The sequence below is a fragment of the Mirounga leonina genome, unplaced genomic scaffold (genome assembly GCF_011800145.1).
Source record: "Mirounga leonina isolate KUSES-001 unplaced genomic scaffold, KU_Mleo_1.0 Mir_94, whole genome shotgun sequence".
Lineage (NCBI taxonomy): Eukaryota > Metazoa > Chordata > Mammalia > Carnivora > Phocidae > Mirounga > Mirounga leonina.
Window position 1 is genome coordinate 23,195,753 of NW_023270855.1, and position 60,948 is coordinate 23,256,700.

General features: G+C 40.7%; 2 protein-coding genes across 3 annotated transcripts; one reads left to right on the forward strand and one right to left on the reverse strand.

The window, feature by feature from the left end:
* Window positions 1-21,486: 21,486 nt before the first annotated feature.
* On the forward strand, window positions 21,487-34,414 carry LMOD3 (leiomodin 3). Of its 2 annotated transcripts, XM_034996710.1 has the most exons (4): window positions 21,487-21,629; window positions 22,079-22,402; window positions 24,945-26,324; window positions 34,026-34,414. In XM_034996710.1, the coding sequence occupies exons 2-4, from the start codon at window positions 22,109-22,111 to the stop codon at window positions 34,050-34,052; spliced, it is 1,701 nt and encodes a 566-aa protein (XP_034852601.1). In that variant the 5' UTR covers window positions 21,487-21,629; window positions 22,079-22,108; the 3' UTR covers window positions 34,053-34,414. The 2 variants fall into 2 exon arrangements, with proteins under 2 accessions (XP_034852601.1, XP_034852600.1); XM_034996709.1 differs by lacking the exon at window positions 21,487-21,629 and having other exon boundaries at window positions 21,959-22,402.
* Window positions 34,415-37,251: 2,837 nt separating this feature from the next.
* ARL6IP5 (ADP ribosylation factor like GTPase 6 interacting protein 5) lies at window positions 37,252-59,080 on the reverse strand. Its single transcript, XM_034998006.1, has 3 exons — window positions 58,602-59,080; window positions 41,814-42,031; window positions 37,252-38,898 (listed from the first exon to the last, which is right to left on the reverse strand). The coding sequence occupies exons 1-3, from the start codon at window positions 58,775-58,777 to the stop codon at window positions 38,726-38,728; spliced, it is 567 nt and encodes a 188-aa protein (XP_034853897.1). The 5' UTR covers window positions 58,778-59,080; the 3' UTR covers window positions 37,252-38,725.
* Between the last annotated feature and the right edge of the window lie 1,868 nt (window positions 59,081-60,948).

The following is a 60,948-nucleotide window of genomic DNA, read 5'->3' on the forward strand; positions in this document are numbered from 1 at the left end:
CTGGACTCTCAATTCTGTCCCATTGGTTTATGTGTTTATTTTTATGCCGGTAACATACTGATTTGTCTATGTATTTATTTTTTTCAAGATTTTTTATTTAATTATTTAGAGAGAGAGTGCAAATGGGGAGAGAGGCAGAGGGAGAGAGAGAGGAAATCTCATGCAGACTCCACGCTGAGTGCAGAGACTGATGCGGGGCACAAGCTCACAATCATGAGACCATGACCTGAGCCAAAGTCAAGAGTCAGACATTTAACTGGCTGAGCCACCCAGGCGCCCCACTCTGTGTTTATTTTTATGTCAGTAACAAATTGGTTTGATTACTGTTCTGTATTGTTTGAAATCAGAAAGTATGTTAACTCTAGCTTTGTTTTTTCTCAAGATTGCTTTGCCTACTCAAGGTCTTTCATGGTTCCATATGAATTTTCGGATTGTCTTTTTCTGTATCTGCAAAAAATGTCATTGGGATTTTGATAGGGATTGCATTAAAACTATCAAAGGCTTTGGATAGTATGAACATTTTAACAATATTCTTCTGATCCACAAACATGAGGTATCTTTCCATTTATGTCAGTGTGTTATAGCTTTCAGTGAATAGATCTTTTACCTCCTTGGTTAAGTTTATTCCTAAGAATTTTATTGTTTTAGATGCTATTATAAATGAGATTTTTTCTTTATTTTTTTTCAGATATTTCCTTGTTTTGTATAGAAACACAACTGATTTCTGTATGTTAATTTTGCAGCATGTGACACTTTTGGTGGAATCTTTACGATTTTCTATATAGAAGATCAGATCATCTGCAAACAGGTAATTTTACTTCTTCTTCAATTTGGATGTCTTTTATTTCTTTTTTTTTTTGCCTAACTGTTCTGGCTAGGACTTTCTGTTCTTACATTTTTTTTTTTCCTGGCTAGGACTTTCAATACATGTTAAATAGGAGTGGTGAGAGTAGACACCCTTGTCTTGTTACTGATTTTAGAGGAAAAAGCTTTGAGCTTTTCACCATTTAGTAAGCTGTGGGTTTGTTATATGGCCTTGATTATGTTGAGGCATGATCCCTCTATATGCAATTCGTTGAGAGCTTTTATCATTTTGTAAAATGTTCTGCATCAATTGAGAAGATCACAGGATTTTTTTTATCCTTCTTTCTATTAATGTGGTGTATCACATTTATTGATTTGTGTATGTTGAACTATTCTTGCATCCTAGGGGTAATCCCACTTAATCATGTAAATCCCATTTAATCCTTTTAATGTGCTGTTAAATTCAGTTTGCTAAAATTTTGTTGAGAATTTTAGCGTCTCTATTCATCAAGGATATTGGCCTATAGTTTTCTTTTGTAATTGTTTTTTATGTGAGTATAGTTGACATGTAGTGATACATGAGTTTCAGGTATGCAACATAGTGATTTAGTGGCCTATAGTTTTTTTTATAGTGACCTTATTCGGTTTTGTTATCAGGGTAATACAGGCTTCAAAGAATAAGCTTGGGAGTTCCTCCTCTTCATTTTTTTTTTTTTTTTTGGAAAGAGTTTGAAAAGGATTATTACTCCTAAAATATTTTGTGGAATTCACCAGTGAAAACATCTAATCTTGGGCTTTTCTTTGTTAGGAGGTTTTTGATTACTGCTTCAACTCTCTAGTCATTATTGATCAGTTCAGATTTTCTATTTCTTCATGATTCGATCTTGGCAGGTTGTTTGTTTGTAGGGATGTATCCATTTCTGGTAGGTTATCCAATTTTCTGGTATATAATTATTCATAGTAGTCTCTCATGATCCTTTGTATTTCTGTGGTATCAATTGTCATATTTCCTCTTTTATTTATAATTTCATTTATTTGAGTCCTCTATTTTTTTTTTGGTTAGTCTTACTAAAGATTTGTTAATATTGTTTACCTTTCCAAAAAACCAACTCTTTGTTTCATTGATTTTTTTTCTTTTGTCTTTCTAGTCTTTATTTCATTTACTTCTGCTCTAATCTTTATTATTTACATCCTTCTGCTAACTTTGGGCTTACTGTGTTCTTTTTCTAATTCAATGAGGTGTAAAGTTAGGTTGTTTGAGATCTTTCTCTTTTCTTAGTGTGGGCATTTATTGTTATCAATTTCCCTCTTAGGACTGTTTTTGCTGCGTCCCATAAGTTTTAATATACTGTGTTTTTTCTCCCTCCCTCCTTCCCTGCTTCCCTCCCTCTCTCTCTCTCCCCCTCCCCCTTCCTTCCTTCCTTCCTTCCTTCCTTCCTTCCTTCCTTCCTTCCCTCCCTCCCTCCCTCCCTCCCTCCCTCTCTCCCTCTCTTCCTTCCTTCCTTCCTTCTTTCCTTCCTTCCTTCCTTCCTTCCTTCCTTCCTTCCTTCAGCTCTACATGCAATGTGGGGCTTGAATCATAACTCTGAGACCAGGAGTCACAGGCTCCTCTGACTGAGCCAGCAGGCACTCAACTCCATGTTTTCATTTTCATTTGTCTCAAGATACAACATTCCTTTGACCTATTGGTTGTTCTGGAGTGTGTTGTGTAATTTACATGTATTTGTGAATTTTCAGCTTTCCCCTGTGTTACTGATTTCTGATTTCATACCACTGCGTTCAGAAAAGATATTTGATATGATTTTAATTTTCTCAAATTTGTTAGGACTTGCTTTGTGACCCAACATATAATCTGTCCTGTAGAATGTTCCATGGGTGCTTGAGAAAAATGTGTATTCTGGTGTTGTTGAATGTTCTATGTATGTCTGTTAGGTCCATTTGATCTATAGTGTTATTGAGGTTTGCTGTTCCCTTATTAATTTACTATTTGGATGATCTTTCCAATATTGAAAGTGGGACATTCAAGTCCTACTATTATTGTGTTGCTGTCTATTTCTTCCTTAATATTTGCTTTAAATATTTAGATGCTCCCATGCTGGGTACATACATATTTTACAATTGTTATATCCTTTTGATGAATCAACACCTTTATCACTATGTATTGACCTTCTTTGTCTCTTTTCATTCTTCTTTTTTTCTTAAGTAGACTCCACACTGGGTAACCTGAGATCAAGACCTGAGCGGAGATCAAGAGTCAGACACTTAACCGGCTGAGACACCCAGGTGCCCCTCTTATAATTCATTTTGACTACTGGCAGACTGTAGCTGTGAGGAGCCTGGAGCCAAGTGTAGGGCTCTTTCAGGATCTCTAGACATGGGTAGGAGTGTGTCCCGCTGGGTTCCTGTGCCAGCAGGCCTGCTCATGGACTATGGCTGGGACAGGCTGGAGCCCAGGTTCAGGGCCCTTTCAGAATCCATAGTCTCAGCAAGTTTGGCAGGCTTACCTCCAGGGGCTCCCAGACTGCAGCTGCGAAGAGAAGGTGTCCATTCATGGTCTATTTCAGAGTCTACAGCTGGGAGCAAGGTTTGTATGCCAATTATTTGACATACAGGTGAGCATTACTTCTTCTAGGTCCCTTGGCAGATGGTGCTGGTGGCAGAACAGTAGCCACATAGGGTTGTGGCTAAGTTCTCAGGAGTATGAAGCTGTTTCTGAGTCTGTAGCTAAGACCATGGTCTGAGAGTCAGCCAGACATGAACCTGCTCTCCTTAATCCGGGACTGGGTGTGTGTGTGTGTGTGTGTGTGTGTGTGTGTGTTTGGGCGTCCTCAAAATCTCCTACTTTGATCCCAAAGTTTCTATAAAGGCACTTTCATTCATGGATGGATGACAAAATATTGCTGTTGCTGCAGGGATACAAATGAGGGACGCTTTATTCAGTTATCTTGCTCAATACATGGTTTTAATTGGGGGCTGAATAGAGATTTCATCTCAGACACCAAACTGATTGATAGTGGCTGCCTGGCGTGGGGCTCTGTGAAGGTCTCCAAGGTTGCTCTGGGCTTTGAGACCGTGTCATGGTCGGTTATCAATGTCCGCCATGGACATGACATAGGGGAATGGCGACACAAGTCTCATGTATTTGTCATCCTGATCTGTAATATAAGCCTCAGCCAGTGATAGTAGCTGTAATTTTCTGCTGGCTCATGCCCTGACTTGGCCTTGGCAGGCTATTCAGATGCCTTGGTAGCAGATGGGGAGTTGTGCTGTTTACCAAACTAACTTTTCACTCATTAAACTTGTAATTTAAGTAACTGATTAACAAGCATATTATATCCATATATTGGAGCTCTCAAGAGGTGTTCAAGCATTAAAAGTATATTTTGATGCCCAGAAAGATGAAAAATCTCTTAGGATAAATAAAGAAATAAACTTACTTTAGATCAAAAAATGCTAGTGAGTACCTTAGTTTTATTTTTTCATGAAACTTGAGAATATTGTTTCTCTTCATTCTTGAAACATTTATTTTGAAAAAAAAGGGAAAATCATGTTAATAGAAATTATACATGCCATGACATCTAAAAAGCCTCAAAATTGTTTTAGTTAAAACGGCAGCAGAAGGATTTTTCCCCCAAAATTAATGCCAACATTGACATGAAACATTCAAATACCATGTCCTCATTGCCTCGCCTCTTTCCCAGAGCCTTGCACTTTTACTCCTCTAGTTGCTGGGTGGTTGTTATTGTAAAGGCACCATCTGACCCTCTATAATCCCCAGATTGCATTTCAGTGGATTGCAGTTGGGCAGAGGCAGATAAATATTTTTTTCAATTTTAGAAGGCTCCATCATACCTACAAGTATTTTCTAAAGGGATGCTAGTTTGTGTTACATGGAAACATTTGCTGAGCAAAGTCAGGGAATGTCTGGCAACCGAAGACAGTGAGCAATGGCTAAATCAATCATTCTTTGTTGTTTATCGGGGGAAAAATGAAGCCAATAGCGTGAAATTTGCTTGAGAGCATTTAGCATGTGACACTTTCATTAATTTAAAAATAGACCCCAGGAAGTCTGTGAAGTACGTAAGGAATGATGTTGGTTATAGGATCAATGAGACAACCTCACTGTGACTAAAAACAATGGTGGTGGTGGGGAGACCACAAATCCATGTCCAATTCTAATTCTCCCAAGAGTTTTATGGTTGTTTCCCCTTTGTGGATGGGTTAAATTTCTGAACTCCTGGAATAAAACCTGTGTTTTCAAATACAGAATTCTGAAGATAGTAAGAACTGTATTGCTAAAAAGATTTCATGGCCCATTGAAATGCTTTACTGAGGAATGTAATATGAACCAGTGGAACCAGAAAAGCTCTGAAATAATCCTGCATATTGTCTGTGCCTTAAAAACCAGAAAAACAATGACTGACTCACCTCTAATTCCACACTTTTATCTACAGTGATAAGAGTTCACGAAGAGAATTGATTGTGACTTTCAATTACAACTTGAAGACCAGCTACAGTATGGTCGTCTATTTTGGACTATGATTGGTTATTTTTGGTTCAAGTGTTTTAAAAAGTTGTCACACCACTTCCAACAGCCTTGCTGTGCAAGCTGATACTCTTGTTGCTCTCCAAGATGCATACAATTGCAAGGTGATGATATCTGTGTCCTGATGGAGTGGGAAGCAAAATTCCCCTGTGTAAGCTCTGTTGCACACCAGAGACTCTGAAGGAAAGGTCTGGTCCAAAGGGCAAGGCAAAGAGGGGGACATATGAGTTGTGGCTTTGTGTGCCTATTGACCTCATAAACTTATCAAATTGTTTTTGGTGAGCACTTTTGTACTTTTGATAAGTACCATACGTATCTTCCTTTTCTCCCAACCACCTGTGTGACTCATTCATTCACTCAACCGAAATACTTGATAACTTTTTGTGTGCACTGAACCATGAAAAGACATAAAGAACACTGATAGCCCTTGTTCTTACAAAGCTTTCTGATGCATGAGACGGCCTATCTTTTGCTATAAAGAATACAAAGAGGGATGTCTGGGTGGCTCAGTCGGTTAAGCATCTGCCTTTGGCTCAGGTCATGATCTCAGGGTCCCGGGATCGAGTCCTGCATCGGGCTCCCTGCTCAACGAGGAACCTGATTCTCCCTCTCCTCCTGCCTGCAGCAACCTCTCTCTCTGACAAATAAATAAATAAAATCTTAAAAAGAATGCAAAGAATAACCACACTTTATTATTTTTGCTTTTTTAAGTTGAATTATAATTCAGATGCAATAGTATATTGGTTTCATGTATACAACGCAGTGATTCGATATCTTTATACATTATGAAATGATCACCTTGAGAGGTCTAGTTACCCTCTGTCGCTATACAAAATTATTACATTAACCAAGTAAACTTTATATCATTTTACTAATAGTTATCTTTTATATGTGAGAATGCCATCTTTCCTCCCTTTTACATGGTAAAGAAAGGGAAAAAATATGTTAATTGAAACATTACCATTTGGAGAACTAACTGCTGACATAGCCTGTCCAGCAACACACCTGGCCCTTATTCATAATCGGTGTAGTCAGCCTGCAGTAGCAGATACTAACAATCATGAGAGGTAACAGTGTATCTCAAATGTGAAGGGTAGGGTGCATGCACACACGCACACACACACACACAGAACACCAAATCGATGAGACGACTCACATGAGAGGAAGACAAAATCATGAAATGGAAGAATTGATGCACAAGGAAATAGAGTTAATAACAGCATTAAATCCTTGACATAGTACAGTGTGACATGTATTCTGAGCGAGGTAGCACAGGTGGCTGAGGATCAGAGGAAGCATCCTACACAGAGGAAGAACAGATTCAGGTTCTTGGAAGCTGGTTTTGGTTTTAATTTTAGATTGAGGGCAGCTAGGAAAATAGGGCACAGAAGATATTCCAGGTCATATGTATAAACAAGGGAGGACAAGATAGAGAACTTGATAGGAAATACAAAGAGATCAGGATTCCTGATTCCAAAATAGTCTGCATTAATTGTAATTCACATTTGTATAGTTCTTTGCAAGTTTCTAAATGCCTTCATATTCTATGTCAATTCCACCTGCTACCTGTTAGTTGTACACATTTGATAACATTTCACAGATGAGGAAACTTCACTTAGAGGGTCAGTGAAATGCCTGCGGGAAAGAGCTTCTAAGAGACCGTTTCCAGCTTTCTGCCACCCAACTAAGTGGTGTTTCTGCTACCCTACAGTTGTCTGGTTTGTTTTAGCTGACATAATACAAAGTGGCACATATTATTCTGGCCACATGAGTAGCGAACAGAAAGAATGAGGTGGAGAAAGCAACTCCTGGTATGCTCTAAAGAAAACATGATTTTATTACAGAACCTGGAGTTTTCATCTGAATTCTGGAAAGCCTAGTAGAATTTTTTTTTTAATGCAACGGAAGTCACTCAAAATTTTAAAAATTAGCAAAATCTTGCCAATTTGACCTTGATTTTGGAGGCAGCATCAGTGTGGGAGAAAACAGTAGGGATCAATATCGTAATTGTTTTACACTGCTGTTTTCTTTGTGTCTTGCACTAATGCTTTCTTTATTAACTAGTATTAACGTGGTCAATAATATGCTGTGACTTGTTCAGCAAAGAATCATTGATGTGATTATAAAGTTAGCACAACGTGTAGTGGATATTGTAGTTTAGCCAATCCAACAACTGTTCTTTCTTCTCCAGATAACAGCACCCCAGTAATTCTTGGGGCACCGATCTTTTCCTCACTGGATAGGAGTTTTCGTGGAATGCGCAGTCAAGATACCCCCACCTCCCCAAGGCATCTAAGCTAAGATAATCATATGCCCATTCTCTGGAATTTTCATCTGACACTGAGAAATCTGCAGACTGAATGGATGGTAGGGATTTATTTGTCTCCATAAGACGTGTGAAAGACACTGCTGCTTAGTTCCTGCTGACTGGATTCCTACAACCCTGTCTGTTCTACCACCGGCGTGCATTCAGAAATGATGCACTTGTCACCACTGACATTAGGACCTCTCTGGCTCACACTGCATCTTGTCCCTTCCGGGTTTCTGTAGCAGCTTCTTCACCATCTCCCTGCTTCTACTTTTGCCCCCACAAAATCTATTTCCCTTGTGTATTCAGAGGGCTTTTCTAAAGATACAAACTGTTTTATTCCCTTGCAATTCCCTTGCAGTGGTTTCCTTTTTTTTTTTTTTTTTTTAAAGATTTTATTTATTTATTTGAGAGAGAGAGAATGAGAGACGGAGAGCATGAGAGGGAGGAGGGTGAGAGAGAGAAGCAGACTCCCCGCCAAGCAGGGAGCCCGATGCGGGACTCGATCCCGGGACTCCAGGATCACGACCTGAGCCGAAGGCAGTCGCTTAACCAACTGAGCCACCCAGGCACCCACCTTGCAGTGGTTTCCAATCGCATTTAGAATAAAATGTGAACTCCTTACCGCCTAGACTTTATCTGACCCCTGCCTACCTCCCCAGACCCACTTCCTATCACTCTTAACCTGACTCATTAACCTCCAACCACCCTGGAAAAAGAGAGAGGAGGTGAAGAGTTATCTTAAGAGACTAAATTATTTAAGCAATCAAGTGACTTTCAACCAGTGGGAATTTTACCATTCATTCAACGCATCAGTTTTGAAGCCTTCTTGGTCTCTTCTAGGCAGTGGGGATAGCACAGCAGATGAGACAGACACAGTCCCTGAGTTTACATCGCTGGTGTTCTTTCTTTATTTCTTTTAAGACTTATTTATTTTAGAGAGAGCACGAGAGCAGGGGAAGTGGGGGAGGGACGGCGGGGAGAGAGAGAATCTCAAGCATGCTCTCTGCTGAGCATGGAGCCCAATGTGGGGTTCCGTCCCAGGACCCTGAGTTCATGACCTGAGCCAAAATCAAGAGTCAGATGCTTAACTAATGAGCCACCTAGGTGCCCCTACATTGCTTGTGTTCTAACGGAAAATAGTTAAATTAAGAATATTTAACAGAGGCCACCCTAGGCTAATGGTTGCTCTCTAAGAGACACTGCAGAGATGCTCTAATGAATGGCAGAACCATTTAAATAAGTACACACCCTATCAAAAAGACTGCACATAAGAAAATGCTCATTTGGGTTTATAAACTCTAGTGTGTTCATTTTATTTTTTTTATTTTTTATTTTTTTAAAGATTTTATTTATTTATTAGAGAGAGAATGAGAGAGAGCACATGAGAGGGGGGAGGGTCAGAGGGAGAAGCAGACTCCCCACCCAGCAGGGAGTCCGATGCGGGACTCAATCCAGGGACTCCAGGATCATGACCTGAGCCGAAGGCAGTCGCTCAACCAACTGAGCCACCCAGGCGCCCTAGTGTGTTCATTTTAAAAATCATGTTTTATAGCCATTTGTAGTCTAATTTCATACACAAGTATGGGTAATGGGGCTTTTATATTTGCAAGAAGAAATCATTCATGGGAAAATACTACTACGTTGAAAGAAAACCATACGTTCCATGTCATAAATGGTAACATGTCATAAATGGTAATATTGGAGGGGCACCTGGGTGGCTCAGTAGTTAAGCATCTGCCTTCGGCTCAGGTTGTGATCCCAGGGTCCTGGGATCGAGTCCCCGCATCTGGCTCCCTGCTCAGCGGGAAGCCTGCTTCTCCCTCTCCCGCTCCCCCTGCTTGTGTTCCTGCTCTCGCTCGCTCTCTCTCTTTGTCAAATAAATAAATAAATAAAATCTTTAAAAAAAATGGTAACATTGGAAAGGCAATCTTAATTTCTCTTAGATGACAATAGACCCATCTTTAGAAAAAGAGAAACTGAGGAGAACATTTTAAGATCACACAGTGAATGTAGGGGCAAATATGATGAATTACATGATCTTACTGTTGGATCCTCCCCAATAAAGACAGCCACGGGATTTTGCAAAGTGGGATTTGCAGAATCTCACTTACATAATCAAAAAGATAGGAAACAATCTTAAAAAGTTACAACATTTCAAACACACATACACACGCATCCCCAAATGTTGAGTTATCTGTTAACCAGTTATTTCAATTTTTTATTTCTGATGATCTGTAGTTCCAATTTTTCTATAATAAATCTGTATGATTTATATAATTAAAATCAAGTTAATTTAAAGAGAAAAAATAACTTATTTCTAATGACCATATTTTTTAGCCTTTTCTTTGGAAAGACACCCAAGGAGAGGCTTGTTTGTACCTTAGTAAGATTTGATAAAATTCTTGAGACACTGAACATGGTCAGGTCAGGCTTCTAAAGTTTCTTGAAGCTCTGGCCTTTTCTCCAATGTCATGAATGCTTCTTGAGTAACAGAATTGCGGTATCTAAATTTCTCTTGCATTTCAATCAACTGAAGTGCCCTTTGCCTCGTATCCTTGGGCATCTGGGGCCAACAGTGTTGTGGTTCTTTTTTCCGCAAGTAAATGGCCTGTAATATTTTTCTAGCTCCGGGCGCCTGGGTGGCTCAGTTGATTAAGTGACTGCCTTCGGCTCAGGTCATGATCCTGGAGTCCCTGGATCGAGTCCCACATTGGGCTCCCTGCTCTGCAGGGAGTCTGCTCCTCCCTCTGACCCTCCCCCCTCTCATGTGCTCTCTGTCTCTCTCATTCTCTCTGTCTCAAATAAATAAATAAAATCTTTAAAAATATATATATTTTTCTAGCTCCACCTTTTGTTTAAAATTCTATCTGTATATTGAGGTTAAATGAGCATTACATGAAATGCCTAGATCTTAGGTGTACAAATAGATGAGTCGTGACAAATAGATTCCCAGATGCAACCAACACTCCAATCAAGATAGAGCTGTCACCCCAGAAATTGCCCCCAGTGTCAGCTTTCAAGTCAATCCCCACCCCCCATCAGCAACTGCCCTTATGATTGCTATCTCCAAGGTTTTGCTTTACTTGTTTTTGGTCTTTTACAAGTGGAATCTTACCGCATGTATTCTTTGGTGACTGCTTCTTTCACTCACCGGAGGTTCTTGCAATTCAGTCATGTTGCTGTGGATATCAGCAGTTCCTTTTTATTGTTATGTGGTCTTCCCTACACCAGAATTTTTTATCCATTTTTCTGTTGGTGGCTTTAATACCCTCAACTTGTTTAAAAAGTGACTTTTTATTTTGTAAAATAGTTCAGAAAAAATGAATAGAATCTTTTTTTCTGTATTGGATGTTTGTTTGAGATACCAACTGAACTTCATTTTTTAAAGTTTTATTTAAATTCCAATTAGTTAATAATGTACAGTGTAATATTAGTTTCCTGTGTACAATATAGTGATTCAACACTTCCATACATCACCTGGTACTCATCACAAGTGCCCTCCTTAATCCCCTTCACCTGTTTCCCCCATCCCCACCCCCCACATCCCCTCTGGTAACTATCAGTTTGTTCTCCATACTTAAGAGTCTGTTTCTTGGTTTGCCTCTCTCTCTTTTGTTAACCTTTGTTCATTTGTTTTGTTTCTTAAATTCCACATATGAGTGAAATCACATGGTATTTGTCTTTCTCTGACTAATGTATTTCACTTAGCGTAATACTCTCTAGTTCTATCCACATCATTGCAAATGGCAAGATTTCATTCTTTTTTATGGCTGACTAATATACCACATCTTCGTTATCCATTCATCAGTCAATGGACACTTGGGCTGTTTCCATAATTTGGCTATTGTAGACAATGCTGCTATAAACATAGGAGTGCATGTATCCCCTTAAATTAGTATTTTTGTATTCTTTAGGTAAATACCTAGTAGTGCAATTGCTGGGCCATCGGATAGCTCTATTTTTAACTTTTTGAGGAACCCCCATACTGTTTTCCAGAGCGGCTGCCCCAGTTTGCATTCCCACCAACAGTGTAAGAGGGTTTCTCTTTCTCTGCATCCTTGCCAACACCTATTGTTTCTTGTGTTGTTGATTTTAGCCATTCTGAGGGGTGCGAGGCAATATCTCATTGTGGTTTTGATTTGCATTTCCCTGATGATCAGTGATGTTGAGCATCTTTTCATGGGTCTGTTGGCCATCTGTATGTCTTCTTTGGAAAATTATTCATGTCACCTGCCCATTTTTAATTGGATTATTCATTTATGGGGTGTTGAATTTTATAAGTTCTTTATTTTAGATACTCTTTATCAGATATGTCACTTGCAAATATCACTTGATAAATATTAGCAGGCACATCTTGATTATCTAATTACTTGCTTTAAATATTTTTCATTCAACAATTGTTCAGATATTTTTTTAAATTGTAATAAGCACATAATATAAAACTTAGGATCTTAACCATTTTTTTATCATATTCATTTTAACGTGTATAATTCAATAGTGTTAAGTATATTAATGCTCTTGTGCAATCATCTCCAGAATATTTCATCTTACAAAACTGAAACTCAGGCACCTGGGTGGCTCAGTTGGTTAAGCGACTGCCTTCGGCTCAGGTCATGATCCTGGAGTCCCTGGATCAAGTCCCACATTGGGCTCCCTGCTCGGCAGGGAGCCTGCTTCTGCCTCTGACCCTCCCCCCTCTCATGTGCTCTCTCTCTCATTCTCTCTGTCTCAAATAAATAAATAAAATCTAAAAAAAAAAAAAAAACCCTGAAACTCTATATCCACCAAACAACTCCTCACTTCCTGCTCCCCCCAGTCCATAACAACAACCATCACCTTCTGACTATGAATATGACTACTGTAGATGCCTCATATAAGTGGAATCATACAGTATCAGTATTTGGTTTTTTTGTGACTAGCTTTTTTCACTTAGCATAATGTCCTGAAGTTTTATCCATGTTGCAGCATGTGACAGAATTTCCCTCTTCCTTATGGATGAATAATATCCTATTAGTTATATATATATACCACATTTTGTTTATCCATTGATCTGTTGATGGATGTTTGGGTTGGCTCAATAGCCACCTCTTGGTTATTGTGAATATACTATCATAAACATAGATGTGCAGATACCTCTTTGAGATCCTGCTTTCTGTTCTTCTGGATATACTCCTAAACTTGGGATTGTGAGATCATATGGTAGTTCCATTTTTAATGTTTTAAGGAACCGCCATACTGTTTTCCAGAGTGGTTGTGCCACTTTACATGCCCATCAACAGTGCTTCACATAGTTTTTGAATGAGTCAAATAGCATCATTAGCGTTGAGGTCTTAGGTTACCTTTTGCTTTTACTCCTCTCTCTCTGCCCAGAGAGAGAGCCACTACCCTGAATTTGGTGATTCTCTTGCCTGTGCATATTTTGATATTACTCTATTGACTGTTGACACCCATTACTATGAATAAGATGTCTACTGTCACTTTTAGTTTTTGTTATTCTGTAAATAATGTCTTTTCTCTCTGGTAGTTCCTTTGAAGTTCTCTAGTTTTACTACAAGTTGTCTAAGTATGGCGAGGTGCAGATGTTTTAAAATTGCAGATGGTTTTAAATGTTTCAAAACCTATTTTGCTCAGTATTCAGAAAACACTTTCACTCAGAGGACCTAGATCTTGCTTCATTTCTGGAAAATAAACAATAATTTCTCTTCAGATGCTGCTTCATCCTCATTCTCCCCACTCTCTTATTCTGGAATTTCTGTTAAAAAATGTGGGAGCCCTAGAATCATGCCATATTATGTACATCACAGTTCTATGTTCCCATTCAGAAATACACTCTGTGTCCAGCTGGAGTTTATCCTATGGTTTATTCCCATAACTATAATACTTATTTCTAAGATTTTTATTTTTTTACATTTTCTTGTTTGGTAATTTATAATTATTTTGAAAGGGAAGTTGTATTTCTTTCTGAACATCTTAAATAGGATTATTTTAAAAGTCTATCAAAATCTATAAATTCACTTAATCTGCAGTCAACACATGTTCAAAATACTGATTTTGCTGTTTTTTTCCCCTATATAATTAAACTCCCGACCCATTTCCTTTTTGCCTTTCCCTTAAAAAAAATTATCCCCATTTTTTTCTTTTACACTTTATTTTTTTATTTAAGTATGATTAATCTACAATGTCATATTAGTTTCATGTATAACCTATTCTTAAGTTTTCACTTAAACATAGTAAAACAGGGGGGTCCTGCTAGCCCCTCCATGATAATGCACAAACAGAATGGTCTACATTTTAATGATGAAAAATGACCCCTATAAGGATATTACCCATATATTAATATACACTTAAAATATGGTTTAATGATTTTTTCTGATCATAAAAGTACATATGCACTTCCAAATTCAAATAATTTGGAAATGTTTAAAGAAGAAAACAAGGATCCTTGCTTCATATTGATATAGATCCTGCTGGACTTTTTTCTATGTTTATATATAAAATAAATATAGGTGGATTATATTTATATGTTTTTTAAATTTAACACATTATGTCATTTAATAACAGGCATTTTTTCACTCCATAAATTAAAGATAAGATTCCATAATAAAAGAGCTTTATATCATTTTTTAAAACTGGTTTTGAGGTATTAGCTGGTAAGAATAGGATATACTTTGATTAGTCCCCTATTGTTGGGCATTTAGGTTGTTTCCAGATCACTGTAATAAATAATTCTGTGAACACACTTCTATTTTTTTATTTTTTTAAAGATTTTATTTATTTATTTGAGAGAGAGCACAAGCAGGGGGAGGGGCAGAAGGAGAAACAGACTCCCCGCCAAGCAGGAACCCTGGCAGGGTTCCACCCCAGGACCCCGAGATCACAACCTGAGCTAAAGGCAGAAGTTCAGCCAACTGAGCCACCCAGGTGTCCTTGTGAACACACTTATAAATATTGAAAGTTGTGAGGATCTTTCAAAATAAAATATGCTACCTAAATGTATTTCACTACCCTTAGTTTTTGTCATTGTGGTAAAATGAACATAACATAAAATTTACTAGATTAGCCATTTTTAAGTATATAGTTCAGTGGCATTAAGTACATTCACAATGTTGTACAATCACCTTTGCTTTTAACTGAGTGTGAATGTGCAGCTTGATTGAAGAAATCTCCTTATAGCAAAATGTGTTGTAGGCAGCCATCAAGAAATCTTGGGCTTGCTCTCAGTTTTTAAGTTTTTAAAATATCTCTACCTTTGAGAATGTGGACTTTTATCAAAGTAGTTGGGGAATGTCATATTTGTGAGGTATCCAAAAACAAAATCTTGACATTGCCTGTTGCATTTACAAATGCCAGAGAAAAATATGAATGCGTTGTTTTAAAAGATGCTGATGATTTAAGGGTTAAAGTATTTTGTTCTATGTGTCTGATCAGACCTGCATTTATTTTTTTACCTGTTTTAGCAGGATATTCATAGCCCAAGTAACAAGATTAAGGCAGTTGTTCTGAAATTGACTTTTAAAGATTTTCTGGGGTTATTATCTATGTTTTAAAAAGTAAAAGCAGCATTTATTTGTTATTCTGAAAATGTAGAAAAGGCTGGATCAAAAAACAAAACAAAATACAAGCATTAGTAATGCCACTTGGACTTGTACCATTTTAGAGTATTTCTTTCCAGCCTTTTTTTTTTCTATGTAAATACATACATTCTGTTTTCTTTATTTGACTTGATCAGGTCAACATGTCACAAATGCATTATGAGGAACATTACTATTTTTTAAGATTTTATTTATTTATTTATTTATTTATTTATTTATTTATTTATTTATTTAGAGAGCATGCACGAGCATGCAAATGGGGGGAGAGGAAGAGGAAAAGGATGACTCTCAAGCAAACGCTGCACTGAGCATGGAGCCCAATGTGGGGCTCGATCTCACAACTCTGAGATCATGACCTGAGCCAAAATCCAGAGCTGGAGACTCAACCAAATGAGTCACCCAGGTGCCCCTAGGAACACAACTCTTATAATATGCCCTATGGTAAAAAGGTTTTGTGGTCATCAGTTCGGAAAAAACTATTTTCTCAATTTAAAATTCACAGTTATCTTAAACGTTTACCAAAAATCAATGATAGGAGGCTCACACTGATGTGTGATTTGTTTAAAGATTGGATTATTTATTTCTTGTATTTTCCTCAAATCACTTGGGTGGCTTCGTTTTCACTATAATTCTAGTATTGTAATTTAAAAAAAATCACCATTCTCATTGGGATGTTCTAAACTTTGGGTTAAGAAATCTCTCTAGCTGGGATGCCTCAGTGACTCAGTCAGTTAAGCATCTGCCTTTAGCTCAAGGTCATGATCCCAGTGTCCTGAGATCGAGCACCGCATCAGGCTCCCTGCTCAATGGGGAGCTTGCTTCTCCCTCCCCCTCCGCTTCTCCCCCTGCTTGTGCTCTCTCTCACTCTTAAAAAAGATTTTATTTATTTATTTGAGAAAGACAGGGAGAAGACGAGGGGAGGAGCTGAGGGAACGGATCTCAAGCGGACCCTCTGCTGAGTTCAGAGCCCAACACCAACACCAGCTCAATTAAGGGCTCAACCTAATGACCCTGAGATCATGACCTGAGCGGAAGTCTAGTCGTTTAACCAACTGAGCCATCCAGGTGCCCCAAGTGGCTATAAAATCAACAGCAGCAGTAGTAGCTGTCAGCTGTCCTATTAATAGCAACAGTAATAAGCATTGTAGCGACAGTAGTAGTAATAGTAGTAGCCGTAGTAAGTAACGGTGATAGTTAGTGTAGTAGCGCTGTCCGTGGTAGTGTATTAACATCCTCACGCCCTTCAGAAGTCTAGAGAATTAATTCACCTTTGAAATTAAACCCAAATCAAATGAATTCAATCTCACAATTTTGAGATGGATTATAAAACAATTAAGATAAAATAGTAAAATCCTCATGTAATTCAAGCTACTCTGGGGTCTGGTAAAAGCAAGAGAGGTTGGGTATTTTGGTTGCAGAGAAACACTTGCCTTGTAAATTTAGGAGTCCATCCTGCGGCAGTGCAACTATGGGTCAGGGAAATTTGAGGAGAGAGCCAGGCATTTATTTCACTCTCCCAAAGTCTTCAGGCACTTTGCAGCCAGTGAGCAGAATGTTGGTGATCCAGATGAAATTGCATATGAGAATAGGGTGCCACAAACAGGACAGAACTGATTTATTTAGCGACATATGGAAACCATTTATAGAAATCGTGTTCATTTACAGCTAGTGCTTGGGGCTGAAGGAGGATGTGGCTTCTCCGTAGTTTTCTCCATCCTGAATAAATGTGGGATGGAAAAATAAGTGGATCAAAAGAAGAAATGTTTCCTTTTACCATCAGGACTTTTCATAAATGTGTCAAGCTTTACGTATTTCTTTTACATGTATTCTATGTGCTGTTTGGAAAGAATAGAGCTGAACAGCCATTTATTTCTGTCTTGAACAATATTTGTTAGGAATCAGGCACTTTCTAGGCAGAAAAATTCATACACTTTGTGAAACTATTATAATAATTAATGTTAAATAAGTGTTTACCATGGATTGTGTCAATTAGTTTTTTCAAAAATCCTAAGGTAGCTGGGGCATCTGGGTGGCTCAGTCAGTTAAGCGTCTGCCTTTGGCTCAGGTCATGATCTGGGGGTCCTGGAATCGAGCCCCACATGGGGCTCCCTGCTCAGCGGGGAGTCTGCTTCTCCCTCTCCCTCTGCCACAGCACCCCCATCATGTGTGCACGTTCTCTCTCAAAATAAATAAAACCTTTAAAAAAAAATCCTAAAGTAGGTACAATTATCATCCCACTTTTGCAGATGAATGAACTGAAGCACAGAGTTGACATGCCTAGTGTAGGCGAGGAGGAAAGTATTTTCTTACTACCTTCATGGTTCTCCAGCTGAGACCCTGTAAATTGACAAAAGACAGATCAACAAAAGAAAAGCATACAAATGTACTTAAGAGAAGTTTTACGTGACATCTTTGCTCCATGTAAAGGGAGGGCACCTCTCAGATGAGGGACTTAGGACCTGCTTCAGTGCACTCTGTAACCTTTGCCAGAGATTCTGATCTGTGATGCCCTACCTGGCTAGAAAACTCAGTAGTCCCACAGCAAGCTGCGTTCTTTGGGTATGGTGGTTGGATTCTGATGTGAGAAGCTGCTGAGATGGCAACTGCACAACATCGTTAAGAGAAAGCACAACTCAATCATCTGTGCATCAATTGAGGCTAATTACACCAGCAAAACCCTCTCTGTCAGCATATGAGTAAAATGCACAGCGGAAGCCACTGGGAGAGATGTACTCGCTTCCTGAACTATTCAGCAGGATCGAAGTTAGCTGAAAGAGCGCCCCTTACAGCAGTTCCCCAATCTGCTTTTGATCATCAGAAACATTTGGTCACCAGCAGAGAATTTAAATCTGAACGTTTACAAGCAACAATTCAGATCCTTTTCTTGGGAAAGCTGTATATTAACATGCAAATGGTGGTGTTCTATTTTCCTTATACACAGTCCCATCTAAAAGCCTCTTGCTTTCTGTAAAAGCAGTAAGAGTTTTTTCAAGCCCTTTGTTGATTGACATTAATACAATGGTTTCTCCCATGGAAGTGGTTTATAAAATGTGTTACATTTTGTAATTGCCTTTGTTTTTCTTTAAATGTTTCTGTGGTTATGCATGAAAGATGAGACTAGTAATATTTAACACTTATTGAGGGCTTGCTTTGTGCCATGCACAATCCTATTTAATTTGTGTATCTATATATAACCTCATGTAGTTCTCTCAATAATTGCATACGGTAACTATTAGTCTCTGATCCCTTTTATATGATGAGGTAATTGGGCTAAGTAAGTTGTCCAATAGCACATAGTCACTGAAGAGTTCAGCTGGAACATGAATCCAGCAGATTGATGCCAAATCTTTTTCTTTCATATTTAGATCAATATGCCCCAAAGTATGAATTTTGGAAAGTTAATTGCACAGGATATTAATAAATGACTTTTTTGTGGGGGTGGGGAGGCATGAATTAAATGAGGTTGGGGAATATTGGGTTAAACAAATTGTTTCTCTTGTGTGTGACTTCTCAGAGTGTTTAAAAACTCGGGTACTGGGCGCCTGGGTGGCTCAGTTGGTTAGGCGACTGCCTTCGGCTCGGGTCGTGATCCCGGGGTCCTGGGATCGAGTCCCGCGTCGGGCTCCCTGCTCTGCGGGAGGCCTGCTTCTCCCTCTCCCACTCCCCCTGCTTGTGTTCCCTCTCTCGCTGTGTCTCTCTCTGTCAAATAAATAAATAAAATCTTTTAAAATAAATAAATAAATAAATAAATAAATAAATAAATAAATAAATAAATAAATAAATAAAAAATAAAAACTCAGGTACTGTGCACATCTCTAAGAGGCAAAAGCAGAATTTTACATTTCCCAAACCACCTTGAACACAAGACTCTTCTTGGTCAAGTCTCTTTAGACCACTGCCAAACGATGTCTATGAAATGATGGTTTGCAAATGAGTTATCTGCAGGGCGCCTGGGTGGCTCAGTCGGTTGAGTGACTGCCTTTGGCTCGGGTCATGATCTCAGGGTCCTGGGATCAAATCCCACGTCTGGCTCCTTGCTCCGCAGGAAGCCTGCTTCTCCCTCTCCCGCTCCCCCTGCTTGTGTTCCCTCTCTTGCTATGTCTCTCTCTGTCAAATAAATAAATAAAATCTTTAAAAAAAAAAGAGTTATCTGCAAAGTGGTCTGCCTTCCTGCCTCCTGAAGCCATGCACATCTGTCCCTTTTACAGGGACAGTAGGAAGACCTGACAGCAAGAGGCCAATGCCATGTTGCCACTATGCACCTGTGTTCTTTACTTTAAACATGATCATTCGGGGCATCTGGGTGGCTCAGTCATTAAGCGTCTGCCTTCAGCTCAGGTCATGATCCCAGGGTCCTGGGATGGAGCCCCGCATTGGGCTCCCTGCTCAACCTTTCCCACTCCCCCTGCTTGTGTCCCCTCTCTTGCTGTGTCTCTATCAAATAAATAAATAAATAAAATCTTTTAAAAAAATAAACATGATCATTCAAGTAAATTGGTAATAAATTTCTTGGGAGTCACTTAGCCATAGCTATGAAAAGCTTCTCAACCTTGGGGTGTTCAAAATAAATAACTGGGATAGGAAGAAAACATTAGAACATCCATTTAAGACTTCTCACATTTGATTTTTCCACATATGTTTTGTTATAAAGCTGTATATGTGTGTGTATATATAACAAAACATATGTCAAAATTAACATTTATAATTATAAATATATTTAAGAATATTTGAACATGTATATTCTAAATATATCTATAAATGATATATTACAATAGTTATATATGTAACTTGCAAATAATTTAATATATGTATGTATTGGGGATGATTTGCAAAAATATTGAGCAGATCACTTAGACATATGAAAAGCCTTCCATTTCTTCAATTCTTGGATCCAGCAATTTCACTTCTTAGAATATATTCACCTTATCCTAAGGAAATAATCTTACATGTGTGTAATTATTTAGCTACAAGGGATGTTTATTAAAGAACTCCTTGTGCTTGTGAGAATTGAAAACAGTCCAAATATTCAACAATTGGGGATTGCTTACATAAATTATGGTATATCCATATGAGAGTCTTAACAGAGAACTATTAAAAATTATGTTGTTAGAAAAAAATGCTATGGAAAAATCCTGATTTTTGTAAGTCAAAAAAAAAAGATGACAAAAGATTGTTTAGTTCATATGCTGGATGAATGGACTGGAATGATGAACCAAAATATTTTTTTTTTCTTTTTTTTTTTTTTTTAATTTTTTTATTCTTATGTTAATCCCCTTACATTACAACATTAGTTTTAGATGAAGTGTTCCATGATTCATTGTTTGTGCACAACACCCAGTGCTCCATGCAGAATGTGCCCTCCTAAATACCCACCACCAGGCTAACCCATCCTCCCACCCCCCTCCCCTCTAGAACCCTGTTTGTTTTTCAGAGTCCATCGTCTCTCATGGAATGATGAACCAAAATATTAATAGTGGTAGCTCTTAGTGATGACATAAGAGAAAAATTTTATTTTCTTTATACTTCCCTGTGTTATCTTAAGCTTTGTACAATAAATGTACAAATAAGCATTGAATAAGCATTGAAGTAAGCATTAAATGCTTAACTAAGCATTATATTCATAAAGTCCCAAAGTTGGCAATTATGAAAGGGTATACAGTTAACAAGGTCTTTCCTAGTCTTGTCTCCCAGACAAGCCGCTCCTCTCTCCAAAAGTATTGAGGATAATGGTTTCTTGTATATCTTTCCAAGGATCTGTTATGTTGATAAAATTTGTATATATGCCCATATTCTTTTACCTCTTACATACAATACATACCGTTCTATACTGTTATATTGAATAATTCTGTGCACCTGTCATTTCACCCCTATCTACAGTGTATCTGTAGGATACATTCCCAAAAGAGGAATTGCTGGGTCAAAAAATAATGTGCATTTGTCATTTGGATAAATATTGCCCCCTGAGGATATATTAAAAAAAATCCTCTCATGGTTTCTTCCAGCACTTTAACCATTTGGGGTTTTGTTGCAGTTCATTTGTGATCCACTTTAATTTATCCTGGCTTAATGGATACTTAGTAAGAAAAACAAATTATTTACAATATTAAACTCTTCGCTTATAGTGGAAATTCAAGTGCTGGTTGTCCTCATCTGTTAGATCACAGGATCTAGATGCAAATAAGGACATCTTGCAAAGGTTCAGCTTACGCTGGGAACGAGTAACATAGCCAGACCTCTGCTCTGCTGTGTGCCGGTTTGCTTCCAGAGTCACACTGGAGTGAAGAGGGAAGCCCTGAGAGCTCGAGTTCCACCCGCAAGTGAGATTTTCACTTCTGAGGAACTCTAGTCGCTGGTTGGATCTTCCTTCCGAAATCCTGTAAGTTGCTTTAGTCATCTAGATAAAAAGACGTGGTCTCCCCTGTAGTGCTGGGGTGTGTGTGTGTGGGCTGCATGAATTGGGGTATGACAGTAGATAGGAAGAGCACTGATTTTATTCCTGTAGAGATTCTCTAGACCTGTTACTCACTGGCAGACCTCAGCAGCTGCACTGAAATGTCAGATGGATTTGCACAGCTGACTCAAGTTGCCAAAATGAGAGAGGCACAGTAGTTTCATAAATTGACCCAATCCAGCCAAGAGCTGCTTAATATAGATACGGCATGAGCTTAGCTGCAGTCCCTCCCCCAGCTGCTCGGCACACACCACCGGGATCCTTAGGGGAAAATCTCTTCAAGTAGTGTTAACCTGGAATGTTTGTTCACTGGGGGGATTCCCTGAGAGTTTTTTTATTATTTTGAGAGTCTTTGATTATTTCTCCTTTTCTAGTAACAGAGAAAAATATAGGAGAAAAAAATCATGTCAGAACACAGCAGGAATTCAGATCAAGAAGAACTCTTTGACGAGGAGATTGATGAAGATGAAATCTTGGCCAACTTGTCCCCCGAAGAGCTGAGAAAACTGCAGTCGGAAATGGAAGTGATGGCCCCTGACCCCAGGCTTCCCGTGGGAATGATTCAGAAGGATCAGACTGACAAGCCACCCACGGGAAACTTTGACCATAAGTCTCTTATGGATTATATGTATTGGCAAAAGGCATCCAGACGCATGCTGGAAGACGAACGTGTCCCTGTCACCTTTGTGCCATCCCAGGTAATCAGGGATTTGTGTACAGCAGAGAAACAGCTGCCTGGGCCCGAGCGACAGGTGTCCATGGGGCAACTATCATTTCTCAAGACTTCATGTTTGGTCTTGTTTGGTTGCCACTGCTAGATTAAATCATAACATTTAATCTGATGTCAGATTGGAACTTCCTGAAACACTTACATGGGAAGGAAAAGTGGTAGTTTTTGTGTAAATGTCTCTTTTTTTTTTAAGGTTTTATTTATTTGACAGAGAGAGAGACACAGCGAGAGAGAGCATAAGCAGGGGGAGTGGGAGAGGGAGAAGCAGGCTTCCCGTGGAGCAGGAGCCTGATGCGGGGCTCGATCCCAGGACTCTGGGATCATGACCTGAGCCGAAGACAGACGCTTAGCAACTGAGCCACCCAAGCGCCCCTAAATGTCTCTTTTTAAAAAAAATGGCTGTGGGGTTCACTGTGTAAGAAAGCCTGATTCTACAGACATGAAACTTAATGAATTAACTCATAACCTATAAGCCTTTGTCCTTAACTCCTTTTTTTTGGCTCACTCCTTTTTTTTTTTTTTTAGCTCTGTACCCCTCCTTCTGCTTATACATTCATAGGCAGTATTTCACGTACAACTGAAAGGGTGTCACAGCCCTTCCGAAGTCCTACCACATAACCTGCAGTTCAACCAATTAAATGACCCAAAAAATTCCGTATTAACACAACTTATTGGATATCAGTAATACATTTAGAAATTGATAGCTTTTAGATGGTTGTTGTAAAGACGTTCTTTCTGAAATATATTTCTTATATGAGCCCTGGAGTTGTGGTTGAATCTATGAACCTATTACATATCAGCATATTTTTTTTTTAATGTTCCACTTAAAAATGACACAGCCAAAGGAAGACCAAGATCCCGGCAGGTAAAGACTCTTTAAGTTATGCCTGCTGGTACAGCTGTATCTTGTCACATTGCTCTCACGCTGGCTGTAATTAAGGAAACTTATAAACTCGTTTCATGGTCAGAAGAGTTTAAATGTGTACTAACGTGTACTAAACTTAAGAAATTGCTAGTTTGGTCAGGTTGGAGTTAAAGATACAATCTGCAGATATTTGGAATCAACATATTACACAATTGGAGTAAAAACCAATTCTATCTGAATGCAAATTTCAGAAAAAGAAAATTGGGTACTTCGAACACTTTTTCTTTCCTTGGTATAGTTTAAACAGCTTGATGATTGGCTCCCCCTGCTGGGACAGATGAGAAATGCAGGTGACGTCTTTAAGGTGGTTAGGATGACTGTTGTCAACTGTCACTTCCAACCTACAATATGTTGTAAGCGAGATCAAGTTCTTGCTTGAAAATGCTACACCAGCATCCGAAATGACACTATGAGGTACACATGGGGTATAGGCAAGCACACTAATTGATGGGCAAGGATCTAATAAAGGTCATTGTTTAGAGACTGCTAATTTCCTTTCTAGACTAAGCAGTTGTTTCTAAATGTCTGTATAATCCCGCCCTCTTTTGTAGCTGGCACTGCCCGCTAGATACTTTGTTTCAAAAGAACTGGACTTGTGATCCTGTCCTTGGAGTAGTCAGGGCTGTTGTCACAGAGCTGAGGAGACAAAAAATCCAAGTCTAGGTCTTTGGTATATTTCAGAGTACCAGAGTGCTCTCATTTTCCCCACAATATATTATGTTTTCAGGGACAGTTGATATACACATTATACTAGATTAGCAGATATCCTGGGAATGTAAATTTTGTTTAGGGCAACAGGTAAATTGTGTATATATAAAACTATATATATATAAAAACTATATATATATATAAAACAAAGACTTCAGTGTATTGATCGAGTAACTCCATAAGGTTTTCAAAGCAAATAATTTTTGGACCACTTCTAGAATTGAACACCATTTTAAAAAACAATACAGAATCCAAAAACAAAATTAGGTTTCATTTTACCATATGGAATGAGATAAAGACAACCAAAAAGTATGTGTTTGTATGTATCTGTAGTATGGCTATAAAAGTTCATCCTTATTTAGATTATATTTGCTTACAAAACTAATATGTGTATCTTGTTTTTAAAAAAACATTCAAACACTTCAGAATTATATAATGTAAAAACTGGAAATCCCCCAAATACGTCCCCTCCCCAGTTATCTGTTTTTTTTTTTAAGATTTTATTTTTAAAGTAATCTGTACACCCAAAGTGGGGCTTGAACTCACAACCCTGAGATCAGGAGTCAAGCGCTCCAGCAGCTGAGCCATCCAGGCACCACACCCTTCCCTGTTACCTTAATGGTTCCCTCTCTTTCTAAGAGAGAACTGCTGATTGGGTAAACATTACAGCAGACTTGTTTTTCTTATACATTTATAAACTTTTATATGTTGTATATGCGTTTTTATATATGTATATGCACACAAATGGATACTATATACACCACTTATTTGCTTACTTTTTTCACTTCCTAATCAATCTCTTATTTCCAGTAGCAACTGCTCTGCTTCCTGTTTCTCCATTGCCATGCATTCTAACCCGCATAAACCTCTCTTTTAGGTGGACACTCAAGAACAGCATGAAGAAGTAGACAAAGGTAATAAAAATGTGTCCCAGTATTTAAAAGGAAAGCTCAACAATGAAATCGCTGCAAATAAGAGAGAATCAAAAGGCAGCGATGATGTCCCAGAAACCAAGGATGCTGATGGTGAAGAAGATGAAGGAGATGACGAGGATGAGGATGGCGAGGATGAAGATGAGGAAGGAGAAGATGACAGCGAAGAGAGCGTGGAAAAGCCACAAAGAGGAGTGCAAGGCGAGGTAAAGGGGCAGATCAGAAATGGTGAGAGCAGCCACCCACAAGTAAAGGCATTTGGAGAACAGAAAGACAGACCAGAGGCCCAAGAAAAGGGTGAGAAAAAAATATCAAAATTAGATCCCAAGAAGTTAGCTCTAGATACCAGTTTTCTAAAAGTGAGTGCAAGGCCTTCGGGAAACCAAACAGACCTGGATGGGAGCTTGAGGCGCGTGAGACAGAATGACCCCGACATGAAGGAGCTCAACCTGAACAACATTGAAAACATCCCCAAGGAGATGCTACTGGACTTTGTCAATGCAATGAAGAAAAACAAACACATCAAAACCTTCAGCTTAGCAAACGTGGGCGCGGATGAGAGCGTCGCGTTCGCCTTGGCGAACATGCTGCGGGAAAATAGGAGCATTACCACTCTCAACATCGAGTCCAATTTCATCACAGGTAAAGGAATTGTGGCCATCATGAGGTGCCTCCAGTTCAATGAGACACTCACGGAGCTTCGGTTTCACAATCAAAGACACATGCTGGGCCACCAAGCCGAAATGGAAATCTCCCGGCTCTTGAAGGCAAACACCACTCTCCTGAAGATGGGCTACCATTTTGAGCTCCCAGGTCCCAGAATGGTGGTAACCAATCTGCTCACCAGGAATCAGGACAAGCAACGGCAGAAAAGACAAGAGGAACAGAAGCAGGAGCAGCTCAAAGAGCAGAGGAAGTTGATAGCCATGTTGGAGAATGGGTTGGGTCTGCCACCTGGAATGTGGGAGAGGTTGGGGGGACCCATGCCCGATCCCAGGATGCGGGACTTCCTCCAACCTCCTCCTCAGCCTCCCAACCCCCAAGCGGCCCCCTTCGGTCAACAGAATGAAATGATCAAGAAGCCGTCACAGCCTCCGAAGTACAGGACGGACCCTGACTCCTTCCGGGTGGTGAAGCTGAAGAGGATCCAGCGCAAGTCTCGGATGCCCGAGGCCAGAGAAGCACCTGAGAAGACCAACCTCAAAGATGTCATCAGAACGCTCAAACCGGTGCCAAGAAACAGGCCACCCCCATTGGTAGAAATCACTCCCAGAGATCAGCTCTTGAATGACATTCGTCACAGCAACGTCGCCTATCTTAAGCCCGTAAGTAGAGAGAAGGAGAAATGGTGAATGAGCTCCCGTGTATCCCACCTCTCCCCCCGCTTGTTTTAACACATGGAGAGTCTCATTAGTGGTGACTAACTGGAGGAAGCCCATCAGCGTTGCCAGGGAACCGAAATTACGAATTATCCCCAAGGATGTGCACACATGTAGACAACTTTATAACAGTGATATTCATAGCTAACATTTATTAAGCACTTACTATAGGCCAGATGCATTATATGAATTAACTCATCATCTTAACAACCCAATGACGTAGGTATTATTATTCTCCCCATTTTATAAAAGAGAAATTGAGGCTTAGAGAAGTTCAATACCATCTATAGGAGATAGAGCTAGAAAGAGGTAGAGTTGACATTGAAATTCGGCTGCAGGCCCAGGGTCAAGCGTTTATTCATCCCAGCCACAGAGCTGACCTTCAGAGATCTCGAGGAACCTGCTGCGGGAATAATAAAGGACAAAGCCTAAATTAGGCCCGTCACTTGTAAGTAACTGAGTGCTTCCAAAATGTTTAAAAATAGTTGGTTCTTTTTTAGTAGATGAAGAGAGACTACCTGCAACTGCACTCATATACTCACTTTTTTAGGTGGACAAATGGTAAACTTCAGGTTAGCATCACCATGAATTAATGGAGTTTTGACTATTATTTCAGCTTTAATGTTTACAGTGATCCATGATTAACTGCTGCTGATACATGAAAATGTGTTATTCCTTGCAGGTAAAGTTGAAGAAATAATATTTTTTGTCATTACTATGATAGCATTTATGGAATCTGAAAGGAGTATGTCCGAAAGTCACAGGTAGTTGATAATGAACTGTATTATTTTAAAATCTAGTGTGTAATTTAGCCAAAATAGTCCATCTGTTATTTCATCATAGGGAGTCACAATTTCTTCAAGATGTGTTACACAGATGTATATCCCTTATTCTCATCTCCTGGTTATGCAGAATTGACAGCATTCCATTCTTCTCAATCAAAGAAGACTTTCCACTATGTCATAGAGGGATTCTGATTCTTCCTAGGGTAGAAGCCAGGGTGAGAACACTAGAAGGTCCCGTGAGGTCAGGCAAGAGTTCTTTTCCTGCCCTTTGGGTACTACATCAAGACTTTCTGCACCTGCTCTTCTCCAGGCAGCCAGACCCCTGTAGGGGGGTGGATGGGGTGTTGATTTGAGAGAAATTAGCTCTGTCATTGTGTAACCAGTCATTGGTAAGGCATATTCAAGCTGCCTGGGAGGCTGTACCATCAGAAAATAACAGTCTGAAAAGACTGAAGAGGAGTTGTTGTTGTTTTTAATTTTTATTTATTTATTTTTGAGAGACAGAGAGAGTGCATGCAGGGGGAGGAGGGGCAGAGGGAGAGGGAGAGAATCTTAAGTAGGTTCGACGCCCAGCACAGAGCTGAATGCTGGGCTCAATCTCATGACCCTGAGATCATGACCTGAGCTGACATCAAGAGTCAGATACTTGGGATGCCCAGTGGCTCAGTCGGTTAAGCATCTGCCTTTGGCTCAGGTCATGATCCCAGGATCCTGGGATGGAGTCCCGCATCAGGCTTCTCGCTCAGCGGGAAGCCTGCTTCTCCCTCTCCCTCTGCCCCTCCCCCCATTAGTGTGCTCTCTCTCTCTCTTTCTCTCAAATGAATAAAATCTTAAAAAAAAAAAAAAAGAGTCGGGACACTTAACCAACTGAGCCACCCAGGTGCCCTAAGAGAAGTCTTTTAAAAATCTACATTAGAGGTGGCATGTGGATTCAGAGTAGAAGAGAGAATGAAGTTCAGATGATTATCTGACCCAATTCCCTGCCTTCCGAGGGAGTGTTCTACTGAGCAAGTCTGCTTACCCTGGAGTCTGTTTCATTCTACCCATTCACTTATTCGTTAATGTAGCATATACTTACGTAGTGCACCTGCATGTCAGCTACCATCAGAGGGGCAGGGATATAGCGGTGAATAAGACAGGCACAGTCTTGACCTCACGGAACTTACGGTCTTGGTTTTGTAATTTCCACAGTCAGGACACTCTGCCTTTTAGTCAACTGAAAACACTTCAACTTTGAGTCGAGATTCTAGAACAAAAGACATTAAAATAAATTTATGAGGATAATGACAAAAACGTAACCCCTGGCTAATTGCTACATTTTTAATTTTCAATTAGTTCTAAACTGCTATCAATTTTAAACTGTGTTTTGTTTGTGCTTAATGTCCACTAAGAAAGGAACATTCTTCAAAGTAAACTCTGACATGATTTTTGAATGATGGTCTTGCATATCAGCCTCTGCTTTGAAATGTCTTTTATCTGTTCTAAGGGATTGGCAATTTCTCCTTCTTTTACCTGCCTGGCTTGGCCTGTGAGAGACATCTCTTTGCATGTACTTAAGATAGAGAATGTCACACAACTTCATCCACGTAGTCCTGTAAGATGCTCCGCAAAAAATAAAAAAAAAAAAATGTGCAAATGCATCATCCCACTGACCAAAATTCACTCCACTAATGACCCTTTGTTCTCCACTGATCAAATTGTGTGCCTTGCTACATAATAAATTTCTGCTTTCATGCTGAATCATAGTGTGATCTTTTTAGAAGATAGTCTTTTTATTTTGAAATCATTTTAGACTTGCAGAAGTTCAAAAATAGTACAAAGAATTATTACGTACCCATCACATTTTGTCAAGTTGGTTTTGTCACTCTTCAAAAAGCTACTCTAAATGGCAATACATCTGCGTGGGTGGTTAATGGAAGTGCTGAGGGTGCAGAAGGCCGTGGTGTGTCCGTGCTTGAATCTGCAGTCAGCTGTTATAAAGCTTACGGATTGTAAGGTGCTTTCTGATTTGGGGGCTGTGGAAATGTCACAAAATGTGCCTCTTAGACTGAGTGAAATATTGAAAACGCCCTTGGTGGTAATATGGTAAAGTCCCAGCAGAAAGGGATATTTGTAGCCAGTCAAATGAGACATAACAGCACTCACTTTGGAAAAGTGAAACTAAAGGTTTTTAGGTTGTTCTCTCCCCCTCTTGTGCTGTGGACAGAGATGCCCTCCAAACCCCTGGGTTTTCAAGTGTGAGGTTAAAATTAAAGCATAATTTTGAAATGTGATTTTTTAAAAATATTTTTTAACTTAAATTCAATTAACTAACATATAATGTATTATTGGTCTCAGAGGTACAAGCCCATGATTCATCAGTCTTATACCCAGTGCTCATTACATCACGTGCCCTCCTTAATGCCCATCACCCAGTGACCCCATCCCCCTACACTCTCTCCTCCAGCAACCCTCAGTTTGTTTCCCATGATTAAGAGTCACTTATGGTTTATCTCCCTCTCTGATTTCATCTTGCTTTTATTTTATCCTCTCTTCCTCTATGCTCCTCTGTTTTGTTTCTTAAATTCCACATATCAGTGAGATCATATGATAATGGTCTTTCTCTGACTGACTTATTTTGCTTAACCTAATACCCTCTAGCTCCATCCACGTCATTACAAATGGCAAGATTTCATTTTTGTTGTGATTTTTTAAAAACTGAGGCTCCTAACTAGAATCCTGAATGTCCAAAAACATAAATTATTTAGCCTTAGCTGGTCTTGTTTTCCTTTTTGTTTTCATTTTCCTCTCATGGACTTGCAAATAGTATTTTTGCATAAGCAAAATATATCCCATCAAGCAGTCTGTTTATATTTTTTAATTGTATTTTTTCATTTCAATGCCTGTTCTTTCCCCATGCCATGCTTCTGGCCTGAGATTCTTGAAATGAAGTTGATAGCAAAGAATAAAGGAAAATCTGTACACTTGCTTGGCTTAAATGCTGCCTCCTCCAAGAAGCTGCCCATTTAACCAGTTTAAGAGAGATGTATTCTGTGGGCCAGGTATGGAGAACTGGCAGACTATCAGCCACATCTGCAGGCCTGGAGTGTTTGGCTTGGATATTGTACAAAATTTAAAATATCACATAATAACATTTAGATATCTGGCACCATTTGAAACATCAGAGCTGGCCACAGTGGGCTTGCATTTGCATGGCACACATCAGCTGGGTCTGGCATTTGGCTTCTCCCTTGAGATAGGTAATGGACTCTCCAGTTTCTCTCAGTCTCCACCATGCCCTACTGCCTAATACCTGGCCTGTTTCCCTCATTTGCATTACTTCCTTGGCTCCTGTAGAATTTTTTCATTTGTTTTGTTCTTGTTTTTAGGTGTGTTTTTAAACTCTCTGTCTTAGGTGAATTCATTAGGTAATCACAAATTCATTTCCCAATAAGTTAATATCGGAGTCAATATGATACCAGCCCGAACACAAAGACGTGAGACTTGTACAGGATTATCCCTCCCTGGCCAATGTGTGATTTCCTTTCATCCCAAAATTTTGTGGGCCATTCACTGCCTACCATCCTAGATGGGTCTTTGTACTTCTCCCTGAAATAAGATCCCATCTGCAACAATCATTTCATTCACTGAGGCCAAATGCATTTATATCACCTGCAAGCTTTGGTGCCGATCAAAAAAGGTAGTTTAACATTCACTCAATTTCACTTTGGGCTCACCTATGTATATCTGGATTGCTTCCACTCAGTTGCCTAAAAACACAGCTAAATGTCTCCTTTGGAAAGACTTTAGTTTAAGAATATCAAAAGCAGACTTAGTTAGCCAAAAGACTCCATGACATATCGGCAGTTGTTATGATTATGAAATGGGACGTTACAGACTCTTGAGTCTTCATCTCCATCTCTGGCCATGTCTTTGCCTCATTAACAAGATCTTCTTTCTCTTGAGGATTTCTGGATTCTATACTTTTGCAATTTCCTCCTCTTTCCCATTTTATCTTCGCCCTTTGTTTCAATTGTCACATAATCTAGGACACTCCCCGGATCTCTCTTTCTGCTTAGATCACTGGGGTTTTCTTAGCTCCTTCGTTCAGTCTTTCCCCAGACAACCTCTTGAGTTGAGGTCTACTTGTGTTTCTGGTTCCCTGTGTTCATTGTTCTTTCCCTTCTCTCACACATTCAGGTCTAGAGCCCCAGAGTTGTCTTCAACGACTTTTTTCCCCCACCCTATTTTTTTTGTTCCTTATTTTATTTGTTCCATTAGCTCCTTATAAAAGAAATCTCCATGGGAAAGAGCTATGTAACATTTCAAACTCCTCTTGAAAGAGCATATGTTGACTAGAATTACACAGCGTAGGAACTGCCTTTTCCTAATACCTAGTGGGAAAAAGAGTTTATAGTATACAACATTTCTGAAGTCTGTGATAGTGATTCTTACATTTTAGCATGCATCAGAATCACCTGGAAGGCTGAGTACAGATTCCTGAGCCCATCTCTAGAGTTCCTGATTCATTAGATTTTGGATGGTGTCTGAGAATTTGCATTTCTCTCCAGGTCCTTGGTGATGCTGATGCTGCTTATGTGGACACCACACTGCCAAAACCACAATTCTGTGACACCCAGGGTAAACCACATCTCCTGATACTTGCCCTGAAGGGTCTTCTTTTCTTGCCTCCATGCCCTCTGCTCAAATGACCTTTAATTCTATTTCTCTGTTGAAAGCTACCCAAACAGGCTTGGCTCAAATAGGATTTCTTACAGCAAAAGAAACCGAACAAACCATCCGTAGTGAATATGCTCCCTTTATAGTTCCATGACCCTTCATCTCTACCTCTCTTAAAGCATCTCCCACATTCTGCTTCAGGTTGAGCACCCTAATGGGTATAGTGTGGGTCTCCTAGTAGGTTCGGAATTCCTCAGAGTGGGTCTCCTAGTAGGTTCGGAATTCCTCAGAGTAGGCCTTCCTCATCTCTTCCTGGACACCCACTGAGGCGTTGACTGAGAGCAGGAATTCAACTTGAGACACCAAATGAAACAGCCCCTGCTGAGATGGATCTTCTCTTCCTGCCCCAGTCTCTGTGAGTGTATACACGTGTGTGCCCTGTTTGGTGCTATCCATACATACTTCTCTTAAACTAATTTGAACCAGTCAGTGAAGGGGGAACAGGGCCCTTGACAGTACTGCAAGCTGATTCTCATGTGCTTGTAAGTTTTATGTATTTAGAACATCGAGGATAGCTCTCTTTTCCTTTCTGGTTTCTGTCTTTTGTGTTCTGCTTAGAAATGGCTTCTTTTGAAGCTTACTAAAATATTTGCCCATCTTTTATTGATGCTTTTATAGTTTTGGGTTTTTTTTTTTTTTTTTAATTTTATTATGTTAGTCACCATACAATACGTCATTAGTTTTTGATGTAGTGATCCACGATCCATTGTTTTCGTATAACACCCAGTGCTCCATGCAGTATGTGCCCTCCTTAATACCCATCACCGGACTAACCTAGTTTTTGGTTTTTAAGAGAACATTCCATATTACAGATGAATTAAAGAGTTAAATTCTAGAAGTAAGTAGGGAGCAAGAAGCCCACTTTGTTATTTCTTTTCCAAATAGCTGACCAATGGTAGCTAACCATGATTCATTCTTGTTCACAGGGATCTGCATTTCCAGCTTGGTCATATTTTAAATATATCAGTATGTGTCTGGGCTTACTATGTTGGGTCAGTGCCACATTTTGCTTTTTAAGATATTTTTATTAGTTTGGATCCCTCTCCTGCATATAAACATGTATCTGGAATAGCATTATATAAAAATGCTTTTTTTTCCCCCCATTCAACAAGACAAAGAACACACTGTTGTAATTATTTGCTGCCTGGCGTTGTATTTTTGGCTCACTGGTGTTCTTCATTGTTTTGTGTTCTCCATGGTTGAGCCCTATGAAAGTGCAGTCACAACCCTCCCATCTTAGTCATTATTATACAAACTCTGAGTGTCCTCTGTACTTCTTCAGTGTCCTCTGGAAGGTCCCTACATGATGGATAAGTCACGCTCCTAAGATGTGACACCATTTGCAACTGTTTAAGAACTTGCCTTATCTTTAAGTTGTTCCTGTGAAATAAACCTGAAAGTTAATTGGTAGTCAGGCTACTCTTTGGTAATTGTTTTTGCCCTTGGGGCTTCTCCAAATATTTTGCTTTTTTAAATTTAAGTGAGTTTCAAATTAGGAATATGCTTCAAAAAGGAAAGACCAGTTTATAAAAGAACATGTATTTTATACTCTTGTGGTGGTTTTTGTTTGTTTGTTTGTTTGTTTGTTTGTGGTTAAGGCTCGGGTCCTGAAATCAGGCAGATTTGGGTTCAAATCCCGCTCTGACACTAACTAATCTTCTCCTCTCCGAGCCTGTCCCCTCTTTATAAGACTATTGTAGGATAAAATGAGATGTTTTTGAAGTGTGGCGTTGCTTACTAACTTGTTTTATATGACGTAATCCTTAAAGTGGCCTTGTCCATTAGCCACATAACTGTTACTGTCATTTTACAGCTGAGAAAATTGATGCCCAGCCCTACACAGCTAGGAATACTAGTTCCAGGATTTGAACCGGGCAGACTCCAGCATCTGCCCTTCTGTTTTTATGATATGCTTTACCATGTGCTTAAGCCCTTAGATCAGTCCCTGGCATCACTAAATGCCCCAGGAGTGGTGGATATAGTTGTTACTGTTGCTTTATTATGCTCTGGGAGGCTCTCTGGCCCAAATTTCTCATCCATTCTGCAACTTCTGACGCATGTAAGTTTTATCATTTTTGCTGCCAAACTCTTGAATTTCCAGGATTAATTTTTTTCCCTTTCCTTCAACTACCTCAATCCACAGGTGCAACTGCCAAAAGAACTGGCGTAAGTGGCAACAGAATACTCTAGAAGAACAAGGAATTGAGACAATGACTCGGGTCAGAGCTTGGAGACCGTCTCAGCAGCATACTTCTGGAGCCAGGTGGTGGAACTGGGAACAAGGCTGGCCTCTGATAGGATTTTGTAAAGGCAGAGGCAAAATAAGGGCCTGACAAGGAAGGGGGAAGGAGATAAAAAATTACTATTCTGGGACAACATTTTCTACTTCCAATCCATTTGAGTGACTTAGGTAAAATTTAGTCGTGCTTCCAGCAGCAGAAGTTTAAAACGAAAAATTTTTTCCCCCATAAACGTTTGTTTTACTCTTGCTTTCTTCTGGTAAATAACAATAAATACTATAGAAGTGTTAAATATTTCTTCCTCCATCTCCTGCTGTAATTCATGGCAGCAGTCGTGTTTCACTCTGTGGAAATGTGAGGGGTGAATTGAGCTCCATGCTCAATGCGGATGCTCTGAAATGGAGGAACTGTTCGTTAGCTCTTCTCTGGAGAAGAGGTGGGATTTTCAGTTTCCAACCCTGTTTAGTTTGCTCTCTTGGACATTCCCCTGGCGCGTCGTACTTCGAAAGCAGTACATATCTGTGAGGAGCAGAGCAAGGAGGCGTAGGACATGGAGAACACAGTGTTTCCAGGAAAAGTAATGGGAAAAACAAACCCTGCAGATATATATATACACTTCCCTGTTTCCATATATAAAGGGACAAAGGCAGAGAGCATGTTATGTTTCAAAAATTTTTTTGCATAAATAAGATAGTTAATGACAAGTTTTTAATTTTAGTTAACGAGATATATATATCAGTTTAGTTTGTGACTCTAATTTGATCTTGTGAATCTCCTCAGAAATCTTCTAGAGGAAACTTGTTATAGGTTTAAACTTAAATTTCTTAACGTATTATTCAAGGCCCTCCATTATCTGTTTCTAGTTTAGTAATTCAGTCTGCTTTGCCACAAATTCTTTATACTTCTCTTGATAAGACATCCTCATACACACCCTGTGCCTTGCTCTCGTTGACCCTTCCATAGAACACTTTCCAAAACACTTCCCTTCTGCTCTCCATTAGCCAAAGTCCTACCCCACCTGTACACTACACAGGTTAGGTCCTAAGGCTCCATAAAAATCTTTCAGATAACTCCAACCCCAGTGGTCTTTCCTCTTTCCAAGTTCCTAGAGCCCTCAATTATCTGTTCTGGTCACTAGATGTGCAGAATCTGAAATTTTGTATGGACGTGGCATGAGCATTAGAAATCAGGAAATCATACATTGGTGCCTCACCTGAGTGAATAGTTGGCATCTGCTCTCTTTCTCCTTTTATATAATCATAGGTGGTATATAACAAGCAAAACAGGCTAGAGGAAAATAAACCTAATGGGGAAAAGTTTAAAAATACATTATTTAGAAGGACGAGTCATGGGAAAGAAATATGGTGTTTCCATTTTTTAAGGATAATTTAGTGTATACTAAAGTATCCACATTTGAATAGCTATAGTTTCAATCAGGTAACTGATTTTACAATAGCCAGTGGCTGAGAGTTTTTTTCCTCCTATGTTACCATTTCTATAAAACTTGCATGCCAAGCAGGTTGGTTAAGAAGGCCCTGCTGTAAATAAAACTTTGTAAGTATCTAGCATATTCTACATCAAGAGGCTAACCGCTGATGGGATATAGTGCTCTAAACATGTTTAAAAGCCTACTATATATCAGTGGTTGAAGTTCTTGAAAGCCCTTATGCATTTACTTGTATAGCCACAGTATTAATGAAGTCAGGAATTTCAAAAATCGCTAATAGTCCTAAAAGAGGGCTTTAATTTAATTTTTATTTATTTATTTATTTATTTAAAATATTTTATTTATTTATTTGACACAGAGAGACACAGCAAGAGAAGGAACACAAGCAGGGGGAGTGGGAGAGGGAGAAGCAGGCTTCCCACCGAGCAGGGAGCCCGATGCGGGGCTCCATCCCAAGACCCCAGGATCACGACCTGAGCCGAAGGCAGGCACCTAATGACTGAGCCACCCAGGCACCTCAAGAGGGCTTTAATTTTAGATGTGCAAAGAGAAAAGATGATCCAAATTCATAGCTTACTGATTCACTACACAGATTTTTGTCAAGAGACAGGTGAAGCAGCTTACTTACACTTTTTCCATCTACCCACTCCTACCCTAAAAGTCTTAGTTGAAGATTTTAACTTGTTTTTTCTTTTTTTTTTTATGATTTTATTTTTAAGCGATCTCTACATCCAACGTGGGGCTCAAACTCACAACCCTGTGATCAAGGAGGAGTCGCACACTCTACTGACCGAGCCAGCCAGGCGCCCCTTAACTTGCTTTTAAAATGCAATGATTTACAGCTCTTACATGCTACATTTTTATATTATTTTCCTTCCAGAATGGACCACCAACCATTAGTAATTATAATGAGTATATTTTTATTTAAGTTGTCCCTTTTTCCAAATAGATTGCACTCCGTCTACAGAATTCGTGTAGAAAATGGAAAGGGCTCAAATATGTCAGGTTTAAAAAAGGATCCCGTTGGGATTCAATTTTTTTCTGGCTGGAAATTAATAAAGTATTAAAGTATTATTAAACAGTACCATAGTCCCCCCCCTCCCTTATCCAGTGGGGATATGTTCCAAGAACCCCAGTGGATGCCTGAAACCACATATAGTACTGAACCCCTTATATATACACTGTTTTCTTCCTGTACACACCTACAACAAAGTTTACTTTATAAATCAGGCACAGAGATTAACAACAAAAACTAATAATAAACTAGAACAATAATAATAATATGCTGCAATAAAGGTTATGTGAATGCAGTCTCTCAAAATTATCTTATTGAACATACTCACCCTTCTGTGATGATTTGAGATGAGAAAATGTCTCCTGGGGAGATGAAGTGAGAGGAGTGGAGTAGGCATTGTGACGTAGTATTTATCTACCGTTGACCTCCTGAGGATGTGTCAGAAGGACGATCATCTGCTTCTGGACAGAGGCTGACTGCAGGTCACTGAAACCATGGAAAGCTAAAGCACGGATGGGGGGGTGGGGGGCGGGGAGAGATTACTGTATCTGAGACACGCGCTGAGTGGTTTTTGCCGTACAGCATGTCCTCATCGTTTAGAGGGCTGGCACCAAGTATCCCAGATATTTCACAACAGATGTGCATTAAACAAAGTCTCACCAATAAAAATCTTTGATAAATTTTATTCTCCATATTTGGGTAACGGTACAAACTACACCATGTCTATGAAGTCACAGTGCTGTCGCTGTACTAGAAAGGAAGGCTGCAGGTTGGCTGAGAAATTAAAATGCAAGACAAAGCAGGAGGAACATATGCTGTTGTTTCTTATTTTAGGACGTACAGAGAGTCTCTTCAGTAAGTACTGCTCCAGTTGTCTTCATAATTCAGTGTTAGGGAAACCCAAATGTTTTCTGTTCATCTATGAAATCACTCAATTGGCAAGCAAAACATTTTGTATCATCTATTTCTAAATACAGGAGAAATAAAAGGAAGGAAGTACCAGGATATACACACTCATGCTATCTTGATGCTAATGCCTTATCTATAAAAACATACGGTTGTAACCATTGCTATCTAAAATTTTTATGAAGTGCGAAAGCCACTGATGACTCCATTTTCATAAGTCTTTGCTTGGTCACCTACAGATGCCTTTCAGATTTCAAAAGACCAACCATTATTGTTCTCTTTGTGCCCCTAAGAAATCAAAACAGTGTACATTGATTTCCTTCTTTCTAAATGTTCCAGTTAAAAACTAAACAGTGAAAAAAATATATAGGAAACATTATCTTGGACACCTTTTTGTCAAAACAACAAAAAATGTGCAATACAAACAGAACTCAAGTTTTATTTTTTTGTTGTTGCTTTTTTTGACAAGACTGTCAAGAATAATATAGGTTATATAGCTATAACCTTAAAGAAGGTGATATTTAGGTTGCAACAAAATACCTGCTAGTGAAAAGGCATTACTAGCATTTCAAAAATTTACAAAAATTTGACAAAATATTCTCCTAAACAGCTATCTTTATACTTGTAAACAAAATAAAAACAACTGGTTTATCCAGTTTCCACTGCATGTCAAACAGGCGGCAAAGTGATACAGATCATCTTTGATTTTAAAAGAAAAGTAATTAAAAGCTAAATTAGTTTAGACTGCACATATTATAGTCCCAGGGAATATTTTTGGAGGAGGACGCTGGGGTGGGGGGGTGGGGGCAGGATTAAAACAGGCTAATGTGTGATATCTACTTTAACAGTTGTTTTTTTTTTTTCATTTACTTATATTGCCTTGATTGCCTTACAATTAGTTTTTTCCCTACAAGCTAACAGTACTGTTGCTATACAATGCAAAATTCTTTTTCTTTTATTTCTCTACAGAAGTAAGTGTGATCCATTTCCTATCAGTTTGCATAAACACACTTGAAACTTCAGGCATAATAGGAGGGCAGTTTTCTTGTGGGTTCTGAGGGCTTCTCTCTGGAACATCGGAGATGTTAACAGTTGGGCCTATACATGCATGCTGCCACAGATAGGTGGATGGTACAGGAGCCTCCTAGTTCGAGAACACAAACGGGAAGTAGGTCTGGATAAGGGCAAAATGCAACTTGATGTCCACCGCAGCCCTATCAGCAGGTCAGCCGTATTTACTCCTTCACTTTGCTGATATAGTCAGCGATTTTGGAGACATTCTCTTCCTGCTGTTCTAGGGCATCTAGGACAATGCCCATCGGTGTCCTCTTCAAGCCTATTCCCTCCATTTTATTCTCCAGTTTGTTCTTGAGGTTCCGGAGTCTCAATGACGCGTGGATGAACATCACTGTGGGGAAGTGAAACCTGGTTAGCATGGAAGCAACTGTTCTTTGTCCGCCTCAACCTTAAGCTCCCTGTCTTCACACTTTGGGGAAACCGCCTCAGTTAACTGAAGACAAGTTCCGATCTCTAATTGATCCAAGTCCTCAAAGGGATCCTTGGACTTGGTCTAAAGCTCTTCTTCGTAAAGTCACATATTAAGTTTTCTTTGTGTGTGAAGGTAAACATATTCAGCAGGAAGGACCCTAATCTGGCAACCACACTCCCTCCCGTTGATTTGTTAACTTTCTGCTGCTGGCTTAAATGCCTTGAACTTCAGTGAACCGACAGGATTCCAATTTACATAAAAACCGACTTATACAAAGTTTTCCAGAAAGGAACTCATGCTCAGTTCACAGATTATCTTCCTGCAGGAAGCATGCAGGTGAAGTCCACCTAGGATGTGCCTCCCGAGGGGCAGTTTTCCAAAATGCTGGATATAGATGTACAGAACTAATGGTTTTATAGATCTCAGGTACCTCAAGGTTCCCCAAATTTGCTTCATCACTTACAATTAGTCATGTTTGTTTACTAAGAAACATTCCCAGGCCCCTCTCCTGGACCTCCTGAACCAGAACCATAAAGGGATGGGCCTAGAATCTGTATTTTAAACAGGTACAGCAGTGATTTTCAAACTCCTGCGCACAAATAAATCACCTAGAGAGCCTGTTAAAAAGAGGCAAATTCCAGGTCTCCACCACCCAAAATTCAGACCAGTAAGTCTGAGGTAAAGCTCCACAATGTAAAAAGCCAATATTCACTCTAGATGATTCTCATATATGTGATCTTGGACCCTCATTTTGGGAAACACTGATGTGCATTATATCTGGAGACTTACAATCTAGACTGGCCTTTGGAAACACTTGAGGAGCTTTCTAAAAATACAGGTTTTGGGAGGACCGCTCTCAACTCACAGAATCAAGATCTCTAAGGGATCTGGCTGGGCAATCCATTTTTTTAAAAGTGTCCTGTATGATTCTGACAATCATCAAGGTCTATGAGTCACGAATCCTGTCTAATTTCCTTATTTTATAGATGAGTGAACTGCAACCCATATAGGATACCTAGTCCAGATCACATGGCTAGTTTTCAGCAGGTCTAGGAATAGAAATCTGGACCCTTGGGGCGCCTGGGTGGCTCAGTCGTTAAGCATCTGCCTTCAGCTCAGGTCATGATCCCAGGGTCCTGGGATCGAGCCCCGCATCAGGCTCCCTGCTCAGCGGGAAGCCTGCTTCTCCCTCTCCCACTCCCCCTGCTTGTGTTCCCTCTCTCGCTGTCTCTCTGCCAAATAAATAAAATCTTAAAAAAAAAAAAAAAAGAAATCTGGACCCTTGACTCTCTACCTATGATCTATTTCATTACACTGGCCTGTCTCAGGCCCTGATGTGGAAAGGTACTGAAGTTAACAAGCTGTGTGTAAAAGCAGACTCTTTGAAATACTAAGCCTCTAGCACATAAGGAAAACTTCAGGAATATTTCAAAAAGTCTGAATTTGCTGATTCAAATATTTTGTCCAATAAGGGGCACCTGGCTGGCTCATTTGGAAGAGCATGCGACTCTTGATCTTGGGGTCATGAGTTCGAGCCCCACATTGGGTATAGAGTTTACTTAAATATTTAAAAACAAAAACACATATCTTGGGGCGCCTGGGTGGCTCAGTTGGTTAAATGACTGCCTTCGGCTCAGGTCATGATCCTGGAGTCCCGGGATCGAGTCCTGCATCAGGCTCCCTGCTCGGCGGGGAGTCTGCTTCTCCCTCTGACCCTCCTCCCTCTCATGCTCTCTGTCTCTCATTCTCTCTGTCTCAAATTAAAAAAAAAACAAAAAACAAAAAACCCACATATTTTGTCCAATAAAGTGTGGGATTCATCCATAGATATTCTGGGCTTAATCTAACATAACTCCAAATAAGCAACTGATTTTATTTAATGAAATAAATGCACATGTGAAGTGCTATTAAAAGTTAAAGGGATCTTCTTGTCACATAATACATAATTTTAATTAGATTTCTGCTGATGAGGCTGGAATTATATCTGTTCTCTATTTCAGGTTTCAAGTGTTTGGGATCTCAGTAAACAACGCATGTAAAATTTAGAAAATACCTAGTTCTCTCCACCAAAATTGGAGTACTTGGTAACTGTATTCTGGGCCAATTATTCTTACAGACTTAGGGCACTTTGATACTGAACGTGATCTACTGAGTAGGCAGAGAGTAAATAGTTTATTTCCAAATGAAATACATTCATTGTGTGTCAGGACAGTATGAATGGCACTTAAAGATTGAGAACAGACTCGAATATTCAACAAATCTGGAGGCCGTTGTAGGCTGTGCAAGTTTCTTGCCATGGGAGTTGGGATTTGTATTTCTTTTGTGCAATGTTGTTTTTTTTTTTTAAATTTTTTTTTTTTTTTAAGATTTCATTTATTTGCGAGAGAGAGAATGAGAGACAGAGAGCATGAGAGGGAGGAGGGTCAGAGGGAGAAGCAGACTCCCTGCCGAGCAGGGAGCCCGATGCAGGACTCGATCCCGGGACTCCAGGATCATGACCTGAGCCGAAGGCAGTCGCTTAACCAACTGAGCCACCCAGGCGCCCCTCTTTTGTGCATTGTTGTATCCCCAGAAGAGTGTCTGGCACGGAGCAGACACTCTTATAATATAATATATATATTCCACTCTTACGTATAATTCCACTCAATATATATTTGTGGAATTAGGGAACCATCAGGCCTTGATCTGCTGTGGCAGAAAATTCTGATAATTTTGCAGACATGCTGACACACATAAAGAACAGGTTAGGAAATTTCCAATGAATAATCGCGCCTACATGGATTTTTCTTTTTTTTTTTTTATGGCATAAGAGAAGAAGACTGAGGTTCACTTACGCAACAAAGGAAAAGTGATGCCAAACACAAAGACCATGACTCCCCCGAACATGGATATGAGGAAGTAGCTAGCCAACATGACCACCATAACAAATGTCGTGGGATACTGCTTCTTCATCCGGCGGAGGATGTCTTTGTTGTGGGCTGCCCACACGAACCCTGTGAACACGAGCACCACTACAATGCCTCCAAGGATCATGTTGAAGGGGCTCAGGAACCTGGAATATGAAGAAAAGGGGGAGACTAGGTCAGCACTGGTAGCAGCCGGGTGTGAAGATGAGGAAGGTGAGGAGGAGTCAAATCACATGTTGAGTACTTAGCATTTTATCTAAATTGTCTCATTTAATCCTCATAATGCAATGAGGTAGATACTAATTATTCATTTCTCAAATGAAGAAACTGAGGCATGGAGGTGAGAAAATGGTGGGGCCAAGATTGACACTGACCAGCAAACTGGTCAGTCCATCTTATTAGAGGCCCACAATTTTCAAAGACATTTTCCCCCCAAAGTCCATACATGGTTTGTATTTTTTTTTTTTTTTTTTTTTGTATTTTAAAACATATTAAAATATGTCTGAAGAATCATCTGGCATCTTGCTGTTTCTATAGCTGGACAACTTCGATCTTGTTCATCACCTTGCCAAACGGTTCCTTTTTCAGAAACACAGGTACCATCCAAACTTTTTATGATACCTTTGTTTTCAACTGTTGTGCTTTGCTGAACCAGAGCAGCTGAATTTGATACATGTTCAATGTCATTTCCTTCAAGAATTAACTCATTCTCCTGGGCTTGAGATACTGAACAAGCAAAGCCTCATCCGAACCCTGCAGATGTATTTTTCACCCGAGAAATTTTGGATCTCAACAAGAGAACCATTCTTCCGGATAACAACATTGCTGGGGAAGTGAGCATAGCCGGACCTCCGCCTGTAATGGAAGCCCAGTGTAATGCCCTTGCTCACGTTCTGTACGTGTTTATGGGTAGTGCGAACAGGAGCCTGTCCCTTTCTCTTGCCCCACGTTTGTCAGCCCTGAGCCTCTTCTTTCTCCTTCCAAGAAGACTGAGTACACTGATGAGACTGACGTCCTTTCACGATCACTGTGTGTCCCTGCAGAGTGATGTTGACATTTGCCGGAACATCACCATTCCGATTGCTGAGAACGGTCTTCATTCTCACAGTAAATGCGGCAAAGAGCTAAGAGACTTTTAAAATTTAAAAGAGATGCCTCTTTCGGAGGGGCTGTTTCGCTTTCATTACATCCTGGGCTCTCGTGCACACCGGAGACAATGCTGACATATTTTCTGAGCTCTTCAGGTTTATCTAAATCCTCACAGAAGCTACCACAACAGATATATGCAGAGGTCCCATGATGGCCTCCATGGGCCAGACCCAGTCTATTGTCACATTTGTGCTTGGATGGTACAGTGTTTAAAAAAACATTTATTTGAATCCCAATGTGTTGAAAAAATCCATACAACTTGGGATTTCTAGCTTCTCCTGTAAACAAGAAACTCTAACAACAGTAGGCCCACTTTTCCACACGTCAACGACTGGCTGGAGCATCTTCTCTTTCAGATAGAATAAATGCTCTCCAGTTAGCCCCCCTGTCCCCACCGCCATCTACTGCATGGCCCTCACTGAGCCGCCATTCATCGCTGCTTGTCTAACAGCTGCCCTGCACTGCTCTCTTACATAACCTGCCTGGCCCATGGAGGCATCGGAGTCTATGACTCCTGGCACAGAGACTCCATTGTGATTCTTTAAAAGGGCCGAGAGTGTCATTAGATGAGCTACCAACTGAGATTTCCAAGCACAGAGCCTCCGGCTTCATTGTTACATGAGCCAAAGGTTATACTACTGTTGATAAGAAAGAGGAAAACGAGACCCAGTATTTCATAAGTAAGAAGGATTGGGTATTGTGGCCCCACTACCACCCAACCCACTGTGTCTACACAGCCCTTAATATGACATTTGTGGTCAGCTAGTACAATTGAGTTACTTTTTACCCTCACAACAGGCTTAACGAGCATTTTACTTGGGAAGGACAATGAAGGTCAGCGTGTTTTCATCACACTCTGAATATCAACGTGACTGATTTGGAAATGAGGGACGGGGTTGGGGGAGGGAACGGGAATGGGAGGTGATGCCAAGAGCTTACTTTCTCTGAAATAGAACAGATGAAGGATTCACACTTATAGTAGGGTTCATATTTGGGATAACTAAGATTTAAAAAAAAAAAAAAATCCCTTTACATTTTAGCTCTAATTCTGCCTTCTGAAACACAAAAGCTAACTGAAATAGTTTCAAATAAGAGTAGAAGTACCACATACCTTAATGGGCAAAATCAGGGATATAATCAATGTGAAACTGCTTTGGAAAAGTTAAAAATTTCTATTAAGATGCATGGAATTGGGGCGCCTGGGTGGCTCAGTTGTTAAGCGTCTGCCTTCGGCTCAGGTCATGATCCCAGGGTCCTGGGATCGAGTCCCGCATTGGGCTCCCTGCTCAGCAGGAAGCCTGCTTCTCCCTCTCCCACTCCCCCTGCTTGTGTTCCCTCTCTCTCGCTGTGTCTCTGTCAAATAAATAAATAAAATCTTTAAAAAAAAAAATGCATGGAATTAAACCACATGGCCATAAGTGGTAAGAGTAGTATAGTAGGACATAATTTAGAGCTAAACCCTATAGTAGTAAGTTGCTTATTTCACTCAAAACTCTTGCAAATATTCATCCCCTTCCAGGCAATAAATCTCCCCCTCAGCATAGAGTCAAAGGAAACAAATAAAAATGCAAAGACTGAGTTGTAACAATCGTCACATGAGTGGTATTTATGATGAAAAACTTTTAGAAGTAACATACATGGCCACCAATTTACCAGAGATGGTATATGCAGCTATTTTTAAATACTCAATAATATGGAAAGATATTAATAATATATCGAGTGGGTAAAAGTAATCATAATACATTCTGTTTGGTGGATTTATATATGTTATGTAGCTGAGAAGTAGAAATTTTTATAATTAGTACATTATTTTGCAATCAGAAATAAAATGAACATTTAAGAAAGGCAAATATAAAAATATAAAAGCAACTGCTCCCTAGCCTAAGACCCAGGCTTGGCACAGGCCAGCTACAACCGCCCACCTTTACTTCCATTGTCTCTCTGACAACATTAATGCAATTGCAATTCAGATGCCACAGCGAAGCTGTTCCTTCTCCCACCCAAACCTTGGTTCCCTGCCAATTCTCCAGATCCTCTTGTGGCCAGGTGCACCACCCCACTCCCCCACACTTTCCCAGCATCCAGCAATTAAACTGTTCTGTCTGTTGTTCACCAGTTCTTTATCATCTGGGTCCACAGAGTCACTCTGTACTTTTTCTGTTTTAAAATTTTATCTGGGTTATGCTGTACCTTCTGCCCAGATCTGGGAAAGGGAATAGGCCTGGGGAAGGGAAGAACTGGACAGGGCAAAAACAAAATCTTTCTCAGCAGGTGGTAAGGAAACTGAGTGGAGAGGCCCAGAAATTGTTACCGATTAATAAATCTCATTCCTAGCACTCAAAAGATTCCCAAAAGAGTTATACTGGAAGACTGGAGCAGTTATACTGGGTAGGAGCATCGTGGGTAGTTTATTCCCATTTGTTTATTAGTTTCACCCAAATATTTTTGAGCTGTAAAGAAAAGCAAAGATCAACATTAACGCAAAAAACTAGAGTGGAGAGTTCAAGTTTAAGGAAACTGCTTTGCATAAACTGCAAATAAAAGATGGTTGGTTGGTAGCAAACTAGCAAAGTATCCTACTCAGTTCTATCTAGAATGCCTACTAAAATAATTCGTGAGGTGAAACATACAACAAAAAGTATGCCAAGCTTTGTCTATTTTCCTCTGGACAAGCAAAGTACTTGGTGGCCATGTACGTTACTTCTAGAAGTTTTTCCTCTGGACATTCATCTATGTTGAATGTCTAAATAAAGCCCAGGACAAAGAACAACAAAAAATCCAGGCCTGACTTAAGCAATTCCAAATTTGCTTTTCACCTGTTCCTGTTGCTCATGTTCAAGGGAAAAGACCGGAGCACAGAGCCCTATAGAACTGGTTTTAGCTTACAACACACCCAGCCACAATCTATAATTAGAAAGTAACCAAGTTTCCAAGCTGGAAAAAATGAACAAAGTTACTCGGAGCAGAAATGGTTTTCTTCCTTATTCTTAAGTCCCATTCCATTCTAACAAAGAGTAAAATTTGTACCACTCCAATGCCTTGGCACCTACTTGCACTTGGAGGAAAATAAAACACATACACCACCCTCTAGAGTTTAATTTCATTTTCCAGTGAGTACAGGAACGTGTGAGCCAGTTCTCATCTGCGATGAGTGAAATTTTTTAGTCAACAGCTGGGCTCTTAGTCATGCCAGTCACAATAAAGCCCAGGAACCTTTAGGCAAAAACTCCCATAAATATGCTACCCCAGCTTTCATGGGGACAATTGCCACTGGGCTTGGATGGGTGGAGTTTCATTTACTGGTAGTCCCCGAATGAAAAAGGGTGGGAGGAAGGGAGGCAGGAAGATAGAGGGAAGGGGGAAGGACAGAGAGGGGTGAGGGGACTGAGGGAGAGAGAGAATATAATTTTCTGATAGGACCTAGTTCAACAAGCCAAAAGCATTCAGTGTTTTTCTAATGTGAGGCAAAAACATATACCTACATACATATGCATTCTATTCCGTAAGTAACTGAGTAAATAAGTAAATAAATGTAATGGTTAAAAATTCTACTGGAAATATTGACGGTTGTGAAAAGGTTTACAACCCTATCACAGAATCCTGTAGTAGAGTGTTCAAAGATAAATAGCTTCAGTCCCATTGCACAGATGAATAAACTGAGGCCCGGAGAAGTGAAGAAACACATTCGAAGGGGTCTAGGGGAGAGGAAAGGGTGCCAGCTGATGTAACCGTGACAGCAATTCATAATATAGCCCTTTGTGTATTGTTAAGCAGCTACAGGACTCCAGTCCCCCTTCCCCCACACCCACCCATTCTCGGTATTCTTCCAATTGGGGTCAGGAACAAAGAATCATTCTGGGAAATCCCTTAGCATTCTGGTTTCTCTCTGAAGCAAGGTGGCTATGAGCAGGTGTGGACACGGGGTCCTGAATGTGCCAACACGATTCAGCTAGCTAGAGCTATAGTTTCAGCATAAGTTCCTGAAGTGGGGGGGGACCAAAAAACTTGGCTGATCACAGAATTTTAGAGGTAGGGCAGATCTTGAAAAAATATATCTCATTCTACACATAAGCAAGCTAAGGAACAGGTTAGTAAGTATGCTCCAAACCCATAAACTGTAGAGTTGGCGATAGATAAACGTTTACCAAAACGGAGATCCTCAGATCAAGTTGAGTGCACCGTTGGTAATTCCCAGCAACTGCAAGGACCACAAGAGCCAAAAAGGCAGTGCAATACTTCTAGAGCAGTAGAAGCCGCTTTGCCCCGAGTTCCAATTTTCTAACCCAAAAAAGGTATTTTTGTAGTTGGGTTCCTGAGGAAGCCTGACTCACCAAGAAAGGAGGGAAACAATTTACTCACAGTGGATTTCTCTAAATTGGTGATGTTTTTCTGTGGTCCTTAAATAGCCAGAGGGGTCATTGCAAATATGAATTCACCCATCCATTTCCTTGCTTCTCCTTGCTCTTAGAATAAAAACAGTTCGTTACACAGGCTCCAAGGGCCAGCTATGTGTGTTGCCAGGCCACCGCATACCACTGTGTAATTTGTACCTGGCACAAGGAGGCCTGGCTGGGGTGGTAAGTGGGGGGCTACAATCCAGGCCAGATTTGACTCACTAACCAATTTGGCTTAGGATGCATCTGCTAGGAGTAAGGAGTGCTTTCAATAATCAGTCTGAGGGGGCGCCTGGGTGGCTCAGTCGGTTAAGCGACTGCCTTCGGCTCCGGTCGTGATCCTGGAGTCCCTGGATCGAGTCCCGCATCGGGCTCCCTGCTCGGCGGGGAGTCTGCTTCTCCCTCTGACCCTCCCAACCCTCCCCCCTCTCATGCTCTCTCTCTCTCAAATAAATAAATAAAATAAAATAAAAAAATAATAATAATCAGTCTGAGGGAGCCTGAGGGCTAGCAGCAGCCCTGCCTGTGGTCTTTTCCTACGCCACCTCCTGATTCTACACCCCGTCCTCTGGGGCTTCGATCTCCCTCTAGACCTTGCCCTGTCTCTGGCCCCCACAGGCCTGCGCACAAGCCATTCTCTGCCTGATTCACTCCTACTTCCTTCAAAACCCAGCCTAATCAGCCCTTCTGTCTCTGGTCACATCAGAGCCCCATATAGTGGTGCTCCTCCTTCCTAGCCTCATCACAGTGGTGGTGTTACATTTACTTGAATGAGGATTGGATGCATGTTTGTCTCCCACTGGATTAAGCTCTATGAGGGCAGGGACTGCAACATTTTCTCCCCGGCACCTAGCACAAGGCCTGCCTGGCACACAGTAGGTATTCAATATATGTGTGTTGAAAGAAAGAAAAAGGGCGCCTGGGTGGCTCAGTTGGTTAAGCGACTGCCTTCGGCTCAGGTCATGATCCTGGACTCCCAGGATCGAGTCCCGCATCGGGCTCCCTGCTTCTCCCTCTGACCCTCCCCCCTCTCATGTGCTCTCTGTCTCTCTCATTCTCTCTCTCTCAAATAAATAAATAAAAATCTTTAAAAAAAAAAAAAAGAAAGAAAGAAAGAAAAAAGGTAGGTAAGGATCTTGCGTATTTTCATGTTATTTAAAGGAAGCTCAGCAACTTTCCATGGGTATGAATCAAGTGACAGGAGGTTTCTCCCAGACAAATCACTATTATTCTCACTGCACACTAGACATTACTGGAGAAATAGTCCCTGTCTTTGTACCTTCATAGAGTTGTGATGAAAGGAACAGAGGAAAAAGAAAAGTAGGAAATATCATGCGTATGCCCGTGCAGATGTGAGGTAGAATGATTGTGACATGGTCAGAAAGGGCCCTTGGGCTTGCTGGCAGGAGGAACTTTGTAAGTCTTGCCACTGGTACGTGCTGGGGGTCAGGAGGGAGAGTGGGAAGCACAGGAGACTCATACTCCTGCAGACATGTCTAGATAGGCCCCTTTTGCTCTTTGATCCCTCAGATAACCCCAATGGCCTTCCGTGGTTATTTTGGTTTCCCAGCATGGCTTCCATCCTGGCAAGTACTATTTCTGACCACAAAGTATAGATGTAAATGTATAAATCAGCTTTGAGTCAATGTGATCAGGGTCACCTTGGCCTAATAATCACCAGGTAAAGGAGACTTTGGAGCAGTTAAGGTGGGATGGGAGCCTGCCTCTTTTGTCACAGAAAGGGCGTAGTAGCCTAACATTGAGATTTTTCTTAACCACTTGAATTAGGAAGACCCACAGTATTTATTGTATCCTTGTTGATACTATTTGTTGCATCCTGTCCACTTGGCACCATGAAACTAAACATTCAAATGATCCACTGTCTTGGCAGCAGCTGGCATGTTTAAAGTATTCACAGTAAGACATACCTTATGAACTTCCATGTTTTCTTTTGTGTTTATTAAGCTAATTGCTTATTTTATTCTTAATAAACAGTGAGTTGGGCCTGGTTTAGAAGCCATATATCTCAGACTTCCCACAGTGATGGAACTTCAAATGATCTGATTAGCTTGCAACTGTTCCTTTTTAAACTTTATATTAGGGCAAATTTCTACCATATACAATGTTAGAGAGAATGGTATAATGGACCCTCATGTATACTCATCATTGCTTTCAACAATTAGGAACCTATGGTCACTCTCACAACAGATAGTCTTTTGGAACTGAGGTGGAAAGATCTTTTGTTTACAAACTGTTCCTTCTGAATCCTTTCGGTAGAGTAAATTCAATTGTTTTCCCATGGCAGGTTCTTACAGCGCTGAGAAGGCTGGGGATGGGGAAATGAGCCCGGTGACACATAATCTTCCTTCCTATAAGGAAGCTCCTGTCTGTTTACCTCCCACCAACACCCAATTTCTGCATTCCCTTCTGTTTCTCTGAGACAGGGAAAAACCACACTGATGGCGTACGGAAGCGGATTATAGAAGCAGGAACCAAAGCCTTGGTTTTCTACTTCAGACGGACTTTCTGCCTTCTGCGTGGTGTCTCCGTTAGTGATTGCTCCATGGAAGGGCAGGCTGGGAAATCCTGTTTATGGTAAATCCTTGCAGAAGGGAGAGGCAGCCTGCAGCTTTTGTCTGAGATCACAGGCATGAAAGTGTTCTCTGAAACAAGGAGCAAGCCTATTGCAACAAGACAGAGGAGGATGTTATGGGTATGTATTCTGAAGCTGAGTGATAAGGGATAGAATTCATCTGTCCAAAAGGAAAAGAATAAGAAATTTCCAACAGTGCTGCACATTTTGGTATTAAGGTCAAGTTCATCTTTTAGAATTGGATTTCTTATGCAGAGCTCTCGGCCCCTACTAAGTAGATTGAGAGCTTTTGCCTTCTAAGAATGGGGCCAGGAATCCAAAATATGCTCATTTGTACACATATCCAGAATCATTATAAATCCTAATGTGGGAAAAAGGAGACAGAAACTACCATCCCCAGGCTGATGGTGGCAGGGAATATATTTTTTTTAAAGTGTCCGGGGAAAAGTCAAGAACAAGGTTGCATAAGTGGTGTCCGAGGATTTAATAAAAGGCAATCCTTATTTGATGAAGAATTTTGAGATTAAAATTTTATTGAGCACTGACAGACCTCTTAAAGTTCTGTACTCAGAAGAAGCACGTAACCCATGAAGGAAAGACATATGCCTGCATTACATGTGCCTCAAGTGCAGATAAAGACGGATGGGAGGGCAGGAAGGGATTAATTCTGGGAGGACTGGGAAGGCAGGGTGGAGCTATACTCCTGCTCGTATCCTTGGTGCCTACACAGTATCTGACACACAGCAGGTGCTCAGTAAATACTTATTCAACTGAATAAAAGACATCTGAGCTGCAGGGGAGGATGGGAAGGAAAGGTATAATTATCCTTTCCCCCGTCCACATACTCAATGCCTGTCCCATTTTCAACACCTGAGTTTTGAAATTTGGGATAATAATGCACAAAGGAAAGAAGGTAAGTTGAAAAGAATGTGTTTATGTGGGTGCATATTTTTGTACACTTGCTATCCTTATATAAAAATTAATTATGTCTGTAGTTTCATCTTGCTGCCCCTCTAGACTCTAAACACGATGCAAGTCGGAATCACAGTGTCTTACTCTCCACTGTATCTCCTAGCCCGGTGCCTGAGAAGTTGGCAAATGCTTCATAGTCTTTGTGTAGCGAAAGAAGCAAAAAAGAGAAGCAAAAAAGAGAAGAGTAATATTGTAGCATTGGCGTGGAAGCTGATTAATCTCAAAAACAGAATTTTCTGCTAGGTTTTGGCATAAAAGAACTGCAATTAATTCCATCTGCAAATGTTTTCATACATTCCCATCCAGGGCTCTCATATCCTTTTCTTCCTTTACCAACTAGAAACTTGGGTTTTTCATCCTTGCAGCATTAAAAGGTACAAACAGTTTGACTATTTTTCAATACCAGACATTGGCAGCCATAGGCCTCAAATATATTATGGGACCACACTCATTTTAAAAAGATTAAAGTAACGCTCTTTTCAAACAGAAGTACAAGCCTTCCAGAAACGCCTTGCCATTTCAAGCAACTACAAGCATAAAGTGGCACCTGCAATTTCCACCCTCTGGAAACACCCCCACAGGCCACATGGTGAAGAAGTACTTTAAGAATATATGGGCTCATTCAGCAGCTACACTGTGCTGTCTTAAAGGGGAGGCCTGAACATACACATCTGAAAATAAATGAGCCTTTTAGCTGGAGATGTACTGGAGGCATTTATATATTTGAAAATTTTGTGTGTGGTTGGTGCTTTCTGATGCCACGCCAGGAAATAAGACTCCTGATGGCAGGGAGGAATTTGTGAGAATAAGAAAAGCAAATAGAGCGCCTGGGTGGCTCAGTTGGTTAAGCAACTGCCTTCGGCTCAGGTCATGATCCTGGAGTCCCTCCCTGGATCAAGTCCCGCATCAGGCTCCCTGCTCTGCAGGGAGTCTGCTTCTCCCTCTGACCCTCCCCCCTCTCATATGCTCTCTCTCATTCTCTCTCTCTCTCAAATAAATAAATAAAATCTTTAAAAAAAAAGAGGGCGCCTGGGTGGCTCAGTTGGTTAAGCGACTGCCTTCAGCTCAGGTCATGATCCCAGGGTCCTGGGATCGAGTCCCGCATCGGGCTCTCTGCTCCTTGGGAGCCTGCTTCTCCCTCTGCCTCTCTCTCTCTGCCTCTCATGAATAAATAAATAAAATCTTAAAAAAGAAAAAAGAAAAGCAAATAATACAAATGTGTGAGTTGGCGATGGAGCTGAATTTGGTTAATTAGGAGCCTCAGAATATTTGCAATATGACTTAACAGAGAAAGTATTTTACTTCATAACAATAAAAGAGGCTACTAATGATTAGCAGTTTTTGGTCCTATTTAGCCACACCAACTCCAGCCCTCACCATTGTGAAACTGGGAGTTTGATGGGATCAGTACTTCTCAACTTCAACCTGGGGGTGTATATCAGAATCACCTGGGGAGTTAAGATCCTGGACCCACCCAAGAAATATATATTCAGTATTTCTGAAGTTAACACCTGGGCATATGGGTACATTTATTTAAATTTTCTCAGTGGTTCTTTTGAACCAGACCAGACCAGTGCTTCTTAAATTTTAATGTGTCTATGAATCATCTGAGAGTCTTGTCAGAAAGCTGACTGATTCAGCAGGTCTGGGAGGGTGCCTGAAATTCTGCATTTCCAACAAGCTCCCAGGGTGAAAGATACTGCTGTTCCATGGCCCATACTCTAGATTTCTCCAGCTCAAATCTTTTGGCATTCTGTTAAGCACAGAAATTCCTGTCCACAACCAGAATGTATCACATACTGAGCACTTAAACTGCAAGGGCAATTAGGTGTTGCCTTTGCTTTTCACTTTGAAAATAGAGGCAGAGACTTCTATTGCTGTTTATGATATAAAAAGAATATCGAGGGGCGCCTGGCTGGCTCAGTCAGTGGAGCATGTGACTCTTTATCTCGGGGTTGTGAGTCTAAGCCCCACACTGGGAATAGAGATTACTGAAAAAAAAAAGAATATCTAGTGCCAAGATGTATTGTGTAAAGAATGGAGGAGGTAAGTCATATCTTCTTCAATCTTAGGCATTTTCCTTTCTTGATTTAAAAAATGCAAAGCCACTTTCAGCAAAACACACACTTCCCAGCTTGTTATTCATGCTATTCCTTTTAAGTCACCCAATCTCTTCTGAAGTGACACCTAAATCTCAAAAAGAAACTGAAGTCTTCAAGGGAAGCAACACAAGTGTTTATAAGAAACACAAGTTACAATTATGACAAAACCACTAAAGTATATCCATCATCTAATACTTCTAAGAGAAGTCACAAGCTGTGAGAATTCCAAATATACCTAGAACCTAGGATTTAATATAATAACAGCAGCTACTGTTTAAATATTATCACTTGCTGGGCCTTAATGCACTTTATATTAATTAAGTCATGTAATTCCAATTTTATGGTAGTGGAACTCCAGAGCACATGAACTTTTAAGCAAAAATGAAGAAAAGCAACAGCCAGAATGCTGTCAAAAAATAGAAAGTGAGTTTGTGGAATCAGTAGAGTCTTCCAGGCAGATTAATAAAAGAATGATAGCGTAACAGATTTAATAAATCAAGGATAATGATCAAAGCCATGTAAGCTTCAAATCTGCTCCATTCTTAATGTTTGAAAAGTCAGAAGCCAGGAGCTAAAATCAAATTGTTTTGCTAAGAAACTGCCAAGAACTGTTTTTTGTAACTTGTTATAAACTAACTTGCATTTAGTGAAAGTGATCACCAAATTATCATGATTTTCTTAGCAACAGAGCTGTGGTTCTCCACCAGGGGTGATTTTGACCCCCAAGGGACATTTGGCAATGTCTGAAGGCAGTTTTTTTGAGGGCCTGGGGGCTACTGGCATTCAGAGGGTAGAGAGCAGGGATGTTGCTAAATATCCTAAAATACACAGGACAGCCCTCTACAACAAAGAATTATATGATCCCAATTGTCCATAGTACTGGTGTTGAGAAAGCTGGCAGGAGAGTATTTCACCAAAATTCTACAAGGGCAATATGAATCAGTGAAGAGTTTGAATTATAACCTTTTCTAAATGGAATGTTTACGCTGTCGTCATCTTAACCAATATGTAGCAAGTGCAGTCAGCAATGACCCAGTTAGAATCACTTTAGGAGCATGCTGTTGCTATGTACTAGCGTATTGCTACGTGCTTCAAAATAATTTGTTCCATTAGGTAGGTTAAAAGTTGCCCCCGTGACTACATTGAGGCCTTCTGTTCATTTATTTACTCTGCATTCATCAACTGAGCATCTGCCAAATAGCAGGCCTCAGGGATACAGCAAGTAAAAGTAATGATAACGACGACAAGAAAAAGAAAAAGCAATCACAAACAAAACCCACAGTCTCTGGCCTCAAGGAATTTATAGTCCAGAGTGGAGACAGGTAAACAGACAACTTAAAAGCCTGTGAGGGGATTACCAGGAAAAATACAGGCATGGGTGTGCGGCCCAATTAACACAAGGAAGTGAGGGACAAAGGGAAAATGTCTCCTGTGCGGCCCAATTAACACAAGGAAGTGAGGGACAAAGGGAAAATGTCTCCTCAAAGAGATGGTACCAAAGCTGAGTCTTGAGGGAGAGGCAGGAGTAGGTGAGTTAGCAACTGGAGCTTGGGTGGATGGAGCTGTTGGGATAAAGATGCTATGTTTCTCACACCAACAATGATTAGAAAAAAAACACCACCACCACCACCACAATAATAAGTAACATTTGTGGAGCAAAAACTAAGAGCTGGACACTAGTCTAAGAGCCTTGCCTGTAGTAACTCGGATAATCTTCACAGAAGCCCTATGAGGCAGGTTCTATAATTAGTCTCATTTATAGATGAGGAGGCTGAGGCACAGGCACAGCTGAAGTCCAAGGTTACACAGCTAATGACTGGCAGTTGGGATTTAAAATTTACTTAATGTGGCCCTGGTGCCTGAACTCTTAACCACTACTTTATACTCTTTAAAGAGCCAGAAGATATGACAACTATCTTCAACAAGGACTGTTAGCTAAGAGACTTACTCAGAATTAATCTAAGAGGCAGAGTAGATCTATTGAGTGGAAGTCACATGCTTGGTAAACCAGGCTTTTAGGATGAAGACCAAACTTCTAACCATGGATTGATTACGAGGCCCTGCCTGATGAGGCCCTCAGATACAGATTTACCTCTATCCTAATCCCTCTTACTCTCCATCTTGGGAAAGGCAGTCCTTTCTGTTGTTTTTGGAGCTAGATGATATCCACTTGGTCTTCCCTCTTCTTTCCTGAGAGTTGGAAGAGCAGGCTTTCTGCATCCTGACTCAGGCCAGTTTTCAACACAGGAGAATTCACAGTTGAGGCTAGAGCCCTGCAACAATGCCCTGGAGGCCCCTCCTCACTACTAGGGGACAGAACCATTGAAGAACACCCTTTGAACATGGTCTCTTCCCCAGTAAACACCCAGGCCACATTTTCACACACACTCTATCAAGATACGGGAAACTATCAGATGCTGTAGAAGACAGCCCCCAACTCTGCTCTGACCCACCCATCTACTGACATCACTGAGAGGAGAGTTCCCTTTAGAATGAGAAATGTTCCAGAGTCAACTAAGCTCTCTGACCTTGAAGATATTTGGTTTCTTCCAGCTTTAAGAGATGAAACTTCATGACTCATAAGAAGATGGCACATTATGGCACATTAGGGGCACCTGGGTGGCTCAGTCTGTTAAGCATCTACCTTCGGCTCCAGTTGTGATCCTGGGCTCCTGGGATTGAGCCCCTCCTGGCATTGAGCTCCCTGCTCAGCCAGGAGCCTGGTTCTCCCTCTCCCTCTGCCCAGCCACCCCTCCCCCACCCGCACTGGCTCGTGTTCTCTCTCTCTCTCTCAAATAAATAAATAAAATCTTAAAAAAAAAAAGATGGCACACTGTTTAGAGCACAAGACTGCGTCTGTGACTTTGAGCAAGTCATTTATACTCTCTGCGTCTCAGGAATAATAATAATCATAATAATATCTCATCTCACTGGGTTGAATGAGATAATGCACGTAAATTACTTAGCAAATACTTGGCACACAGAGCACTCAATACTCAATAAATGTTTGCTTTTATTATTATTATTAGATTATAAAGAAAAAAAGTCATTTGTGGAAAAATCACTGACTGTGTGTTTGTGGATGCAGAGAAAACAGTTAAAGGTCATATACCAAATTTTTACTGGGGTATGAAGGAGAGGGAAATCTCGTATTTTACACACATGCAATTTTCAAAATAATTTACTGCTAGCCTGTGTCTTTTGTAAATTTTTAAAAATAAGAATAATAAAAAGTAAAGATGGCTATTTTTTACTTTTACCGTCAAAAAGTTCACTGCCAACCAACATTTCTTATTTAAAAAGGAAAATGGGAAGGGCCAACACTCCAAAACTGCCTGAGTGAGTAGGCTAAGGCACCATAATGAGGGAGCTATATTTAGTAAGGGGGCTGGACCCTGACCTTCACAGTGAAAAATGGATTCCAACAAAGCAGCAAGGCTGCCCAAGCCTGTGTCTGGTCTGGGCAGTACCCCTCTTTGAAAAGCAATAGTTTTCTCTGAACATTTGACTGGTGTGTGTCAAACCTTGCCGATATCTAACAAAACAAAGCAGGCAAAACAAAACACCTCATATCTAGATCACCAGATAGTATGTCTGGCTTGTTTCTTTACTAAGAGGGAGAAAAGAAAAAGAAAGCAAACCAACAGATGCAATCCTATACACTATTTATTACGTTTTAAAGAAATGTTTTAGTGTTCTGGAAAATGAGCCTCACGCATAAGGTTAGGGGAAGGTTCAGGAGGCAGCTGCCCCAGGCCTTAGGCCTGTCCTACCCTAGCTAATTTTAACTTGGCTGCCACTCTAATTCAGAGTCGTCTCAGAGCCTGTGCCCTCCACACACCAAGTCATTCTCAGAGTTTGTGATTCCTTAAGCAACACAGAATGAGGATCTGTGCAACTGTCTACTGAATCCCACAAATGAGCATTCTCTTCTGCATGGGGGCAACGACCCTGAACCACATATGGAAATTGTGAACTCTCTCTGTGCTGTGTTCCTGGTCCTATAGCTTCTCAACAATTGTCACATGCCCTTGGGCTAGAAGTCATGTCTAATTGATCTTGGTGTTGTTTTGAGCTTGGCACAGAGAAGTGACTCAATAATAAATAAGCCAAAGATCAGCAAACCACCCTAAGAAACCACCCTATTTGGCCTTTCCCACACCCTCCAAGTTTGGATTTCTCCTCTTTCTCCCAGGCCAGCTTGTACTTTCCCTCTCTAATGGCAAGCAAGTTCCTTTATAAAATCTGAGGTTGGCTTTTTCTTTAAAGATGCATAGAATCAGCAAGATCTAGAATATCACCATCTTGCACAAGTGAGAGAAGCATTTCTTAAAGGGTAAACTACAAGAAAAGGTGGTTTCTAGTAAATCAGGTGTGTGTGTGCGGGAAGCGGGTGGAATCCTATGTAACACAGAACCCTTTTTATTTTAACATCTGTTATTGAGAAGGCCTTTAATACGATGAGACCACGGGCTAGGAAGTGAAGGAGAGAAAGTAGCCACGCCGGACGACTCCTGGATGAAAACGCAAGAGAACCCGGTTCCTAGAGTCAGGACAGCCTTCACCCCACACCGGGAGATGCGCCACCAGGAAACACCCACCCTCTTGCTCCCAAGCTCATCTTCCTCCTACAGTGCAGCGGGCACTAGGCGGATAAACCCACAAAGCGCGTTGCTTCTTGGGTGCCCTTTTTACACTAAAACCCCCAGAATGCAGAGTTCGGATCCACACCCAGTCGCCCAAGTCTCCCAGGGCTGCGCCCCTTCCCGCCAGCCCCAGGATAGGGTTACACCACTTTCCTCTTTTTTTTTTTTTTTTTAAGATTTTACTTATTTATTTGACAGAGAGAGACACAGCGAGAGAGGGAACACAAGCAGGGGGAGTGGGAGAGGGAGAAGCAGGCTTCCCATGGAGCAGGAAGCCCGATGCGGGGCTCGATCCCAGGACCCTGGGATCATGACCTGAGCCGAAGGCAGACGCTTAACGACCGAGCCACCCAGGCGCCCCTCTTTTCTTTTTTTTTTTAAGCTTATTTATTTTAGGGGCACCTGGGTGGCTCAGTTGGTTAAGCGTCTGCCTTTAGCTTGGGTCATGATCCCAGGACCCTGGGACCACGACCTGAGCCGAAGGCAGACGCTTAACGACTGAGCCACCCAGGCGCCCCTCCTCCTTCTTATTTTTAAAAGACTGGGGCGCTGCAAATACCTACAAGAGCCTAATCAGGGCACAGAGGAAAAATAAACGTCAGTTTTTCTTGTCCGAAGCTGGCAAAATTTCTTCACCCCTAGAAATGCCCCCACGTCTCCGCCCGAGGCCCGGTAAGGAAAAGGGGACCCCAAGATTGCTGCGGCCTCGCCCTGACAAGTTTCCACAGGCTTGACCGCTTGCACTTGCCAGGGCGGAGGCTGGGCTTGGAGAGCGTTTCCACATCCCGGGATCCTGTATGTACACCCGGAGCCCCACGGTGCCGCCCTCGATCAGTGCCCCGGAGGGGGACCCCACTTACCCCACAACGGAAATCATCATGGCAGCCACCACCAGGTAGTTGGTCTGATAATAGAGCAGGTTGCTCACCACGCGGTTGTTCCATTTGGAAATGTCCCTGAAGTCCGGCCGGGCGAAGCGGTCAGAGCCAGGGAAGAAATCGTCCCAGGCGCGGAGCGGGGCGAAATTCACGTCCATGTCTAGTCTCTCAGCTTCTTGTTCTTCTCCTCTGGAATCTGGCGGCGGCGGCGGCGCCAACCGATCGGCTAAGCTGGGTTAGAGGTGACAGCGGCTCACGCTCAGCGGGCTCTGCGGTTGGTGAGCAGCGGAGCGAAGGAAATTGGGAGCGGGCGGGCGTTTTTCTCTTCTTTACTTCTTGATTGGCTCTAAGAGGTTGGTTACAGAAAAAGTGGGGCCTCGCGACGGAGCAAGGGGCAGAATGCAAAATAGAGATGAAATAGAAAGAAACGAGCGGAAAACCCCAGTGTGAAGCGAGATGGCATTGCCTTCCCTGACAGTCCGAATACACACAGCCTCCTTTAGAATGCCCCCTTTTGAGTGTTCAACATAAGAATGTGTTCTGGATTTTAGGGAAATTTTTTGCAGCTGTTCAGATGCTAATCTAAGTGAAATGGAATGGAAGGCAACTATAGTGTTACTGGAAGATGAGCTGGTTTTGAAAACTGAGCAGTTACTAACCTCTGCACATCTGAATGCAATTCTCATGTTTTCTGTTTCACCATGAGTCACTATGAGTGAAATCAGGTTGGCAAAATGGGAAAGAAGAACGTGTAGAATGGAAGGGTTGGCTTGTTATTTCACTTCTATTTTTTTGTTCTCCATCTCTATCTTCTCCAGACAAAATTATTGAACTACTGTGCTATTCTGATGCAGTGGGCACTCTAGGCACATCAGCCTTGAGCTGGGATGTTGTTCACCTTAGAAAGCAAACAATGGTCTGCAGTGACCAATAGTGTAGAGTAATTGCTTAGGGTTAGATATTACTGCTATTGTTACTAATAATAGCACAGGCCATGATTCATCTGTATGGTATTAATAATAGTGCGCTAACCTGATTTGTTTTCTGTGGTTTATAATGAATATCCACTGACTTTTCTCTATCTTGTTGCAATTTTATTGTTGTGGTTGTCTCTGAGTAGGCTTGATAGGGGACAAAAAGGTAGAAGATTTCAGTATGATGCCAACAGATATTTTGAGTCCTTTCAAGGCTCTGTGAAAGCACTCTGGGGGATTTAAAAAAAAAAAAAAAAGGTGAGAAGAATGCAGCCTTGCCCTGCCTTCAGGGATCTTGCAATGCAGTGGAAACACTAACTTAAATGTATTACAGTAAGAGGAGTGCTAGGTAGAGATGTGCCAGACCTTAGTGCTCAGTTACAGGAAGTTACAGGGTGTGGAAGAATTCCCTGGGGCTTAAGAATTTCAAGGAGCAACACTGCGGGCAAGCTGAGAAAATGATCTTGGTCATGACCAGCATACCAGCACCATTAGGACCCCACACCTGTTGGAGATATCAGTGAGCATTCGGAGCTGTGACCAAGAACCTTCCAACCGCTCAGGACTGCATGACCATAAACTGTCAGATGTCTGTTAGTAATAATATGATTCCTCATTGATCATAGGCAATTGATATCCAGTAAACATTTGTTCTGTGAATTTTTATTTATTTGTTTAGAGGCACCTGGCTGGCTCAGTTGGTAGGGCGTGACTCTTAATCTCAGGGTCTTTAGTTCCACATTGGGAATGGAGCCTACTTAAAAAAAAAAAAAAAAAAAAAAAGAATGAATTTATTTGTTTAAACCTCCGAAGAGGTTTAAAAATAAAGAAATGAAAAAAAAACCGGATATAACTGTATTTAGCATGATTTCCTTCTCCCTCTCTCATGAAGTATTAACCATGCTTCTCTCTCTGGCTGCATACGAGAGAATTTGTTTTCCCACTACACATTTCTATCTTTGTCAAAATAATTTTAAATAAAAATGGACGCATCTGGAATCCTTACTTGATTTCAGGTACTCTTCGAAATGCTATTAGTAGCAGCACTTTGTCATTATTCATTCAGGGGTTGGCCTTCCTGCAGCTCCTATATCCACACTTGTGCTTCTAGATAGACCCATTCTGAATATTTATCTGTCTGTATACAAACCATAGTGGATAGTCTAATAGTTTATGATATATTACCTTTGAAATGAAATAAGTCTGTTTCATGTCTGTTACTTCCATTGCTGGCAAGGGCAGGTGGCTATTTCTAATTGGCCTGTCTGAGCCAATGGGAGTGCCTTGGTGTCATCTACCAAAACACCACCACAGGAGTCTAGGTGTTAGGCACATGGATGAAGGCCTAGATGCCT

Excerpts from the sequence above, each read along its gene's own strand:
- LMOD3 (XM_034996710.1), top strand. The coding sequence starts at position 22,109 with ATGTCAGAACACAGCAGGAATTCAGATCAAGAAGAACTCTTTGACGAG. Across the intron at positions 22,403-24,944 it reads TCACCTTTGTGCCATCCCAG|GTGGACACTCAAGAACAGCA; the intron begins GTAATCAGGGAT and ends CCTCTCTTTTAG. Across the intron at positions 26,325-34,025 it reads ACGTCGCCTATCTTAAGCCC|GTGCAACTGCCAAAAGAACT; the intron begins GTAAGTAGAGAG and ends CTCAATCCACAG.
- ARL6IP5 (XM_034998006.1), bottom strand. The coding sequence starts at position 58,777 with ATGGACGTGAATTTCGCCCCGCTCCGCGCCTGGGACGATTTCTTCCCT. Across the intron at positions 42,032-58,601 it reads ATGATGATTTCCGTTGTGGG|GTTCCTGAGCCCCTTCAACA; the intron begins GTAAGTGGGGTC and ends TTCATATTCCAG. Across the intron at positions 38,899-41,813 it reads CATCACTTTTCCTTTGTTGC|TGATGTTCATCCACGCGTCA; the intron begins GTAAGTGAACCT and ends ACTTCCCCACAG.